At 39.7% G+C, this 72,089-nt stretch overlaps 2 protein-coding genes across 2 annotated transcripts; one reads left to right on the forward strand and one right to left on the reverse strand.

Moving 5' to 3' along the window:
• The first annotated feature begins 9,880 nt into the window (after window positions 1-9,880).
• On the forward strand, window positions 9,881-35,515 carry aox6 (aldehyde oxidase 6). The gene is made up of 35 exons (XM_059544181.1): window positions 9,881-10,043; window positions 10,310-10,367; window positions 10,859-10,955; window positions 11,167-11,275; window positions 12,266-12,392; window positions 12,472-12,533; window positions 12,903-12,986; window positions 13,416-13,496; window positions 13,729-13,873; window positions 14,000-14,092; window positions 16,256-16,407; window positions 18,364-18,457; window positions 19,024-19,133; window positions 19,209-19,393; window positions 19,916-20,078; window positions 20,157-20,246; window positions 20,508-20,677; window positions 22,247-22,373; window positions 22,477-22,599; window positions 22,691-22,787; window positions 24,545-24,669; window positions 25,498-25,631; window positions 25,773-25,864; window positions 25,954-26,036; window positions 26,204-26,395; window positions 26,873-27,100; window positions 27,192-27,287; window positions 27,357-27,485; window positions 27,639-27,713; window positions 28,148-28,200; window positions 28,390-28,504; window positions 28,603-28,668; window positions 32,935-33,123; window positions 34,769-34,936; window positions 35,067-35,515. The coding sequence occupies exons 1-35, from the start codon at window positions 9,990-9,992 to the stop codon at window positions 35,121-35,123; spliced, it is 4,023 nt and encodes a 1,340-aa protein (XP_059400164.1). The 5' UTR covers window positions 9,881-9,989; the 3' UTR covers window positions 35,124-35,515.
• A 32,988-nt stretch (window positions 35,516-68,503) lies between these two features.
• Window positions 68,504-69,884, reverse strand: LOC132131167 (hatching enzyme 1.2-like). The gene is made up of 5 exons (XM_059543155.1): window positions 69,738-69,884; window positions 69,577-69,655; window positions 69,323-69,463; window positions 69,117-69,234; window positions 68,504-69,027 (listed from the first exon to the last, which is right to left on the reverse strand). Exons 1-5 carry the CDS (start codon window positions 69,804-69,806, stop codon window positions 68,637-68,639), a joined length of 798 nt encoding a protein of 265 aa, XP_059399138.1. The 5' UTR covers window positions 69,807-69,884; the 3' UTR covers window positions 68,504-68,636.
• Between the last annotated feature and the right edge of the window lie 2,205 nt (window positions 69,885-72,089).

Consider the following 72,089-nt stretch of genomic DNA (forward strand, 5'->3'; position numbering starts at 1 on the left):
ATAGATAGATAGATAGATAGATAGATAGATAGCACATTACATTACAAATATATAAATGAATATTTATATATTTATATAAATATATTACATAAATGTAAATTTTCATTTGAAAACATTAGGACTTTTTTTTAATTGAAATTCCAGGGCTATTAAATTATTTTTCAAAAGTGGAAACCTTGATGTTGCCTTTAAGAAAAAAGAAACCATTTTAAACCACTTAAAATTGTATCCACACACCAACAAACAAAAGTTCAATCATTTACCATGCAGCACAACAAGGCATTTTAAACAAGCCATAAAGCATCACAGAACACTTCCCTCCTCCTAGAAAAGGACATAAAATACTTTTCAACCCTTTTCCCCATAAAAGAGACATTTGATACCTAGAAGGTGCACCTGAGGACATTTATGTAACACTGAAGTGCATTACTCTCTCTCAGGAAGTAATGAAAGCTAAGTGTCCCCCTGGCAATCCTCTCTTTCATTAGCTAAAGAGAAATCTCTCTCTGTGGGACCTTTCAAAGGCTGCTGCAAATGTTAGCACCCTCGGGACCATCCCAAGCCGGCTGTTTGCCACACTGCTGACAATGGCCAAGAGCCCTCATTTGCTTACTGAAGTAAACAAGTTCAAGTTTGTGCCCTTCGTCTGCCTGAACGTTTCTTACAAAGGCAAGCTTAGCAGTGCTAACAACTTTTAATTGGTGTTTGCTAAGTTAAACATCACCTTTGTTGCTAGAGAGATCTGAACAAACCCTTAAACTGATTTATTAAACCTTGATTTGACTTGTCAATAGAATTTGTGTTAAGTACATAAAGATCATGCTGGTTTTTGAAGAAAGGCTTGCTAGCGATAACAACACAAATTACTGGTGATTATACTTAGGCTATGGCATGTTGAAATCTAGTTTACTTAGAATTATATAAAAATAACAAATATGATTACAAGCTAATAAAGTTAGATGTGCTTTAATTTAGAAGTATTTAGAGCTATTTTATTTTAGTGACCATTTTGAAATTTATACTGCCACCTATTGATGTGGATGTAACATCGCACACAAGCACGTAAACTTACAAAGTGTAGAAAAGATTAATTTAATAATATTTACAATGTAATAATTGTAAACATATTAAATTTGCATATATATTAGGGGTTGTTACAATAAAATAAAATCATTAAAAAACGTTAAATAATATTAAAATATAAAAATAATTTTCCAAAATTTCTTGTTTCTAGTTTGTTTAACATGATATACTAGAACAACTAAAACTAAAACTTAATACTTTAAATACTATTACTGTGTGTGTGTGAGTGTGTGTGTACAGGTGCATCAAAAAAAATAGAATATCATGGAAAAGGTCTTTATTTTTTGCAATTGAATTAAAAAAAAGCAAACTTTCTTTTATTCTAGATTCATTGCACACAAACTGAAATATTTCAAGAGTTTTTTGTTTAAATGCTGATGGTTCTGACTTACAGCTTAGGAAAATGTAAAAATCACTATCTCAAATTTTTTAATATTTTCTCAAAGATCAATCAAAAAAAGATTTACAAAACAAAAATGTTCAAGATCTCCAAAAGCACTCAATACTTGGTTCGGGCTCCTTTTGCAAAATTACTTCATTGCAGCGTGGCATGGAGGCGATCAGCCTGTGGCACTGCTGAGGAATTACTGAAGCCCAGGTTGCTTTGATAGCAGCCTTTAATCAATTCAAGTCAAGTCACCTTTATTTATATCGCTTTAAACAAAATACATTGCGTCAAAGTAACTGAACAACATTTATTAGGAAAACAGTGTGTCAATAATGCAAAATGATAGTTAAAGGCAGTTCATCATTGAATTCAGTGATGTCATCTCTGTTCAGTTAAATAGTGCTGCATTTATTTGCAATCAAGTCAACGATATCGCTGTAGATGAAGTGACCCCAACTAAGCAAGCCAGAGGCGACAGCGGCAAGGAACCGAAACTCCATCGGTGACAGAATGGAGAAAAAAACCTTGGGAGAAACCAGGCTCAGTTGGGGGGCCAGTTCTCCTCTGACCAGACGAAACCAGTAGTTCAATTCCAGGCTGCAGCAAAGTCAGATTGTGCAGAAGAATCATCTGTTTCCTGTGGTCTTGTCCTGGTGGTCCTCTGAGACAAGGTCTTTACAGGGGATCTGTATCTGGGGCTCTAGTTGTCCTGGTCTCCGCTGTCTTTCAGGGCAGTAGAGGTCCTTTCTAGGTGCTGATCCACCATCTGGTCTGGATACGTACTGGATCCGGGTGACTGCAGTGACCCTCTGATCTGGATACCGACTGGATCTGGTGGCTACGGTGACCTCGGAACAAGAGAGAAACAGACAAATATTAGCCTAGATGCCATTCTTCTAATGATGTAGCAAGTACATAGGGTGTTATGGGAAGTGTTCCCGGTTCCGGTTTACCTAATTAATGCAGCCTAAAAATCCTTTAACGGATTTGGATAATAAAAGCATATTAGTATTTTATGTGTAAGCCAGGTTAAAGAGATGGGTCTTTAATCTAGATTTAAACTGCAAGAGTGTGTCTGCCTCCCGAACAATTTTATTCCAGAGTTTAGGTGCCAAATAGGAAAAGGATCTGCCGCCCGCAGTTGATTTTGATATTCTAGGTATTATCAAATTGCTTGAGTTTTGAGAACGTAGCGGACGTAGAGGATTATAATGTAAAAGGAGCTCATTCAAATACTGAGGTGCTAAACCATTCAGGGCTTTATAAGTAATAAGCAATATTTTAAAATCTATATGATGTTTGATAGGGAGCCAGTGCAGTGTTGACAGGACCGGGCTAATATGGTCATACTTCCATTAATGCCAACAAAGTGTTCAAGTCTATGCAAAAGAATTTTGTGGTCAATTGTGTCAAACGCAGCACTAAGATCCAATAAAACTAATAGAGAGATACACCCACGATCAGATGATAAGAGCAGATCATTTGTAACTCTAAGGAGAGCAGTCTCAGTACTATGATACGGTCTAAATCCTGACTGGAAATCCTCACATATACCATTTTTCTCTAAGAAGGAATATAATTGTGAGGATACCACCCTTTCTAGTATCTTGGACAGAAAAGGGAGATTCGAGATTGGTCTATAATTAACTAGTTCTTTGGGGTCAAGTTGTGGTTTTATGATGAGAGGCTTAATAACAGCCAGTTTGAAGGTTTTGGGGACATATACTAATGACAATGAGAAATTTATAATAGTCAGAAGAGGATCTATGACTTCCGGAAACACCTCTTTTAGGAGCTTATAGATGGTATAGGGTCTAACATGTTGTTGCTTTAGATGATTTAACAAGTTTATACAATTCTTCCTCTCCTATAGTAGAGAATGAGTGGAACTGTTCCTCACGGGGTCTATAGTGCACTGTCTGATGCGATACTGTAGCTGACGGCTGAATGGTTGCAATTTTATCTCTAATAGTATCGATTTTAGAAGTAAAGTAGTTCATAAAGTCATTGCTTCTGTGGTGTTGGGAGATGTCAACACTTGTTGAGGCTTTATTTTTCGTTAATTTAGCCACTGTATTGAATAAATACCTGGGGTTATGTTTGTTTTCTAAAAGAGAAGAAAAGTAATCAGATCTAGCAGTTTTTAATGCTTTTCTTTAGGATAGGTTACTTTCCCGCCAAGCAATATGAAATACCTCTAGTTTTTTTTTCTTCCAGCTGCGCTCCATTTTTCGGGCTGCTCTCTTTAGGGTGCGAGTATGCTCATTATACCATGGTGTCAAACTGTTTTCCTTAACCTTCCTTAAGCGTAAAGGAGCAACTGTATTTAAAGTGCTAGAAAAGAGAGAGTCCATAGTTTCTGTTACATCATCAAGTTGTTCTGAGGTTTTGGATATGCTAAGGAATTTGGATACATCAGGAAGATAACTTAAAAAGCAGTCTTTTGTGGTAGAAGTGATGGTTCTACCATACTTGTAACAAGAAGTAGAATTTACAATTTTGGCTATATGAAGTTTGCACAAAACTAAATAATGATCTGAGATATCATCACTTGGCTGCATAATTTCAACACTATCAACATCAATTCCATGTGACAGTATTAAATCTAGAGTATGATTTCGACAATGAGTAGGTCCTGAAACGTGTTGTCTAACCCCAATAGAGTTCAGAATGTCTATAAATGCTGATCCCAATGCATCTTTTTCATTATCAACATGGATATTAAAATCACCAACTATTACAACTTTATCTGCAGCCAGAATTAAATCGAATGTAAAATCACCAAACTCTTTAATAAAGTCTGTATGGTGCCTTGGTGGCCTGTATACAGTAGCCAGTACAAACATAACAGGGGATTTATCATTAACATTTGTTTCTCTGGATAATGTTATATGAAGCACCATTACTTCAAACGAGTTATACTTGAAGCCTGCCCTCTGAGAAATCCAGAAAACGTTGTTATAATTTGAAGCAACACCTCCCCCTTTGCCTTTTAGACGCGGCTCATGTTTATAACAGTAATCTTGGGGGGTGGACTCATTTAAAATAATGTAATCATCAGGTTTTAGCCAGGTTTCTGTCAAACAGAGCACATCTATAGTATGATAAGTGATCATATTATTTACAAAAAGTGTTTTCGTAGAAAGGGATCTGATATTCAATAAGCCAAGCTTTATCATTTGTTTATCCATATTGCATCTGTTTTTTATTTGTTGAACCTCTTTTCGACAGGTCAGGTCTGCCCCAAAAGCTCGTCCAATTGTCTACGAAACCTATGTTATTCTGTGGGCACCACTTAGACATCCAGCCACTGAGTGATGACAATCTGCTATGCATCAAAATATTGTTTGTCAGATGTTACTTATCTTCCTCTTTACAATACCCCATAGATTCTCTGGGAGGTTCAGGTCAGACATGTTGTATGGCCAATCAAGTAAAGTAATATCAGCAAACCACTTGGAAGTGTTTTTAGCAAAATGCAAAATGCAAAATGAAATCTTTCTGAATCTTTCTGCTGAATCTGAAAAATTCAGCATCTCCATAAAGCTTGTCAGCAGATGGAAGCATAAAGTGCTCCAAAATCTCCTGGTAGATGGCTGCATTGACTTTGGACTGATAAAATCCAGTGGACCAACACCAGCAGATGTCATGGCACCCCAATTCTTCACTGACATCAGAAACTGCACACTGGACTTCAAGCAGTTTGGATTCTGTGCCTCTCCAGTCTTCCTCCAGACTCCAGACATTGATTTCCAAATGAAATGCTAAATTTACTTTCATCTGAAAAGAGGAATGTGGACGACTGAGCAACAGTCCAGTTCTTTTTGCTCCTTACCACAGGTGAAATGCTTCTGATGTTTTTTCTTTTCCTATCACACTTTTTCCTTCCATTCAACTTTCTGTGGTACTCAGTATTTATAAAAATAAAATCAAACTTATCAAGCTCAAAATGGAATATTACAATTTTTTGAGATACTTAATTTTTAATTTCCTAAGCTGTAAGTTGTCACCATCGAAATTAAATTAAAAATAAAATGTATGCATTTAGCAGACACTTTTATCCAAAGCGACTTACAGTGAATTCAGGCTATCGATTTTAACCTATCATGTGTTCCCAGGGAATCGAACCCCCAACCCTGCGCTTGTTAACACAATGCTCTACCACTTGAGCTGCAGGAACACTGTATTTTAAAAAAATCAGAAAAAAAAAAAAAATTAAAACACTTGCAATTTTCCAGTTTGTGTGCAATGAATCTGGAATACAAGAAAGCTTGATTTTTTACAATTAAATTACCAAAAATAAAGACCTTTTCCATGATATAAAATTTGTTTAGATGCACCTGCATTTATAGTTTGTGTTCTGTGTGTTTGTGTCTGTGTGTGTGTGTGTGTGTGTGTGTGTGTGTGTGTGTGTATATATTATAAACATAAACATTATTTTATTATTTGCATTTTGTTTAACTTGATGTACTAAAATAAATAAAGGTAAATAAATTAAGATTAAAATATTAAAAAAATTGAAAGTATAAAAATACGCAACAAAATTACTAAAACTACTTAAACCTAACCCTAACAAATGTAAATGAAAATGGGTAATCTATATATATATATATATATATATATATATATATATATAAAATGTATTCAAAATATAAAAAAACCTACAATAGAAGTGTCCGCATACTGTTTATGTATATGTGTGTATGCATGGCCTTTATGAGTTTATTTAGAATGACACTTATTTCAGCTGAGCAAATCGCCTGTATGTCGAATTGATCAGCCTATAAACAGGATGTTCTTTGTTTCGGTCTATCATGACTAATAGCCAGCTGCTTCTCAGATAATAACAGACTTAATCGCATGGTTCTAAATGTGGTGAAAAACATGGATAACTAAAGTCAAAATGCAATTCATGCAGCACCAAACAAATTGCAAACTGTTTTGACGTCCCAACTAGGCCAGAAAAAGCTAAATTGTTCATACTTGTTTGGCCAAAGAATGGTGTATGGTACAGTAAATTCAATCTTTAAAAAATCATGTTACCATACATGGTGGAGACGCTACTTATCTATATTGACAGAATCCATTGTAACTATGTTCACAAAGGTCCTGTGCAAGACTTTGATTAGCAGAACAGTAGTTTGCTTCTGTCAGCATCTCCACTGCTTTTTTTAGTCTGTGATTATAAGACCTGAGTAAACACGCAAACACACATACACACACACACACACACAAAGTAAGCAAACACACTCACTTAAACACAGTTAACAGATCCAGGGCGGTAATTACAGAAGTCACTGGCTTTTCAAAAAGCAGAAAGAAAGTGTAGAAAATATGATGAATAAAGAGCAAAAGGTATAAGCAAGATAGTGAGTGAAGAAACTGGACAGAGATGAAAGGAATACAAGAGAGCGAGTCACAGCTGTAAAGGTGCGATGGAAAGCAGATGTGTGTCTTTCTGTTCACAAAAAAGGGGGATGGGATGGAGAAAAACAAAAGAAACAGAGGAAGAATACATGCAAATGTGTAGCACACCACACGTACAAGGTGGTGACCAAATATGGACATCAACTCAGTGTGAATTATGAGAAACGTAAACCTCTCCATATCTCAAAGGTGTCCAAATAGGAAAAATAAATAAATAATTTGCTAAAAAAAAGAAAAAAAAGAACTGACATTGTACAGTATATCCATTAGGCCTTATTCTTGAATCACATACAGAATTTGTATCTGTGTAAATTTGTGCAAAAAAAAAAAATAAATGAAAAAAATCTGTGTAAATAGTACCTGTTTAAAAATCCAATTTAATATGAAAATATACATACTACTGGATGACATATGTATTCATTCTGCTCATGTTTCATTAATCAGGCCCTGTAGGCCAATGTTTTGCTGGTTACCTTTAGCATTGTTAGCATCTTCCTCCCCTGACAGACATTTGAAATGTGCCATATTTTTTTGCTTACAACATATAAATTAAAAATATTGAATTGCAAACAATGAGTGATGCCTTCAGAAGAATCGGTCAGATGGCGTTTACAGTTCATGTGATTAGCTAAAATAGTTTAAAGTTGCCATGAGCAAATATGGCAGATTTAAAATCAAACTTCTGAACTGAAATACTAATGTATATTTCTTTTTTATTTTGAAGTTTTATATAGCTCCTTGCATTTAACATTGGCAAGAGGTGAGTAAGCTACTTGGAAATGTAGCTATAAATGCTTATTATTTTTTGGTATTCTGCATAATGTTGCTAAAATTTTTCATGATAAACTTTCAATAAATGTTTTTTTTTTTGTGGTTTTTATTAAATAAATGTATGTAAATCCTTTTTTTTTTTGCTAATTTGATGCTAATTAGATGTTTGTCCACAAATATGGCAAATTTTTGATCATTTCCAAAAATCTGTATAATGTACAATGTAACCTCAGTAGATCTGCTCTGTACACTGAATTGATGCTGTGTAATGAGTCTTCACAAATAATTGTCATGCTACACTGCTACTTAGCTTGATACTGTGAGAGATATGCTACTGTGCTAATGTCATGCTTGTGAGCAATGTAATTGCTACTTGTGACAATGATTCAGAGACATATTTTAGCGAGGTTAGCTACGTAAGTGGTGTAGTGCAGTGGCTAAAATTCAAAGTAGTAAAAGAACAGTTGCTAAAGTGAGCCATTAGTCATGATTGTCAAGAGATCGAAGACCCTTGGTCATGTTGAGTCAAAGTAAACATTCCATTAACGTGATTAGCAATGTGCAACCTTGAGTCTAGCTTAACCTTTTCCACTGTCCCTCAACCTAAGTCAACGCCTTAGCACAGAACTACTCATTAACCCTTGGACTAATACAACACAAACAAAACTACTTCTTTTAGAAAGAAATGAACCATTATAACACACGTACAACAGACGTGTTTGCTCATCTGATTCGTCTATAGGATGTTTCCTATCAGATGTCAAATAGATGTTTAGAAGATGTCTTTAAGATGGTTATGTTTTAGAATGTAGCTTAAAACTGAGATTTTAAAGATGTCTATCATATGTTTGTACACCACAGATGCTTCCAGGTGAAGTGATTTTTAACAGACATTAGAGACATTTTCTTGACATCTGATAGGAAACGTCTTTTATACATATTGCAGAGCATAGACTCAAGACAAAAATCTGTTTTGCAGATGTAAATGCAGATATCACATAGACATCTCAGTGATATCCTACATGTTATCAGGGTGAGTGACATAATTTTGCCTTTAACGCCTTTGTGTGTGAGCGGTTGAGTTTGTTGACATGTTTTTCTCAGTGGTGTCTCTTGTTGTGTAGCTGCATATGTGCACGTTTTGAATGTGTGTTAGCATTTTAGCTTATCCTGAATGCCTGTGGGGCGAGATTTCTGACTGTGTCGTGTATTGACTTGTAGGGGTTCCCTGATCACATTTCACAGGGGGTCGCAGCAGGGTTCCTGTATGTGTGAGTGTGTGTTCTATTCCAACAGCCTCGGAAAACAGAGACGGTGGAAAAACTCAATTTACTGTCATTCTTCAGCTCATTAACTGTGAAAATACATTTCTATCTCTTGTGTATGTGTTTTCATATAGTTTAAAATGTGGTGTCTACAAGTGGGAAAAAAACAAAATGACACTGAAATACTGTATTAGTCTTTTTTGTTAAATGTATGGATGATTCTGGATAAATTTAACTTTCTGTACAGCCGGTTATTGTAGTTTTATTATTATTATTTTTGCTTCTACTGCCATCTAGTGGTCAGATGCGTTAATTGCGCTTCGGTTTCTGGCGCCATCTTATGGCCAGATTTAAAAGTTTCATTTATGCCTCTGGCGCCATCGTGTGGTAAATATAGACAAATAAAATAGAAAACTTTTAAAAAGCACATTTAAAAACCTGTCAGCTAGACAAATCCAAACGAAAACGAAATATTCAGTGACAGAGAGCCACTGAAAAGTGATAAAGGAAGCACCTTTGCTCAAAAGTCGAGTAACATAAAAACATTCAAACGGAGTATTACTGAATAGATCGAGACCTTTCTGTTCTAAAACGCCTCATCATTTAAATCTAATAATTTTGCGAATTTGTATTTGATTTGAAAATAATATAGGTAATGTAATCATTATTTATTAAAGGTTTGTTAAAATGCACTAGTAGTCTCAAACTTCTGTAATTGGTTCAGTCGGTCAGCGATGAGAAAAGCAACAGATTACACGTGAAATCGTCTGTTTCGTGTTTGGTAAGTTAGTTTAGACCAGAATGAGTGTATTTCGACATGAATAGCATTGAGGAAAAACAAAAACAAAACAAAACAAAAATTACAGATGAAATTAATGATTTAATCGAATGAACTGATAACTTTATAACTTGCAGTCAGAAGCTCCGCCTTTTCCTAACCCAGTTTCTATTTCGCAATTTGCAGAAGAATTTTCTCAGTTTTGGCGGAGATCTCAGAGGAGTTCCAGACTGCAGATTTGCCTCAGTTTGTTTGTGTTGGACATAAGAGTGAGAATATGGCCGAACAAACCATGAGCGATGGCTTGATTTTCTATGTCAACGGCGAGAAGGTGATTAATTTCTCATGCATATCATCTGCAGAAACTCTTTGAGCAAGTGTATCCTGATCATGTGTTTGTTGTTAGATTTATGGTTGTGATGTTCACAGTTCAGTCCTTATAGTTCTGCATAGAACATAGGCTAACATAGATAAAAATAAACTAAAAAAAAACCTAGAGACAGCGATTATAATATATATAAGACATATATAATATATAAGACATTTTAAATTATCTGCATAACCTGAATGTGTTTTGCATATGCTTCTATTTAACAGATAACTGAGAAGAATCCAGACCCCGAGACTATGTTGCTGTCTTTTTTGAGGAAGAACTGTATTGTTTTAAACGTTCTAATAAATATTCAAATATTTAAGCTTGATTTATTTTCTTACATAAAAATTACATTATAATTTCTCTCTAAAATCTCTCTCTTTTTTGTAAGAAAATAAATTAAAATATGTATTTGTATGTCTATATATATATATATTGTGTGTGTGTGTGTGTGTATATATATATATATTACATAATCTCCTCTGGAAAGGAGATGTTATGTAGTTAACATTAACAAATCTTATCTCTATAAATATATAATCATAAAATGATATATATATATATATATTATATATTTATATATTTATAGAGATAAGATTTGTTAATGTTAACTACATAACATCTCCTTTCCAGAGGAGATTATGTAATTACAAATATTACTTGGTTAATTTAACTGTGGTTTAGTTTTGTATTTTGAATCTCTCTCTCTCTCTCTCTCTCTCTCTCTCTCTCTCTCTCTCTCTCTGTGTGTGTGTGTGTGTGTGTGTGTGCAGTGCGGTTGACAGGCACTAAGTACGGCTGTGGTGGAGGAGGATGTGGAGCCTGTACTGTCATGGTGTCCAGATATGACCCTCAAACCAAGAACATCAAGTATTTTATTCACTCTCTCTTTCTCCTTTCATTATATTTATACAAATCAAACTTAAATTCGATGTTATTTTTTTAAGTCAGATTCCTTATTTTTCACAAGGAAGATTTGAACATGCTGCTAATATCTGTACACTTTTGTTGCTATAATTAGTTTTTGTTATGCAAATCTGCTAAAAATCTGTATTAAATGCTTTTTTTCTTCCCTGGCCAGTCATTGGTCTGTCAATGCCTGTCTGCTTCCTGTGTGCCAACTTCACGGAGCAGCTGTGACCACCGTTGAAGGCATTGGAAGCACCAAAACCAAATTACACCCAGTGCAGGTAACAGATTCACATTAGAATCTATATTATGCCCTGTCCAGATTATGAGACATTAATCTTCAATCCAGATTAATATATTAGATTGCTGTCAATTCAAATATGATTTTATGATAAAGATTACATTCAGTCCGGATTATGAGATTAAATGATCGATCATGACTTGATTTTCTCTTATTCATCCCTGCGTTTAGGTCAGTGATGTAATTTAATGAAAAATCCCGTTTTTATTTCAACATAATTAAAATTATTTTTATGTATTATAATAACGATGAATTATATATAAATCATATTTATGCTAGTAAAAAATTTCATGTGGTGTGACTCAAAAACAATTAATTAAAAAATCGTGTATGCATAATCAGTGTAATATCTGTGGACAATGGTAAATGTTGCACATGTAAAATATAAATAAAATATATATTAAATAAAATATGATAAAATATAACTGTAATTTATAATTATAATTGCAAGTCTGATGAATAATTAAAGCATAACATTTTTTGTTATCATGCTAAATATTAAATTATATAATATATATATATATATATATATATATATATATATATATATATATATATATATGTATATGTGTGTGTGTATGTATATATATATATAAAATATTATACAATTATATATATATATATGTATATGTGTGTGTGTGTGTGTGTGTGTATGTATATATATAAAATATTATACAATTTTATATATCTCTCTCTCTCTCTATATATATATATATATATATATATATATATATTTTTTTTTTTTTTTTTTACATTTTATTATAATTGAAATATGTATAGTTACTTTTTTATGTAAGTAATATAATAGTAGTCATTATTAAATAATATTTTAATATGTGGTATGACTCCCCAAAAACAATGACATTGATGTTTGTAACGATTAAGTAAAAAAAAAAAATAATTAAAAATAACACACAGATTTTCAGTATAATATTATTGTGCATCGTTGACAGTATGTTTTCTTCATCAGGAGCGTATAGCAACGGCTCATGGGTCTCAGTGTGGGTTTTGTACTCCTGGGATGGTGATGTCCATGTACACATTGCTTCGAAATAACCCACAGCCCACCATAGAGGACGTGACCGAGGGTCTCGCCGGTACAATGCCACATACACCATCTTAAATACACAGAAAAAGACTTTCAATCATGATCAAACATGACTGTTCTTATTGCAGGTAATTTATGCAGATGCACAGGGTACCGGCCCATCGTTGATGGCTACAGAACCTTCTGTGAGGTGAACAGCAGTCGTCTGGATTCATCCTTAACTTGATTCGTTTCAGCTGCTGAATCATGTGGCACTCATCTGGCATGGCATTTCAGATCCTTTATGGATTTGTTCCGAACTGCCCAACCGTTCCCATTTCAGACTATGTCTAATATTCTCCATTTATCTCAAAACCTCCCTTTATGATTCTGCATATTTTGATAGTGGTTTTCTTTCTTTTTTTTTTTTTTTTGGTCCATGCTTGAAATTTTTGGGATTCTGGGAATTAAAATGAGACTTCTACAACGTGACAGTCAACTAAACTATAAATGAAACTGATCTGACATTTGTATATCATTTATGTATGTATTTATTATTTTTCACTTTTTCTGTTTATAGAGTGAAAACTGTTGCCAGTTAAATGGCTTCGCATGCAATATGGCGAATGGAAATGAAAACGGATCTGTGGAGCCCATAGAGAATGTGAGTTTTTTTTATCTTGACTATTGCACACACTTTAAAATAAATAATATTTTCCATATAGAGAGTGTTTTTACTGAGAAATTAATATATAATAAGTAATGTTGTTATTAAATATATAATGAGATATTATTTTTATAATAAGAAAAATATATAACAAATAATTACATTATTATTTGTATCAGAAATTATATATATTATATAAGATTTAATCTCAGTTCATTTTAATTGTTATTTAATTTGTATGATAAAATAAAAATGTAAAATAATAATAATAATTAATTTAATTACGTGATTAAATTTTTATACATTTTTAAAAGGTGTTTGTGCAAAGTGTCTTATGTGATCTTAGTGTGTGGTGTATATATATAATATATTGATACACATATAATAAATATTACATAAATTAAATTACATTTTTGTGTTTATTAGGAAAAACCAGAACTTTTTAGTAAAGAAGACCTGCTTCCTCTCGACCCGACCCAGGATCTGATCTTCCCCCCTGAGCTCATGGTTCGTCAGCTTATTCAGAATAGATCATTTGACTTCACTCAAAGGAGGTTATGCAATGATGACTATGAGATTTTAAATTAAGTTTAATGTTTAAGCAAGGTCTAACAAGTTTGTTATTCATTCTATTTTAGGCTTTGATAAGCTGCCTGTCGGAAGGTCAGATGTTGTTATCAGCTCAACAGCATATTTAGATGTGGTGTAATCATGGTCTATTCTGCTTTTTGGTGTTTAGAGATTGGCAGAGGTCAAGGACCAAACCACTCAGAAGTTTTGTGGGAAGAGAATGACCTGGATCAGCCCTGGATCTCTTGATGGGCTGCTCCAGCTGAAGGCTGATTACCCACAAGCCCCTATTGTCATGGGCAACACCAACATAGGTTGTGTATTGGCAAGTCAGGCCAAACCTAATAAACTCCAATGGAGTGACATTTACCCCATTGTTGTTTAATAAGTCTTTCTTTTTGGAATACATGTGAATAATTGTATTTTATTTTACTTTACAGGCCTAGATATGAAGTTCAAGGGTATTTTCCATCCTGTAATAATATCGCCAACACAAGTGCCAGAACTGTTCAAGATCACACAAAAACCAGAGGGTATGTGTGTTTTTGCATATGAGCAGATTTTACTGTTCACAAGGGCAGGTTATTTTTTATTTTTTTTTCATTATTATTATTAAGCATTTTATATACCATAATACACTTCTATTTATTTATTTTTTGAATTAGATTTCTATATACTCGGTTTTCATCTTAATTTTAGATTTAGTTTCAAATGTTTATTTTAATCAGAGTTTTTATATATATTTCTAGCTTTTTTTCCCCCATTTTTAGTTTACATGCATATATATACGCACACGCACACACACACACACACACACATATATATATATATATATATATATATATATACAATGAAAAAATTAAGTTTAAGTTTTGTAAGTTTATTTTGCAAGTAATATATTAATTCAGGTTTTTTTGTTCAATTATCAGAAACAATTTTAATATTTTTAATTAATAGCAACACTTCACATGCAGACAGAATCTATGAAAATATTGCCCAAGAATAGCAACTTGATGAAATCTTATGGATACGTCACAACAATGAATAAATACTCAGAAATCAATTCGAAATCTAACAGTGCCGAAAGTCAAATTTAAAGAGTTCACCCAAAAATGAAAATTATGTCAGTACTTACTCACCCTCAAGTTGTTCCTCTTTTTTCCTCTTCTACTGAACAAAGACGATATTTTGAAGAATGTTGGTAAGCAAACAGTGGCTGGTAGACATTGACTTCCACAGCATGGAAAAAAAAAAATGCTATGGAAGTCAATGAGTTTGAGTTTGAGTTTATTAGTTTATAATAACGTGGACAATCCCTTTTAATGAAAAGAGCAGCTTTAGCCTCTACGGCCAATTTCCAGCTGTAGTTCCCGGCCAGTTGTTAAAAGGCATACAACAAATAAAAAACAATACAATTATATTTACAACAGGGATAAGCAAGATGGAATAAGACATACAAACATGTGGCACACAAATGAGACAAGCACAAACAAACAAGCAGAAATTGCAAAGGCATATAAGCAGTTCATACATTAAAACAGTACAAAGCAACATACACGATAATAACACAGACAAAACCTAACATTGAAACAGACAGCAGAAAAATCTAATGGCAGCAGCATGACCATGTCATGTCAAATACACATCACAACTTTCAGATTAATGTATGCAGTTATAATTGTCGGACAGCCAGTTTTTAAGGTGTGTAGCAAAGGTGGAATATGTATGTATGTCTTTAATTATAGTGGGCAGTGAGTTCCAGTTTTGTATTGCTGTAACAGAAAACGATAATTGACCAAATGTGCTTTTCCTGAATGGGATTAGAAGGTCACCTCGTGTGGTGCTTCTAGTGATCTGACTGCCATTATTACGTCGGATTACAAATGAATTAAACGGAGCAGGAGCGGTATTATGCAAAATTTTGTAGACCAGGCAGATGTTTTTATATTTGATAACATCTTCCCAGCTTAACAGTTTATGGTTTTTAAGAATAATGCAATGATGTGAACTGTTAGGCTTCTGGTCCAGAACTCCAGAACTCCAGTTTTTTTTATAAAGAAACACTAATGGCTTTAGTGATAAACTGTTAGTTTGTCCCCAGCTTGTCAGACAATATGTTAGATGTGACATAATCATGGCATCCATAAATAATTTGGCAGCATTAAAAGTAAGTACATTTCTAATATATCTAAAAAAGCTGAACTTGACCCTATTGCATACTTTCTTAATATGTGCTTTAAAAGAGAGATTAAAGTCAATAATGACGCCCAAATACTTAAATTGTGTCACAATACTAATGTTTTTTGACCTAAAATCGTTATATTTGGCACAATGTTACATTGTCTTTTTGTAAAAAACATTCCCACAGTTTTGTCTAGATTTAGTTGAAGGCATGAACAATTTAGCCAATTGGTGATCTTATCCATAGGTATAGTCAGTTTGGCAGCAGCCAGATGTTTTGTCTTGGCATGCGCATAAATTACAGTGTCGTCTGCATACATTAATGTATTGATATCAAGGCATCATTGATATGAATGGCTACCATCACTGTTTAGTTACCAACATTCTTTAAAATATATTTTAAGTTTTGAAAACCATTGAAGGTGAGTAAATAATGGCATAATTTTTGGGTGAACTACCTCTTTAATAAAAGAGATATTATGTAAGAAGTATTAATGAATGGTTTGTATTTGTAGGTGTGTGTGTTGGAGCCGGATGCAGTATGTCGGTTCTGAAGAGCGTGTTGGAGAGAAGTATAAATGATTTTCCACCGGAGAGTACGAACATGTTTCAGGCTCTGCTGCAGCAGATAAAGCTTGTGGGAGGACAACAGATCCGAAACGTGGCTGTAAGTGTAAACAAACCCTGAACAACTTTCGCTGCTCTTTCACTCGCTCTGTATTGATTGTATTCTATGCAAAGAAGGCCAAGAATCCCAGAATGCACTGCAATGACTTCATTGAAAAAAACAACTGCTGAGCAGCATATATATATATATATATATATATATATATATATCTACATATATATATATATATATCTACATATATATATATATATATATATATATATATAATATATATATATGTATATATATATATATATATATATATATATATATATATATATATGTGTGTGTGTGTGTGTGTGTATATATACAGGTCCTTTTCAAAAAATTTGCATATTGTGATAAAGTTCATTATTTTCCATAATGTAATGATAAAAATTAAACTTTCATATATTTTAGATTCATTGCACACCAACTGAAATATTTCAGGTCTTTTATTGTTTTAATACTGATGATTTTGGCATACAGCTCAGAAAACCCAAAATACCTGTCTCAAAAAATTAGCATATCATGAAAAGGTTCTCTAAACAAGCTATTAACCTAATCATCTGAATCAACTAATTAACTCTAAACACCTGCAAAAGATTCCTGAGGCTTTTAAAAACTCCCAGCCTGGTTCATTACCGCAATCATGGGTAAGACTGCTGGCCAGAAGGCCATCATTGACACCCTCAAGCAAGAGGGTAAGACACAGAAAGAAATTTCTGAACGAACAGGCTGTTCCCAGAGTGCTGTATCAAGGCACCTCAGTGGGAAGTCTGTGGGAAGGAAAAAGTGTGGCAAAAAACGCTGCACAATGAGAAGAGGTGACCGGACCCTGAGGAAGATTGTGGAGAAGGACCGATTCCAGACTTTGGGGGACCTGCGGAAGCAGTGGACTGAGTCTGGGGTAGAAACATCCAGAGCCACCGTGCACAGGCTTGTGCAGGAAATGGGCTACAGGTGCCGCATTCCCCAGGTCAAGCCACTTTTGAACCAGAAACAGCGGGAGAAGCGCCTGACCTGGGCTACAGAGAAGCAGCACTGGACTTTTGGACAAATTTTGCATGTTATTCGGAAATCAAGGTGCCAGAGTCTGGAGGAAGACTGGGGAGAAGGAAATGCCAAAATACCTGAAGTCCAGTGTCAAGTACCCACAGTCAGTGATGGTCTGGGGTGCCATGTCAGCTGCTGGTGTTGGTCCACTGTGTTTTATCAAGGGCAGGGTCAATGCAGCTAGCTATCAGGAGATTTTGGAGCACTTCATGCTTCCATCTGCTGAAAAGCTTTATGGAGATGAAGATTTCGTTTTTCAGCACGACCTGGCACCTGCTCACAGTGCCAAAACCACTGGTAATGGTTTACTGACCATGGTATTACTGTGCTCAATTGGCCTGCCAACTCTCCTGACCTAAACCCCATAGAGAATATCTGGGATATTGTGAAGAGAAAGTTGAGAGATGCAAGACCCAACACTCTGGATTCATTCTTGATTACTTGATTACTTGATTATTTATTATTCTATCATCTTGATTACTGAAAAAAGTTTTATTATTTATTATAAGTTAAATTAATAAATGAACTACATTTATTGTTCATAAAATGCATTATTATTATTATTATTATTGTTGAGGTTAATTTTTTTAAATTGCCAAATTGTCAGCTGTCCAAATTTAATTCAATTTAAGTTTATAGCGCTTTTTACAAAACAAATCATTGAAAATCAACTTTACAAAAAATTAAGTTTCTACAATATTTAGTAGTAGCTTATCCGTGGTGACTGTCAGTCAATGTACATATGGTAGAGATGTACGGAAAAATCAATTAAAGATGTAATCAAACAGACGATGAACACTATTAACAGCAATTATTATATGTTTAAATCGAACTAATAGCAAAATTTGGTAGTTCTTGAAGTAGTTTACACTTTATTTTGCTTACATATTATTTATATTTTATGTTTGTTGACATATGTAGACATTGGGCGGCAATATTGCAAGCGCATATCCAAACTCTGACCTGACCCCCGTCTTAGCTGCTGGAAGATGCACTCTAGTGGCACTTTCTAAAGGTGACCAAACTTCCTATAAATGTATAATATTTTAGAGTTAAATTATCAGTGTTAAATTACCGTATTTTTCGGACTATAAGTCGCACCTGAGTATAAGTCGCATCAGTCCAAAAATACGTCATGACGAGGAAAAAAAAACATTTAAGTCGCACTGGACTATAAGTCGCATTTATTTAGAACCAAGAACCAAGAGAAAACATTACCGTCTACAGCCGCGAGAGGGCGCTCTGTGCTGCTCAGTGTAGACTACAGGAGCACTGAGCAGCATCCCTGGCAGTATAGAGCGCCCTCTCGTGGCTGTAGACGATAATGTTTTCTCTTGGTTCATTTCTCTCGGTTCATGTCAAATTAATTTTGATAAATAAGTCGCCCCTGACTATAAGTCGCAGGACCAGCCAAACTATGAAAAAAGGTGCGACTTATAGTCCGGAAAATACGGTATTAGTGTTAAGTTATCAGTGTTAAATTATGTTTAATATTTCACACTGCAGAGCACAGCTGAAACTGCTCTGCAGTGCTCACATTTTGCATTAATTCTCACTTTTCTACCCAAATATTCATTACAGATGGTCGAAGGAGGGTGCCTATCGATAAAGATTTTTTCCTTGGATTTGCAAAGACAATCCTACAGCCAGATGAGATAGTGTTATCCGTTTTCATTCCAGCTACAAGACCGGTAAGAAACGAACCGTTGGCTAGTTTCAGTGCTTTTCACATTGTTTGCAAAACTATTATGTTTTGTTTTCCCCAGAACGAGATCGTCCATGCCTTCCGTCACGCTCCACGTAAGGAGAGCGCTCTAGCTACGGTGAATGCTGGGATGCGTGTTTGGTTCAACGAGAGCTCAAATGTAGTAAAGGAGATCAGTATTTATTACGGAGGAGTGGGAGCCACCATCCTCAGCGCTGACCGCGCATGTCAACAGATTGTAGGAAGGTATATGTTGTTATTGTTATTATAATTTTTTTTCCTTTGGAATTAGAGTATTAGTAAATCAAAGTAAAATTTTAATTGTGAAATACTTCAGTTGTTTTTTTTTATTAGATTTTTTTTTGCAGAACTTTCTCTGGGAATGGAGTAAAAGTTAAATTGTCTAATTCTTTGCGTTGTTTTTTTAATTACCTTTTTTGAATTTGGGGTAAAAGTTAATTTGGTGAATAATTTGCGTTTTTTTAAGCTTGTTTTGAGTTGCTTTTCTCTTTGAATGGAGTAAATGGAGTAAATGATGAGTTGTCTAATGCTTTGCGTAATACTTTGCTTTTTTTTTGGTTGGTTGCATTTCCTCTGGGATGCAAAAAAAAGATTTGTTATCTAATGGTTTTTGTTTTAGTTTTTTGTGTGGTTTTTGTTTTTAATTTCCTCTGGTATTGGAGTAAAAGTTGCATAATAGGTTGCATTGTTTTTTGAGTTGCTATAGTTTGCGTTGTTTCTGCTTTAATTTTTTTTTCTTTCTTGAAGGCCTTGGGAGGAGGCGATGTTAAGTGATGCGTACAGCACGCTGGTTGATGAGATCAAACTTGGGCCGTCAGCACCAGGCGGCAAAGTTGATTTCCGCAGATCCCTGACCTTGAGCTTGTTTTTTAAATTCAACCTGCTCGTCCTCCAATATCTGAAAGAAAAAGTATGAACCACTTTAGGAAATCAATATGACATGGAGTTTTAATTTGTTTACCCATTTTTTGTGTGTGTCTTTTTACAGGATGTCACTCAGGGGGAAATACCCCAAAAGATGCAGAGTGCAATTCAACCTCTTCCTAAACATATCCAGCCTGGCTACCAAGAGTTTCAGGTAGCACTATATGGTCTTTTGATATAGGCAAAATCATGGTCTCATGTTGCTCAAAAATTTGTGTTTGAATCCTGCTTGCAACATTCCCAAACCTGTTTCTTTTATCCTATTATTATCCTATTTATCCTTTTATCCTAACCTATTATTTCTTGTCTGTATCTGTCTCATGTTTTATTTTATTTTTTATTTAAAGCCAGCAAAAAGCAAAAAACACTGAACTTATAGAAGGTAAACAGCAGGTAGTGTGTTTTATGTGGGCAGAATGTCTTGGAGGGTCAGTCGGCTCAAGATCCGGTGGGCCGACCCATGATGCACCGGACAGCTCTTAGTCAAGCTACAGGAGAGGCCGTATACTGTGATGACCTACTGCGAACCGATGGTGAACTTTTCCTCGTGATCGTGACAAGCTCCAGGCCACACGCTAAGATCACGTAAGACAATTTGCACAAATACCTTTTAAAAATGTATAAAAAAATTTATTAATTAAATGAATTATTATTATTATTTTTTTTTTAACTTTTTTATTTTATCATACATATATTAAATTACAAATTAAAATGAATTCAGATTAAATTATGTTTTTATTTGTTTATTTATTGTCATGAAAATAGCTTTTGATGCTGATATGACATTGAATTTTTATTCATTTGTAGTCATACGTAAATATAGCCTACAATGGTGAAATTTCAATAAATATTTTTCATTGTCATGAATATAGCCTTGAATACTGATATGTCAATGATATGTCATTCATTCATTCAGTCAATGATAATGTGGTAATAAATAAATAAATAAATACACTCACCGGCCACTTTATTAGGTACTCCTGTTCAATTGCTTGGTAACACAAATTGCTAATGAGCAAATCACATGGCGGCAGGCATCTAGATATGGTGAAGATGACTTGCTGAAGTTCAAACCAAGCATCAGAATGGTGAAGAAAGGGGATTTAAGTGACTTTGAACGTGGAATGGTTGTTGGTGCCAGACGGGCTGAACTAAGTTTTTTAAAAACTTCTGATCTACTGAGATTTTCAAGAACAACCATCTCTAGGGTTTACAAAGAACGGTCTGAAAAAGAGAAAATATCCAGTGAGTGGCAGTTGTGTGGATGAAAATACCTTGTTGATGTCAGAGGTCAGAGGAGAATGGGCAGACTGGTTAGAGATGATAGAAAGGCAACAGTAACTCCAATAACCACTTGTTACAACTAAGGTATGCAGAATACCATCTCTGAAGCAGATGGGCTACAGCAGCAGAGGACCACACCGGGTGCCGCTCCTGTCAGCTAAGAACAGGAAACGGAGTCTACAATTCAATTTCCAATAGAAGATTGGAAAAATGTTGCCTGGTCTGATGAGTCTCGATTTCTGCTGCAACATTCAGATGGTAGGGTCAGAATTTGGTGTAAAGAACATAAAAGCATGGATCTAGCCTGCCTTGTCTCAACGGTTCTGGATGGTGGTGGTGGTGTAATGGTGTGGGGGATATTTTCTTGACACCTAAGTATTGCTGCTGACCATGTCCATCCCTTTATGACTAAAGTGTACACATCTTCTGATGGCTACTTCCAGCAAGATAATGCACTATAATGGTTTTTTGAACATGACCATGAGTTCACTTTACTCAAATGGCTTCCACAGTCAATAGATCTCAATCCAATTGAGCAGCTTTAGGATGTGGTAGAACAGGAGATTCACATCATGGATGTGCAGCCGACAAATCTGCAGCAATTGCGTGATGCTATCTCTGAGGAATGTTTCCAACATCTTGTCCAATCCATGCCATGAAGAATTAAAGCAGTTCTTAAGGCAAAAGGGGGTCCAACCCAGTACTAGCAAGGTGTACCTAATAAGTGGCCAGTGAGTGTGTATGTATATATAAATATAACATTTATTTTATTTTATATGGTTGCTCACTACTGTGACACGAAATTGAAACCAGCAGTGGCACAAATTAGTAACTTCATACCTAAATGGTTGCATTTTCTTACCATCACAGTCATATTGACTTCAGTGAAGCTCTAAAGCTGCCCGGTGTGGTGGACGTTATCACTGCTAAAGACATACCAGGCAAAAGGTTCAGAACCTTTACAGGATATGACGAAGAACTGCTGGCTGTAGATGAGGTCTGTGTATTATTTAGTGTTTTTTTTTTATGTGAGGTATTTGTTTTAAGTATTAAAATTCCTCAAATTAAGGCACAATTTGGAATCTCTTCTTCATCCTCAGGTGACATGTGTTGGTCAGATGGTTTGCGCTGTGGTTGCAGATTCCAAAGCATATGCTAAACGTGGGGCAGCAGCAGTGAAGGTCAGCTATGAAGATCTGCAGGATCGCATCTTCACTGTGGAGGTGAGAAGAAATAATCCAGCTGCTCTCATTTTTATTCACACCTAACTGTATATTCTGTTCTTATACACCTGCTTTTGGATCTTGTTTTCAGGAAGCTATCGAAAAAGAGTCTTTCTTCCTACCCAGGAGACAGATTGAGCGAGGAGATGTGGAAAAGGGTTTGAGAGAGGCTGAACATGTGTATGAAGGTAAGATTGTGCACTTTTGCCCCGTTTCCACCGCAGGAACTTTACCCAGGAACTAGGGACTTTGGCCTGGTCCTCGGTGTGTTTCCACCGCAGGAACCAGGAACTAAACAAAGTTCCAGGTAAAAAAAATGCCCCTCAGAAAGTCCCTGCTGGCGAGGTGGTACTTTTTCAAAGTTCCGGAACTTTCGGGGGCGGGGTTTGGGCGCTAAACATCCTGAGTTCACGCAGCATTTGTTGAGTTCAACCACCATTAACCGGATCAACATTTTCAAAATATTACTGTTATTGTGTCATGAAATGTAATTTTAAAAGTATTTCAGGCGAGAATGTAGTTGTTTAAAACTCAAATCTGTGGTTTATTTATAAAGACAGCGCCTATTTAAAAATGTGTTTCGCCGATCTCAGAGACGGTGAGCTCCACGCGATCAGCGAGAGCTCAGTCCCCATGTATCCGCAGAGAAGCAGCCTCACCTCGGCTAGACCTTCTGATATGTGCCGCTGGCACTGATGTCTCTTTAGTGGTTAAACATAAAATATAATTCGTTTTGGGTAAATCTAACAGGTTATCTTTGGTCTGTATTCAATGTATCTATATGTTAAAATTAAAATAAAAAAGGCGAATCTATATAATATTTAGTTTCATTGTAATGGCTGTATATACACATATCCCTGAACTAAGTACATTTCTGCAGCTGTTATTATGTTTAAATGAAAACGAAAGGAGGCAGTGGTATTTGATATCCGATTTCGTTTTATTGTAAATATACTGAGAGGAAAATTCCAGTAGCCATGGTCAGCTGAGTTCAAGCAGCATTTATTCGGATCATTTTCAAAAGATTAGTGTTATTGTGTCATGAAGTGTAATTTTAAATGTATTTCAGGCGAGAATTTAGTTGTTTAAAACTCAAATCTGTGGTTTATTTATAAAGACAGCGCCTATTTTCGCCGATCTCAGAGACGGTCAGCTCCACGCAATCAGCGGGAGCTCAGTGATCATCTATCCACTGAGAAGCAGCCTAACCTCGGCTAGACCTTCTGATGTGTGCCGCTGGCTCTGATTTCTCTTTAGTGGTTAAACATAAAATATAATTCAGCTGCGGGGTAAATGTAACAGGTTTTCTTTGGTCTGTATTCAATTTATCTATATGTTAAAATGAAAATAAAAAAGGCAAATTTATATAATATTTTGTTTCATTGTAATGGCTGTATATATATATATATATATATATATATATATATATATATACATATCCCTGAACTAAGTACATTTCTGCAGCTGTTCTTATGTTAAAATGAAAACGAAAGGAGGCAGTGGTATTTGTTTTTTATTTATTATAAAAAATTTATAATTATTTTTATTGTAAATATACAGAGAGGAAAATTGCAGTAGCCATGGTCAGCTGACTGAAGTTATTAAGTACGCTGCTGTTTACAGATTTACCGGACTTGCTAGTCGCGGACATCATACTCCAGAAAAGAATGCACAAAGTCTGAACTACCGAGGAGGATGCACGCCCAAAATCAGCGTACTTTGTATTGAGAAACGCGCGCAGAGCTACGTCACCAGTCTACTTGCCTAATCTTCCCGGTACTTTACACCGCGGTGGAAACGCAGAAAGCAACAGGTCTGGGGGGAAAAAAGTTCCTGGGAAAAAAAATTCCTGGTACAAATGTTCCGGGTAATTTCGGTGGGAACGCGGCATTTCTTTCAGATTACCTCAATCATGTTCTATAACATGGTTCTACATGCTTTATAGGAGAGATTCGGATTGGAGGACAGGAGCATTTCTACTTGGAAACACAGAGTTTTCTGGTCATTCCAGTTGGGGAAGAGAAGGAGATGAAAGTTTATTTGTCCACTCAGCACCCAGCATTTACACAAGTATGTTTAATATCTGCTCAGTTACACATAGAAATAGTTTTGAAACAAAAGTGTCCTTTAATTAATTTGGTTATTTTGCTTTAAATGTATATATTTTTTTATATTGTATTCATTGTATTAATTGCATTATTCTATATTTCACAGGATAAATGTACATGCAAAAAAGTTTGTTAATTGTAGGAAGTCAGTAGCAGTATTTTTATTTTGTTTTGTTATTTATCGTAGTCAGATCCTTTGCAGGTCAAGGAGATTGTAACATAGGAGGCGTGACAGTGCAGTAGAGGATCCAAAAGCAAGGCTTTATTAAAATCGTGTTCAGACAAGCAGGATCAAAACACCAGCAAACAATAATATCCTAGGCACAGGCAAAAGGGTAATCCAATACAAAGGCAATGGTCAGAGCAGGTGGTAAATAATCAAAAAAACAAGGCAAGGAACAAAAGAACAAAGAAGAGCACTACAGGCTTAACAATCATCAGCGGTGTGATTGTGTGTGTGTGTGCCATTTTTATAGTGTGTGACTGATGAGAGTCTGGTGACTTCTGCTGATAAGTGTGGGCAAAGGATTATGGGAAATGGAGTCTTGAGTTAATAGTAAAAGTCATGTATGGAGTCCCCTCTGGTGGAGATCATGGGCACTCCATTGGGAAATCGTAAGAGATAAACATGTAAAAAAACTAAAAGTTTGTTCCAATTCATTTTAAAAGTTAGCAGCTGAGGTTTTATTTAATTTAATTAATTGATTATTATTATTTATTTGAAAAAAAAAAATTCAGATCATGGATTTAAACGTGCAAGAAATATATGTTTTGTTCTAATCTGTTGTAGGAGTCAGTTGCTGAGACGCTGGGAATCCCATCCAATCGTGTTTCCTGTCACGTTAAGCGAATGGGTGGAGCCTTTGGAGGCAAGGTCACCAAAACCGCAATTTTGGCCTCCATCACTGCTGTTGCTGCTTGGAAGTGAGTCAAAATTAGTTGGACACTAACATCAGATTCATCATGATTATTTAAATTACAAATTAAATTTTGTATTTACCACATTAATACTTTTAACATGTAGAAGTTTGGCAAGTATAACACTTCCTTTCTCTCTCTGTTCAGGACTGGACGGCCAGTGCGATGTGTTTTGGAGAGAGGAGAGGACATGTTAATTACAGGAGGACGCCACCCGGTGTGGGGAAAATATAAGGCTAGTGCTTTTTCTAAACACTTAAGCTAATAACAGCTATTATCTAATCTGTAATCATGCAATTAATTTGCATATTTTTACTTTAACAGGTAGGCTTTATGAAGAATGGGAGGATAACAGCAGCTGATTTCCAGTACTATGCCAACGCTGGAAACGTAGTAGATGAATCCGTACTGGTGAGATGATTTGCCTTCCTGCTGGGGATCAAAATAGTGGTTTAAAAGTGGAAGCTACTTGTTCAGGGTGCTACTCTGTCCACTATAGACACCTGTGTGAAAGTCACTGGACAATATATAGTATGAAATGAACACTGTATCACTTTTATTATATATTTCTTTTGAAGGTGGCAGAGAAGATCCTCCTGCATTTTGATAATGCCTATAACATTCCTAACCTGCGTGGACGATCGGCAGCTTGCAAGACTAATCTTCCCTCCAACACTGCATTCCGAGGGTTCGGTGTGCCCCAGTGCATGCTGGTCGTTGAGAGTATGATTGATGATGTTGCACTCAAACTCAGCCGCCTGCCTGAAGAGGTCGGTGTCACTCAGTCACAAAATTGTCCCATCATTATGCAGTATAAATTCGTTATTATAGCCTTTGATGCTGATAGAAAATTCATATTTATGATTCATTCACTTATATATGCATTCAGCAGACGCTTGTATCCAAAGCGACTGACATTGCATTCAGGCTAGCATTTTTTTGCATGTGTTTCCTGGGAATCGAACCTACAACCTTGCGCAGCTAACCCAATGCTCTACTACTTGAGCCACAGGAACACTACTATTTACTGGCATTAATATAGCCTTTGCTGATATCGTAATTAATATTTATCTATTTGTTTGTTTATTGGAATCAATATAGCCTTTGATGCTGATATGTTAATGATTATTGATTGATTGTCATAAATAAAGCCTTTTCTGGGAAGGAGTAAATAAATAGTAAATCTAGTCTACTTATTTATTTTCATTTTCTCATCATTTGTGCTTTTGTCCATTTTATTTTTGCAGATCAGGGAGATCAACATGTACAAGGAAGTGTCCCTCACTCACTACAAGATGGAGTTTGACCCAGAGAATCTTGTCCGCTGTTGGAACGAGTGTATGGACAAAGCTGACTTCAGGCAGCGCCGGCACACCATCGATCTTTTTAATCAGCAGAACCAGTTCAAAAAAAGAGGAATCGCCATTGTGCCCATCAAATATGGCATTGGGTTTGCTGAGGGCTTCCTCAACCAGGTTACAATCTTCTTAAACATGCCACAGTGTCTATATTATTTTAAATGAATTCCAAATGACCTTTTGGTGTTTTTGTTTGTTTTTAACAAAGGCTGCCGCTCTCGTGCATATTTATAAGGATGGGTCTGTGCTAGTGAGCCACGGTGGGACGGAAATGGGCCAAGGCATACACACTAAAGTCCAACAGGTACCACTTCCTGAATGTATCTGTAAAGATTTCATCGTTTTTGGGCTAATCTCAGCGGTTTTCTCACAGGTGGCGAGTCGAGAGCTGAATATTCCTGCTGCTTTGATCCACATCTCTGAGACAAGCACACAATGCGTCCCGAATACCTGCCCATCTGCTGCGTCCTTTGGTACAGACGCTAATGGAATGGCTGTGAAGGTATCGAACACCAGATTTTGAAATGCTGTCTGGATGACATGATTTGTTGATCTTGAAAGATGTATTTATTTTGTCTAAAGGAGGCACATTTGAAGAAATCATAAAATATTATTAATGCATTATTTTTGGATTGTTCAAATAATACTTTTGCAGGATGCGTGTCAAATACTATACAACAGACTAGAACCAGTCAGAAAGAAGAATCCTAAGGGAACATGGCAGAACTGGGTAAAGTGGACAAACCGTTAAAGTTGTTGCTTTTTGATGCTTAAACATGTTTTGTGTGGATAGTACACATAGTTCGGACTTCAAAATCTGATAGAATCTGCCACGTTCAATACATTTCTGAAATAGTTGCACATTATTTGATTTGTATTAATAATTCTATATTAATATAATCTACAGTTAGGTAAATTTACTGTGTTATTTGGTGCAAGATTTAATTTCATTGTAATTAATTTTTTAAACATTTATAATTTGTGTTTTATTAAAATATGAAATTTTATATTTTTTATTATTATTATTTCATAATATCAGTATTGCTCCTTTTAATGAAAACAATAAGCTACTCAAAGCCACGTGTTACAGACCATTAAAAAAAAAATTATGATATATTTTATTTTTTAGATATTTAATGTTTATTTTATTTTTTGTCTTTAAAGATTACATCAGCATTTTTGGAGAAGATCAGTCTGTCAGCCACAGGATACTACAGGTAAACTGGCCAAATTTCATTTAAAAGGAGCGTTTTTGTTTTTTAAATGTACTTTGAGACATTAAAGTGGAAGTTGTTTGTCATCAGTGTGTTCTTCAGTGCATTATCAAAAAAGCAAACAAAGGCTTAAAACTAGACAAAACATTGAGTTTTTGTTTAATGTTTAATGAGAATTTTGTCTTTTTTCAGAGGTCATGATCTAGACATGGACTGGGAGAAGCAGGAAGGCAAGCCATATGCTTACTTCACTTATGCAGCGGGCTGCAGTGAGGTTGAACTGGACTGTTTGAATGGAGAGTATAGGGTAAATCCAAATATGATGCATGTGGCATGTACATTTTCTGCTATTTGTCTTGTCACTCATCTAAAACTAATCTGACATACTACATCTTTTCTTCATAGACCTTGAGGACAGATATTGTTGTTGACATGGGCAGAAGTATAAATCCATCCATTGACATTGGTCAGGTAAAGTGATCTCTACAATGATTCGTGTTTTTTTTTTATTGATTTTTCACAAACTACAAGTCACAATAGACAAAGACATATAAAAAATCCGTTAACTTGGATCTTAAGAAGATAAAAATAAGAACTAAATCAAATTACCAAAGATTCATCATATTGGTTGAAGTTCTCATCTTACAGAAGTGCATACGTTTTCATCCAAGAAAAGCAAACCGCACAATATTGGCAATCCCAGGGTCCAGATAATTTACAAACGGTTCCCATATTTTGTAGAAATGGTCCCTTTTTGAATTAATGATACAAGTAAGGTATTCCAGTGGTAATAGCTCCATTAACACTTTTTGCCATCCCTTCACAGAGGGGGCTTTATCAGAGGTCCACTGCAAAATAATGTTTTTCCGTGCTGAAAATGTCATGATTACACATTAAAGAGTCTTCTGTTAGCCAGAGAAGTTACCTTACTATCAGGCAGTCCTAGTAATAATGACAAAGGGTTTAAATCTAGATCCAAACTCAAAATCATTTGCATTTCTCAAAGTATTTCACACTAGTAATCCTGTATCGAGCGGCATGACCATAAACAGTGACCAGAGTACCAATTTCAGTCATACATTAAAACAAAACTAAAAAAATATTTTTAGCACCCTCCCAGACTTCCTCCCAAACATGATGTTTCCTCTCTTAACAGAAATTATTATTTTTTTATTAAACCCCATTGCCCATTAACAGAAGTGTTAGATACCCCTTGTGTCAGGTCCAAGAGTAAATATTGAGCAAAATATATGTATTTTTAATAATTGTAATATATTTTGTTCATAATTGTCATAAATTGTATTAAATGTAAACATAACTTTGTTTAGCATTATATTATATTGTATAACAGGACTCTAGACTAACTTTTCGCACTGGTGTGCCTACATTTATTTATTACACAAAAGTTAGGTGCACCCAAATTTTCGACCGTATTGCATTTAACAGAGCAGTTTACAAGGTTTTTTTTAATCACTGTCCATATAGGCAATATTACCTTGTAAATGATTAACTAACAATCTGGTCAACATAAAGTTCTTTATTTGAAGCACAATTCTTCAAGAAAGGTAACAAAAAAAAAGTGTTGGTGCTTAAAGTGCTTTACTGAGCTGAAATGTAAACTTAAAGATTTCCCTGGGTATTAAGACTTGTATAGCTTAGTATAACGTAAATTATGTCCTTACTAAAAATACGTAGAACCCATTAAAGATTTGTTATATTTTTTTTCAATCACATTTTTATACATATTTTGGACTAGGGGAGGCCCCATTATTCTGATGTAATATGGTTGCACTCTGCGAGATACTACTGCTACCTATTGCTGTTTTAACCACAACACAAGTCAGAATAGACAACTCTGAAAATAAAATACTGATATGATGACTATAGCTACTGAAAGAGCTTACATGTGATGATGGATATTAGTATAGGCTTAAACCAAATGCTGTATCATCGACTTTTCCCCACAAGGAGTCTAAACGCCCCGGATCTCAATGGAAATCCATGCTGAGAAACTCATCCAGCGGCCGCAGCATCATGATTAGCATCGGAATGTTTACATCCTAACAGGATGGTATAGCGTTTCTTGTCTCAGCCATTTGTAAGCTGTTTCAGTAGCTGTGGTCCACTAAAAACCTCAAAGGCTCTTTTTATCACATGGAAATCAGTGAAGTCTATATTGCTTCTCTTGTTGCCCTCCGACTGAAAATTACAACCCAAAGCCAAACGTATTTTATTTTCTTGAGTTGTGTATTCTGAGTTGTGTCACTGTAAAAAGTGCCAAGAGCTCGCCGAGTGCCATCATTTGACATCATTAACGCACAATGTACAAATGTTTTTTTTTTACATAACATACATCTATCGTGGGTTTTCTATTACATATTTCAAAAAGAGACATCATTTGTTATATTAAGCTATACATGTCTTAATACCCGGCGATCCCTTTAAAACATCAAGTGTTTTCAGTTATTCAAATTAAGCGTTTTAAGGGCTTCAAACTGAACATCTCATGGCTCAATGTCTTATGGACTATATCCTCCATTGCAGTCACATGACCCTTGGATGGCCAACTCCTGTAGTTTGGCCTTCTTGGTCTTTGGCCTTGGCTAAACCAGCTGGCCACACTCCCTCATGCAGCAAAATCTTCCAAACTTGGTCACTCAACACTAATTCTGATCAGATCTTCCACTGCGTCTGAATGAAGGGATGCTCTAGTGTCTGATTTGATAAGTCCCTAAACAGCTTATACTACTGTTTCAGCTATTAAAATAGTTCAGTTTTGTATGTAATAGCAAAGTAATTATTATTATTAATTTTTTTTTTATATATAAAGTTAATTTTAGAAAAATGCTTGGGGGATTTTTTGTTTGTTAAATGTAAGACAGACAGTGAGCCTATGTTTGATCAATTTAGCCTTCTCAAATCTTCACAACTTGCCTAAAAATAAATTCTATAGATATAAAACCGTTCAAGCATGTAACAATGTTTAAACGTTAAAGCTAGATAAATGTGTGCTATATCCAATAGTTTGTGCGGAGACACTTCAGGAAATGGAGGCAATGGCATGATTATTTACATTTTTTTTTCCCGGTGGATGCACCCTCATTTTTGCTTATAAGGGTAAGAGTAATGCATCATTCGTAACTGCAAAGTGTCTATTTCTATTTGTGTGCATTCCCAATATCAACAAAACTTTGTACTTTTATAAAATAAAGAAAACAAACATGATGCGCTTTCTGCAGTCTCGTCTTTAAAATGAGTTAAAAAATGCGACATGTCTCACAGACATGATAAATATATCTAAAGAAAACTTTAAATTACTACTTAACGAAATAAAACAAATCTAAAACAAAAACTCTTTCATACTAAACACTGTCGAGCCGCTCTCGACTGTCGCAGTAGCACAGTATTTTTACAATCAGTTCATAGTTGCAACATTAACGAGAGGCAACACAGGCGGGCAAGTAGGAAAAAGAAAAGATTTATTTAACAAAATAATATATTTAACAAAAGATAACCAAACCATCAGTAGTCAGTGTGAAGTATGAATGTCAGTAGTGAAGAATGCATGAGAGAGGACTGGAAGCTGAAGGTGTGCATGAATGTCAACACAAATAACAAAACCAAAAGGAGCCGCTCATTCAAGTGCCGTCACATCGTTGCGCGCTCCCCAGATCCACCATGCTGGAGCTCTTATAGGCCCAATGATGAGCCACAGGTGAAAAGACCACACCCCCACTAATGACATACTTAAAACTTAAAGCCCGAAGCCAGACTCAAGGGGTGTAAAAAAAAAAGTCGGTGCCTGTCGGGCTTGGGCTGAACGTTCTACATTTCAAAATTATTTGTTCTTCATTCTTTATTGACTTTTAGTTTTGTACCTCTACCTACTTAAACTTTGTAAGTTATTCGTTTTTTTATATTAGGCATATACAGGAGCATGGTGTATTTTTATTCCATTTGTTAATAAAAGTACTATGTTCTACGTTGTATTTTGTTGTTGCTTGAATTTAAAGCAGTTGATGCCGAATAGCCGCTACAAGTGAAAAGTAAAATGCACACGGTTCCTACACAAGCTATTTAAGCATAGGAAAGTGAGGGAAAGAGGAAAAACTCAAGCGAAGATTCATACGATACCCCCCTCCCCCACCACCACCACCACAGTGATATCAGTTTTACGGGGGTAGTCACACATCGATTAATCGGTGGAAAAAATTCCTAACTGCCACCCTAGGTTGCACGTGCGGCCAAATTGCTCACACTCTAGTGCCCTATATTATTTTGTATTATATTATATTATATTATATTATATTATATTATATTATATTATATTATATTATATTATATTATATTATATTATATTATATTATATTATATTATATTATATTATATTATATTATATTATACATATGGGCTATTGACCTAAATATACTCCCTTAGAAAATTTCTTTTTTAATCTTTTGTTTACCACAAAATGATTAAGTTGTTTTCAACATTGATAATGACTGTTTCTTGAGCACCTAATCATTAGAATGATTTCTGAAGGATCATTTAACTTGAGTAATGGCTGCAGAAAATTCTTCTTTTGCTGTCACAGGAATACCAATTACTTTTTTTCAAACATATTTAAATGGAAAACAGTTTATTTAAATTGTAGTAATATTTTGCAATATATCAAAATGTACAGTGTTATTGTTCACAAAAATACATATTCTTATACAATATTTATGTCTGTTTTAGATTGAGGGAGCATTCATGCAGGGTCTGGGTCTCTACACCATGGAGGAGCTCAAGTTTTCTCCATCTGGTGTTCTGTACACACGTGGACCAGGCCAGTACAAGATCCCATCCTTCTGTGACGTCCCTCTGAAGTTTAACGTCTACCTTTTATCCGGCTCATCCAACCCTCACGCCATCTATTCATCAAAGGTGATTCACTCATCTTCTCTTTATTATGGATATCTGCTACTGTACGATACTTAAGATAATTTAGATTTAGCCCGAGAGCTCTCAGTCCCTCCATTGAAACTGTGTGTACGGTATACTGGCCATGTCCAGAAAGGTAAGAAAAACATCATCAAAGTAGTCCATGTGACATGAGAGGGTCAGTTAGAATATTTTGAAGCATCGAAAATACATTTTGGTCTAAAAATAGCAAAAACTACGAACTTATTCAGCATTGTCTTCTCTTCCGTGTCTGTTGTGAGAGAGTTCAAAACAAAGCAGTTTGTCATATCCTGTTTGCGAACGAATCATTCGATGTAACCGGATCTTTTTGAACCAGTTCACCAAATCAAACTGAATCATTTTAAACGGTTCACATATCCAATATGCATTAATCCACAAATGACTTAAGCTGTTAACTTTTTTAATGTGGCTGACACTCCCTCTGAGTTAAAACAAACCCATATCCTGGAGTAATTCATGTACTCAAACAGTACATTGACTGAACTGCTGTGAAGAGAGAACTGAAGATGAACACCGAGCCGAGCCAGATAATGACTCGTTCACGAGTCACGAACCGGTTGCATCGTTTTTTTCACCAATAGTTCTTTCGGAAAGTTCGATTCAATAAACTGGTTGAAGAAAACGGTTCACCGGTTCTTTTTCGCTCGACGTAATGCCGTCATTGACAATGATTGCCCTTCATTCATGCCTTCGGTTTACCTGGGCTCATAACATTAGCACAGAATCAGTTCAGAATCAATCACCAAAGAATCAGTTTGGTTCAGACGCTCTGTGTGTCAGTCTGTTTCACGCTGAATCACACATGCGCAGTATCATCAGTTCATCGGTTCTTGAATCGGACACGTCTGACAGAAACAGTTCTTGACTCGTGAACGAGTCATTATCTTGCTCGGCTCAGTGTTCATCTTCAGTTCTCTCTTCACAGCAGTTCAGTCAGTGTACTGTTTGAGTACATGAATTACTCCGGGATATTGGTTTGCTTGAACTCAGAGGGAGTGTTAGCCACAATAAAAAATTTAACAGCTTAAGTCATTTGTGGATTAATGCGTATTGGAGACGCGAACCGTTTAAAACGAATCAGTTCGATTTGGTGAACTGGTTCAAAAAGATCCGGTTACATCGAATGATTAGTTCGCGAACCGGATATGACAAACTGCTTTTTTAAAAATTCTCTCACAACAGACCCGGAAGAGAAGACAATGCTGAATAAAGTCGTAGTTTTTGCTATTTTTAGACCAAAATGTATTTTTGATGCTTCAAAATATTCTAACTGGCCCTCTGATGTCACATGGACTACTTTGATGATGTTTTTCTTACCTTTCTGGACATGGACAGTATACCGCAAACACAGTTTCAATGGAGGGACTGAGAGCTCTCGGACTAAATCTAAATTATATTAAACTGTGTTCCGAAGGTAAATGGAGGTCTTACTGGTTTGGGATGACATGAGGGTGAGTTATTAATGACATAATTTTCATTTTTGGGTGAACTAACCCTTTAATATTGTACCCTAGTTATGATTTTTGTAATATTCTTACTGTTTTTCAAGATCTGCTCTAGAGTTAACATCACTGCAAATTAAAGCATTCTCATCCTCTTGTTTCAGGGAATCGGAGAGCCGACTCTTTTTCTGGGCAGTTCTGTATTCTTCGCTATTAAAGATGCTGTGACTGCAGCTCGAAAAGATGCAGGTTTAACTGGCCCCTTCCAGCTGAACAGCCCTGCCAACCCAGAGCGGGCATGTCTGGCTTGTGCCACACACTTCACAAAGATGGTATGAGAGTTACAGTAACACACTTGTGCTTTCCAAATCTAGATTAAATAAATACTTAAAAAAATCCTAATAAATACTTACTTTGATTGTTATAATTGATTTGTTTGAAATGATTGATTGTTTTCGGTAGGTTGCACAAAGTGAATCAACTTCTGGACCAGCTCAGCCGTGGGCTCTGAACATATGAAAACATCATAATCATCATCTTGTTATTACATTTTATTCTGATTTAAAGCTATTGAGTTGATCTTATCAAATCACACAACATTTATTATATTTATGTAGACATCAACAGTAATCCTGATTTAACATCCAACTATTACCAGATGTTTCCGGAATGATAAGTAATCTACTAAAGAAGTTCTGCATGAAATCATGTCTCAAGAACATTTTAGAGTTATTCACGCTTGTTGAGATACTTTAATTTTCATAAAATCAGTTCACTTAACATTTATGCTTAGACGTTAACAGCTATTATAACAAATGTGAATTAATCTACATCCTACAATTGCCTAAGCAAGTTCCTTGTTACTTTTATAAAACATTAACTGCATAATAAAAATATTAAAGAATGTAAAAGTCCCGGACATGTAAATTGAGGTTAAGAGTTTAACATGATTTAACATTTAACATGAGTCGAGTCAGGTTCCCGTTGACCCTCCAGAGTCGAGTCAGGTTCCCGTTGACCCTCCAGAGTCGAGTCAGGTTCCCGTTGACCCTCCAGAGTCAGATCAAGTCACCGTTGACCCTCCAGAGTCAGATCAAGTCACCGTTGACCCTCCAGAGTCAGGGCTAGTCACCGTTGAACCTCCAGAGTCAAGGCTAGTCACTGTTGACCTTCCAGAGTCAGTGCTAGTCACCGTGGACTCTCCAGAGTCAGTGCTAGTCACCGTGGACTCTCCAGAGTCAGGGCTAGTCACCGTTGACACTCCAGAGTCAGGGCTAGTCACCGTTGACACTCCAGAGTCAGGGCTAGTCACCGTTGACACTCCAGAGTCAGGGCTAGTCACCAATGACACTCCAGAGTCAGGGCTAGTCACCAATGACACTCCAGTCAAGTCAAGTCACCGGTAATCTTCATTGGCAAAGTCAAGTCACCGGTGTTCTTCATAGGCAAAGGCAAGTCACCATTGATATTCATGGACAAAGGCATCTCACCATTGATCTTCATGGGCAAGGGCAAGTCACCAATGATCTCCGTGGGCAAAGTCCAGTCACCAGTGTTCTTCGTGGGCAAAGGCAAGTCACCATTGATCTTCATGAGCAGAGTCATGTCACCAATGATCTTCATGGGCAAAGGCAAGTCACCATTGATCTTCATGAACAATTGCAAGTCACCAATGATCTTCATGGGCAAAGGCAAGTCACCATTGATCTTCATGAACAAATGCAAGTCACCAATGATCTTCCTGAATCCAGTCTAAACACCATGGAATTACCAGAGCCTCCCCACGTCTCTGCTGAACTACTTGAGCCTCTCCTCGTCTCGGCTGAACTACCAGAGCCTCTCCTCGTCTCGGCTGAACTACCAGAGCCTCTCCTCATCTCGGCTGAACTACCAGAGCCTCTCCTCGTTTCTGCGGAACTTCCAAAGCCTCGTCACGACTCAGCCGAACTCTCTGAGCGCTCGACTGATCCTGTCGTGGCCACGGAGGCCACCCTTAACTTGTTCATGTTCTCTGTTTCAGACTTGCCTAACCAGAATTGCTCTCCTGTTAATTCGATCCCACTGTGGTGGTCTTCTACGCTGCCCTGGTGGGCTTCTGTCTTGACCGCACAGATGTGGTGGTCTTATGCGCCGCCCTGGTGGGCGTCTGTCTCGACCGCATGGATGTGGTGGTCTTCTGCGCCGCCCTGGTGGGCTTCTGTCTCGACTGCACGGATGCGGTGGTCTTCTTCGCCGCCCTGGGGGGCTTCTGTCTCAACTGCAGGGCTCCAATTCCACCTTGCTCCTCTCTGGATTCCTGCCCTGTCGGTTCGGCCCTGGGACACTGAGCGTTATGTCCTTCCTGGACTTGTGTTTTGTTTTTGTTTTTGCTCCTCTTCTCTCTGTATCCCCATTTTACCTGGCCCTCCGTCACTCCCCCTGGTCCTCCGCCGCTCCACCTCCCTCCTGGTCTCTGTGTTCCTTGGTCTCTTCTTGGGTTCGGGTGGAGCATCTGGTAGCTGCTCCGTGGAGGAGGGGGTAATGTCACACTGTCTGGTCTCTGTTTCCCTGAGTCTCCACTAGTGGTCTCACTTCCCCATAGGCACCTCACCGTAGGCACTACAATTCCCACAAAGCCTTGTCCCTTCATCACAATAATTGCACTCCTGTTAATTGCACTCAGGTGTCTTCACTTGTTAGTCATTATCCTCCCTATATTAACCAGTTCTTTTCTGTTTGTCTGGATGGAGTCCTTTCTTTCCATCACCCAGTTTCCTCGCCTTCCGAGTTCCTCGTCTTCTGAGTTCCTGTTCCCTTTACTGTTCCTTCACTGTTTGTTTATTTGTTGGATGGATTTATGGTTTTGACCCCTGCTTGTTGATTTCTCTTTGGATTACCTATTAAAACCCATACTGTGATTGGATCTCTCGTCTCCTGCGTTTCACTGGGTCCCCGATCGTATAGTCAAACATACAGTCAACATATCGTTATCAATAGTGGAACATTACCTTGTACTTTCCCCAGAAAGGGGACCTGCCACTGGTGATTAACATGTCATCTCCACGTTCTAGTACACCTCGTACAGCACGACCAGTAGTGTGGTTAAATTTGAGTGTACAGTCTGTACTTAGCATTATCTTTTAGTATTGTGTTAAAGGCTGCTTTCATAGCATACTTTCGTTGCACTTCACAGAAATAAGAAAGCAGTGCACTTAAATGTAAGCAATAATGGCAAATATAAAAGCAGTTAAATAAGTGCCTTTTCTGTAAAAGGTACAAGTCTCATTTTGCCACACTTTTAAGTGGCTGTAGCAGCAATTGCAGATAATGATACAATCTTCCTGACTTTGCCACCAAATCCACCTCCCTACCTCTTCACATGACATGTGATCTTATTGGAGTCAATGCCAAGAGGGATTTTTCGATCACTTTTTGTCATGCTATATTAATAAATTTATAATTAATAAAACAAATACATCTTTATATTGAATAATATCCAACCTTTTATGTCCATGGGGCAATACAGACCTGAGTAAAAGCTGCATGCGGCAAAGAACAATTTAAAAAAAGCATCCAAAATTTGATTCAGATTGAATTGTACAAACCCTCCAGTATGTGATCTGCTTTCTCAAAACCTTCTCCCACATTTCCTCTTTCCATTTTTCACTTTGGGTCAAATAACTGGTGTTCAATGGCTTCCTTAATAATAAAGATCTTGTGGTCCTTAGTAGGATTAGATGAATGTGATACTCCTCGACATTTGTTTAGTACTCCATTATGCCGTCTTTTTCTGAATATGATTTTGTTTACAAATACCTGAAAAAACAGGTTGGATGCCCTGGTAAGTTATGGCCATCTGCTCGGCTGCTCATTTGGCTTGTTCTCTGGTTTCAGCCACAATGACCCCTACTCAAATGACCTGCAAAGGGCAAACAGGCAAGACACGACATTGTAGCATTTAGACTAATCAGAAAAACAACTAGCTCGCGTTAATGACGCAAATTTGCGTCTGGAGCCTTAGTTGAAAAATTTGAACTTTGGCGTCAATTCGCGCCACGTTAACCAATCAGGAGCCTGCTTGCTGCTATGACGGCAGGCCTGCCTGGAGTCACTCATTCAACATGGAGGAACGACTGATATTGTCAGTGAGCAGTCACCCAGAGCTATATGATACAAGTTCATATTTCTATAGAGACAGGAATAAAAAGGACCTCGCTTGGAAATGTAAAAACACATTTCACTTTTGAGTCACATACACGTTTATCGACCCGCGGCCTTCCAGTCATTTTTTACAACTATTTTCCCCCTAAAATACAGCTACTTTTCGCTAACAAGATAATTTGTGTGTTTATTCAGAGGATGTGTGCAGGAAAAAGTGGAAACAGCCTAGCTCCTATTCACGCCTGGTGTGAATGCACCGTAAGGCAAAAAATTTATTTGCCAATCTGGGTCATTATTTAATACAAAACCACACATAATGTTTCTACTCTATCTCTGTCAATCACTCTGATAATTACTTAAAATGAGTTCTGTCTGTCACTGTTTTTAATCAGCTCTGTGAATGACTATATGGTCATTCATTGTAAAGTAGCAACCATGTCGTTTGTTAATTTCTGTGCAAAAATCTTAAGCAAATTAGTATTTTCACCCCAAAAAACATTAATTTTGCCATTTAATTTGAATAATAATCTAGTGAGATTTCTGAATGCACAAGCAGCATACGTTGACAACATTTGACAAAAAGGGTCAAAATGATCACTTGTTTGTGCTTCGTGAACATTCTCGCCTTGCATGGAGGAACTGTATCGCTGCAAAGATGTACAGGGAGAAGCGCACCTATTAGACAACCGATCGCATACAAGTCTAGCAACCTGGTGGTCATTACTGTGGTTCACTTGCTGAGTGAAACTAAAGGTGTATTACTGTACTTCAGTATTCGTGTATAAGACACAAATACTGCAAATACATATGTTTAAACGGGCTTTATCTTATACCTGTAGCAAACCTATTAATTTTTTATTTAAACAAGTGCAATAAGTTTGTTGTAAAATCAGAGAAGCACTCACAGAAGTGTTTATTTTATGCAACAAAGGACTGAAAGCATCACGTTTTAAAACTGTGGGCAACTTCTTTGAAATGGGCAGACACTAAACTGCTTGAATTGCAATTGCATTGGTTACCATGACAATGACTTGTCACTGGTGGTGCCATGTTGTACACAGACCACCTTAAAGGCCATGTTGCAGGTTAACCAACACTTTCGATTAATGGGTACATAAATCACTCAAGATATGTATATCATTTTTAAAATGTCTCAAAAATAGTCTTAAAGACCTATTTTTTAAGTTTTTGGTATTAACGTTTTTTTATGCAACTCGGCGATGACGTCACGCTGGGGAGAAGTCGAGGAAAGGTAGCCTCAGTCTAGTATGATGCCGCGTTCCAGGCAACCCGTAACCCGTGTTTTTCCAACCTTAAACCTGTGAAAGTGCACAGGAACGGCAATCAAACTCGTGACTTCCCACCTATGAACTCGTGTCTCGTACTAGATCGATGTACTCCGAGGTCACACAGCACGCAAAACAACAATGACAGCCCCTGCGGATAATACTGCCTACGGATGCAATTTATGCAAGTGGCACACGTTGAAAAAACGATTTTAGGTCAATGTACCGTTGCAATAAAAAAAAAAAAAATCTAGTTACAATTCTTGCACTTAGAAAGTTTGGCATAACTTGCCTGGAATGGTACAAAGTCGTTAGTCGTGGTATGAAATAGTGATTACGAGCTCAAAAACCTGCCTGGAATGCAGCATCAGAACTAACGTTATAGCGACTGACTGGGATGAGGAAGAGGTGGCAAGAGCCAACATGTATGATGACCTGCAGCTGTGTAATTTCGAAACCTGCCAGAATTGAGAAGGCAAATGAGGAATTGCCAAGAACTGATGGCCGTCTAAGCTTATTAAATGCATGGTCCGAAGAGAATGAGTGGAGAGTTGGTGAAGTGTCCTGGTGAGTTGCTATCGTTTAGCATCGCAGCAATGAGCACTGGAGCTAGTCTACAAGCAGCAGTGAACAATAACGACACACACAGACACACACACACATATATATATATATATATATATATATATATATATATATATATTTATATATATATATATATATATATATATATATTATTATTATTTTTTTTTTTACTGTCATTGAGTAGCACCGAGTGAAAAATCAACGTTTTCTTTATATATAGTGGCAGTGATCATGATGTTAGTTCAGATAAGTACCGGTAACCTTTGTCATAGTGTCGTAGAACTGGTAAACGTTGTCTTTGTCATCTAGAAATAGAAGGCATCATGCTAGCTATATGGACCTTTCTAAGCGTTTATCTCTTCCTCCGGTGAAAATGTTGTTGCAAACGTAGCCGTGGGTCTGTCGCTGTGTTTGGCAGGTGCTTGTGTGGGCGGTGCCGTCCCATGGAAACTGCGCTGAAAAGCTTGTGCTGTAGGGAAGTGAGTGCGTTTGGGTCGCTGTTGGTCGATATCTATCTATCTGTTTCTCTGTCTATCTATCTATATATGTAGTCTATCTATATATATCTATATATCTCTCAATGCTCTCAAGGCGGGCTTTGGTAAATTCTCTCCCCAACGTGACGTGATGCAATGCATTATGGGGGAAAGGAGACCGCTGTAAGATAGTACCTACTTTTTCGTATTATATTCCGTTTTGTGATACCCAACAACATAAAATACAATGGATAACAGTTTAAATGTTTATTACCATCAAGAAAATTGCACAAATTTGTAAAAAAATTTACCCTGCAACACGGCCTTTAAGTGACTAAGCTAACACGACTTAGCATCATTTCATCTTAGCCTTAGCTACCGAATAGCTTTAACAATTAGGGTTTAATATCTTTTACCTTAAGCTTTTAAATACAGCATGTGTGTATGCAGTGTGAATTAGTGAGTAGTGGCGCCGATACAGGATGGCTGCCTCCGTGACGTGCTCTGCAGTTGTTTTTGTGTTTTTGTTAGTTTGTCCTGTCTTTAGTTATATTCCTGCAATCAGTTTCACCAGGGACGAATTGCTGGATATTCGGCAACACACATCTCCCGATATTTCACCGGTTTTCGACTATTCTGATGTTTTGCTGGACATTCTTGTCGGCGGAGCGGCTGCGCTGATCACACGCTTCAAGAGGACGCACAGACGGGGAAAGCAAGCGGGAGCGCTCGTGAGACTCAGAAAACGCAGATTTCGAACGCCGTTGCCTAGCATCCATCTGGCAAATCTCCGCTCTCTACCCAACAAAACGGACGAACTGCTTCTGCTCTCTCGGACAAATAAAGATTTCTCTCACTCTGCTGCTCTGTGTTTCACGGAAACTTGGCTGAATGACACCATACCGGACAGCGCGCTCCATCTGCCGGGCTTTCAGCTGTTTAGAGCGGATCGCGACGCAGAATCAACGGGGAAATCGCGCGACGGCGGGACATGCTTTTACATCAATGAACGGTGGTGTACAGATGTAACTGTGTTAAAGAAGACGTGCTGCTCAAATCTCGAAACGCTCTTCATTAACTGCAAGCCTTTCTATTCGACCCGGGAGTTTCACTCGTTCATTCTGGTTAGTGTTTACATCCCTCCTCAAGCGCACGTGAGCTCAGCTTTACAGAAACTCGCTGAGCAGATCACAGACACAGAAACCCAACACCCAGACTCTGTTTTAATCATTCTTGGGGACTTTAATAAAGCCAATCTCTCCCGTTAACTGCCAAAATACAGACAGCATGTTACTTGTCCCACAAGAGACAGTAATATATTGGATCACTGTTACACAACAATAAAGGATGCATTTCACTCTGTTCCACGAGCAGCTTTGGGACGTTCTGATCACCTTCTGGTTCATCTTATACCGACCTACAGGCAGAAACTAAAATCAGCTAAACCTGTATTAAGGACTGTAAAAAGATGGACTAATGAAGCAGAGCAGGATTTACAATCTTGTTTTGACTTCACTGATTGGAGTGTTTTTGAAGCTGCTGCCACCGATCTGGACGAACTCACCGAGACCGTAACATCATATATCAGTTTCTGTGAGGATATGTGTATTCCTACCAAGACTCAACTAAATTACAACAATGACAAACCGTGGTTCACTGCAAAACTCAGACAGCTCCGTCAGGCCAAAGAAGATGCTTACAGGAAGGGGGACAATGTCTTGTATAAACAGGTTAAATACACACTGGAAAAGGAGATCAAAGTGGCAAAGAGGAATTATTCTGAAAAAATAAGGACTCAGTTCACTTCGAACGACTCCGCATCAGTGTGGAAAAGTCTAAAGAAGATCACCAATTACAAGACACCACCCCCCAGCACTGTGGAAAATCAACGACTGGCAGACGATCTGAACGAGTTTTACTGCAGGTTTGAAAGAACACCCATCACCTGCCCTGAACACCTCCCCACACAACCATTCACACCATTCACAACTCCTGCAACCAACCCTGAATGCCTCTCCAAACAAACGTTCACACCATTCACAGCTCCTGCAACCCATCCTGATCACCTCTCCAATCAACCGCTCTCACCATTCACAACTCCTGCAACCAACCCTGAATGCCTCTCCAAACAACTGTTCACACCACTCACAACTCCTGCAACCCACCCTGAACACCTCTCCAATCAAGCACTCTCACCATTCACACCTCCTGCATCCCCCCTCTCCCCCACACCTGCAATACAGATCAGCGAAGATGCGGTGCGCCAGGTCTTCAGGAAGCAGAAAAGGAAAAAAGCACCAGGCCCAGATTGTGTTACACCAGCCTGTCTGAAATCCTGTGCTGACCAGCTGGCCCCCATCTTCACACAGATCTTCAACAGAACGCTGGAGCTGTGCGAAGTCCCTTCATGCTTCAAATGCTCCACCATCATCCCCATCCCCAAGAAACCCAAAATTACAGGACTAAATGACTACAGGCCTGTGGCTCTAACGTCTGTAGTCATGAAGTCATTTGAAAAACTGGTGCTGGCCCACCTGAAGGACATCACTGGACCCTTGCTAGATCCTCTTCAGTTTGCCTACAGAGCAAACAGGTCTGTGGACGATGCAGTAAACATCGGACTGCATTATGTTCTGCAACACCTAGACAGACCGGGGACCTATGTGAGGATCCTGTTTGTGGACTTCAGCTCGGCTTTTAACACGATCATGCCAAACCTCCTCCTGACCAAACTAACTCAGCTCTCCGTGCCCACCTCCGTCTGTCAGTGGATCAACAGCTTCCTGACAGACAGGCAGCAGCTAGTGAGACTGGGAAAATACACATCCAGCACCCGTACAATCAGCACCGGAGCTCCCCAGGGCTGTGTTCTCTCCCCACTGCTCTTCTCCCTGTACACTAATGACTGCACATCTAAGGACCCCTCTGTCAAGCTCCTGAAGTTTGCAGATGACACCACACTCATCGGCCTCATTCAGGACGGTGACGAGTCTGCTTACAGACAGGAGGTTAAAGAGCTGGCTGTCTGGTGCAGTCTCAACAACCTGGAGCTTAACACGCTCAAAACAGTGGAGATGATCGTGGACTTCAGGAGAAACCCCCCTGCACTCCCCCCACTCACCATCATGAACAGCACTGTGACTGCAGTGGAGTCATTCAGGTTCCTGGGCACCACTATCTCTCAGGACCTGAAGTGGGACATTCACATTGACTCCATTGTGAAAAAGGCCCAGCAGAGGTTGTACTTCCTTCGCCAGCTGAGGAAGTTTAACCTGCCACAGGATCTGCTGAAACAGTTCTACTCCACCATCATCGAATCCATCCTCTGCACTTCAGTAACTGTCTGGTTCAGCTCAGCTTCTAAATCTGACCTCAGAAGACTACAGAGGGTAGTCCGGACTGCTGAGCGAATTATCGGTACAACCCTCCCATCTATTCAAGAACTGTACTTATCCAGAGTGAGCAAAAGGGCTGTTAAAATCACTCTGGACCCCTCACATCCAGCACACTCCCTCTTTGAACTGTTGCCATCTGGTCGACGCTACAGAGCACTGAGCGCCAGAACGACCAGACACAGGAACAGTTTCTTCCCTCAGGCAATCCATCTTATGAACAGCTGATAATAACTGTGGGACACACTACACTATTTATATTTATATACACTACACTTTTTATCCAACACACATACTTAGCGTACACGTAAATCTTTTGCACATAATATACATGTACATACATGGAACACACTATACTACTTATATTTATATTTATATACACATACACTTATTTATCCAACACACATACTTAGCGTACAGTTAAAATTTTTCCACATAATATACATGTACATACATAAATGCTCATTTTAATATACCTGCCATACATTGTCAATTTGTATATTGTCAATCCTTACCCACCTATTTGTATTTTTTTGTATTTTTTATTCCTTATTGTGTTTTTTGTTCTGTCGCTGTTATGTTGCACTGCAGAGCTCTGTCACGAAAACAAATTCCTCGTATGTCTGAACATACCTGGCAATAAAGCTCATTCTTCTGATTCTGAATAAATTTGAATATAACCTAGTCCCTGGTTTCTGATTTTTCACTTTCTCTATTCTCTGTATCCCTATCTTCCATTCTTCTCAGCTAACGTTTCAAACTCAGACGTATCCTTCCTGAATGCTATTGCTCAGTAACAAGTTAATTAAATCTTAATTAATTACATTTAACTGTTTGTCTAGAGAAGAATTATTAAGTTATTGGGGGTTTTTAATAGCACAGTGAATAACATGCTGAGAAGGACGAGGCACACACATGGTATGTTCTAAACATGGGAGATGAACATGCAGCAGCTGTGATCAACCATGGTGTCATGCCCAACACAAATCTTACAGTTAATCACAAGTGCTACGAATTGTTCCAAATATCAGATTTATTGCCCTGTTTCCTTCTTCTTTTTCTTCTTTTGTGACTTTTGCCAAGTATGGTAACCCATACTCGGAATTTGTGCTCTTCATTTAACCCATCCAAGTGTGCACACACACAGCAGTGAGAAGTGAACACTACGTGAACGGGAGACATTCAAACTAATAGCTCTATATGGTGATTGGTTAATACCCGAAGGGAGGCTAGCCTCCTCTATGATGTTCCTTTTCTCAACACTCCTCAGTGCTGAAAGTGAACACTCGATGCTGATGAGTCATTTTTCATCAGGAGAGCTCATCTCTTCCCCAACCTCCCCCTCCCCTTCTCTATCACTTAGCGTTTGTAATTACATCAGCAGATTCTACACATTTGCGATTGAAAAGAAGAGCATTCATGTAATGGTATTACAACTGTTAATTTACAAACAAAAATATATACATTCTGTGACATGAACTGAAATTAATTGTGAATTTTATTAAGATTAAATTGTCCTCATTTTCACCCTTAAAATTTTGGGGAAGCTGTGCCTCCCCTGCCTCTCCGACGAGCTGCCACTGTAGATCACCAAAGGATGGATGGTTCCCTTCAGATTAATCTTTGGCCCTGTAAAAGGACAGAAACGGGTTGGTTGGATGAATGAAAATAACTTTGGTCTGCTGCTGCATTGCCTTCACTTCACAAATAGCACCTTAACAACGGTATATGGCTTCAGTTTGGTGCCATCGGCTTTGCTAACAAGGACAATGGTAAGATGGCTTTTCTCATGTCCTGTGGTTCTTAGAGCCACGCTCTTTGCTCCTCGTGTGTCAACAGTATAGGGAGACACCATATCAAACCAAACTACAGTCTCGTCCATTGCAATGATGTCCTTTTCTAAAATCTTTTTAGAACTGACAGCCTTGCTAATGTAGTCAATGTACAAAACAAGTTTTTTTCAGTTAGTAGATCTGGGTCTTTCTGGGCTATGGTGGTGTGACTTCGAAGTGAAAAACCATTGTGCTGTAGAAATCTTTCTAACTAACCCCTGCTAGCCACAAACAAATCTCCTACATTACTCACATAATTGTAGATCTCCAACGCTTTATTTTGTATAATATTTCTTGATACTCGGTTGTGATTGTCCCGCATTGAGTAGATCCAGTCAGGTAGCATTGTTTCTAGCTCCAGGCTAACTTTTCTTCTCCCACCTCCAGCTACCTATTTTCATCTGGGTGCCATGCTTCTCAAGTTCGTTTTTAATAAAGTTGTTGAAAAGTCTGTCACTGGCACTAAATCAGACCCGTGTTAATTCCAGTGTTGCTACTGCCATCTGTTGGCACCTGTAAAATACATTATTTGAATGCACATTAAATGAAAGGCACTTAGGAGATTATCATCACACATTTTCCCCCGGCCTTTAAGACCGGCCTTTATTTGTCCGTGTTGACCACACTCCCGGTCACTATCAGAGGCCCGGCATTTATTTATTTATTTATCGGTTTTTATTTGAGGAATTACGGTATATATGCTAGAGTCTCCTTCCTTCATTCAGTAAATTATTAGATGTAAAGACAGTCCTCAAACAAATTGCACTTTTTCTTTGCACATTTCAGATATTCAACACCATCTGAAAGACCATTACTTCATGACACTATTCACCTACAGGCCCATTAACTGTAGTCAAGTCACCTTTATTTATATAGCACTTTAAACAAAAAAGATTGCGTCAAAGCATCTGAAAAAAATTTATTAGGAAAACAGTGTGTCAATAATGAAAAATGACAGTTATAGGCAGTCCATCATTGAATTCAGTGAGGTCATCATCCTAGGTCAGTTTAAATAGTATCACCAATCATATGCAATTAGATTAGATTCAACTTTTTTGACATTGCACATGTTGGAACAAAGCAATGAAATACAGTAGTAAAAGAGAAAATTACACAGCATAACATTAGGAAAGAGAGGAGAAAAAAAACAACACCCAGACTATGCTCCTTCTGGGAGCACAGTGTGAGAACAGGAAAAACAACTCAGCACAAAAGCACAAACAATGCACCATAAACACATGACTTTGAAACTGGGGACGGAAACACTGTGGCTGATGGATTTCAAAATCTACAAGCCACTCAGTGTTTTTACCAGCAATTTTCTTGTTGTTAACCGACAATGTGTACCTGCAAAAAACAAAAATTAATACTACAAGATCTACAATACTTAAGCAGTTATTTAATCTCAAGTCTCAATGAAATACTGACATTTTCTCTTTCAGTGATGCTCAAAAATGCAGCCTATCTAGGCAGCTTACTAGGTTTTGAAACAGCCGACTCTTACTGAACTTTTTTAATGCACAGAAACATTTTTACGTCATTCTAAACAGTTTTCGTACGCATGAATAAAGTTGTATTTAATTCCAAAGGAAAGGATTCACCAGTATTTGTATGTGTAAGTGTATTTTTTATTTTTTTGGTGTATTTTTTTTTGGGTGGAGGGAACACGTGGGGAAAAGTCCCCTGTTCAACACTGTATCACTTAAAGATATCTCGGCTCGCAAACTTTTACACCATCGACAAATGAACACACAGGGTTTTTAATACATCGTTTTTACGTGTCTCTCGTCGTGCCAGAGTGATACAATGTTGTTTCTACATACAACTTACAACCCTCTACGGACACCTTGGCAATTGAATCGCAATTGGCTAGTAATTATTTTAGTTTACTCGCCAGTCAGTCAAGCTTTATAATAATCAAGTATAATTTAAGATTAGAACTTTAGTAATTAGAAGTAAACTTGATAACCATGTTTGAATTAGTCAAACACCAGTTATTAGTCATTTTCGTGGTGGTGCTTTTTTGATCATTCAGTGTTTCTGTAAAAAAAAAAAAAAACAACAAGGGAAACAAACCTTACAAAAATACTGATAAGATAATAATAATAATATGATTCCTACTAATAAAAACTATAAAACACACTAAGGATTACTAAGGATTAATGAGCTGCTGGATTCATGAATATTAATCTGATTAATAATTAATCTGATAATAATTTAATTTACTGAAATAAAAAAAGGGACGATAGTAGGTGAGCGCCAGCCAATGAGATTGCTGTTCGCGCATTAACTCCACCCACTACCGGAAAACCCAGCTGTTCTCAAAAGCTGAAGTCTTCCATATGAACGCTGTTATTTTGACAGGAATTTACAACAATAATATTGTTTAAATGTAGCACGTCAATACCCCCTCTCTCCCTCTCTTTCTCTCTGTGAGTGTGAGAGAAAGCGACGGCGATTTGTGCACCTTAATACTAGAGTTTACGGTACATTAAATACAGGTGCGCTGCGCATCCATTGAGGAAAAAAAAGCACAGATCATCTGACGGACAGTCAGTGTTCGCGAGTGAAAATATATCTGTGCTAAAGCCTCCAAATAACACACTGGCGAGTAAAATTAGAATTTATTAGACATCATTTAGTAGCCAGGTAGTTGTTATTCCAGCTAGCCAAGGCCAGTGCTGGAAGAGGGAGCCGAAAGATGATAAGATACCAATTGTTTGGTCTAATAGCCGCATGCAAATTTTATGGTCACTCTCTTTGTCCATATTGGTCTCCAAATCCATCCAATTTCTCCAATTTCCTTTCCAAAGCCATGAGCTTCTTTGTGATGTTACAGCCCCGGTCTAGGTCAGGACCGCAACAAATCTTACATAAACAACTCTAACTTCCCATTAAGAAACTTCCCTGTGCATCCAAAATACAACATTCTCACCTCACTCCTTGCCCATCCAAAAACAGGAGAAAAGGGTAATGGCCGAATGGCCTACAAAAACAGGAGCCAGCAAGTCCAAACGAAGAGAGACACACAGCACATTGCTCATGGCTTATGGCTAGCAACAACAAAGGTGAGAGCAAAAAGGGAGAGCGCCCTCTTGCGAGATCCAGTGGAATTTATAGTACAGGTCCTCGATTAGCGCGAGAAAGATGCAAAAATGGATGCTGAAACGGAGGCTTGCCTCTGGAAATTACGTTTTGGTTGCACCAGCAACTAAAGCAAAGTCTGAGGTGTGGAAAAGTTTTGACCATGTTTATAATGAGAATCTACAGTGGATTCAATAATTTTCCTACAAAAACCATGTAGGCTAGTCTAATCTCTGTAAGTAAAGATTTTTCAAATGATAACTAAATATTCATTGAATAAATGCATAATGTGGAGTATTTACGTTAGCATTATTCTTTTATCAAATGTCAGCTGCTAGTGGCGAAACAAATCCGGCGGAGCCTTTATCTTAATTTCGTTATTGCCAAATCCCCATCTTAATTTAAAATATATCTTAATTTAATTTGTTTTAAAAAACTCGTTTTTATTGGTGCGTTAGTCTATTTATATTTAGAGTGCTGAGATGTTACGATGTTACAGAGGACTTATTTTATTTCTTTATTCCAACTTCCAAGTGGCCTAGTCTACGTTAGTTATGAATAAATTATGTTAAAACATGACATGCTCTTAAGAAATCTGGAGCGGAGAGGACTGGGGCACTACACAACAACGTCTTGATAGCATCAAACGCTAGCTGACCTTCTAAATGCCAATCAAACACTTTCGACTGACTCAAATTTGTAAGTGGTGATATCCCGTGATATCCTGTCATTCCCAAGAAACTACGTAACTCCAGCTTAGTGATTGGAGCTGGGAAATTAACAATACACTCAACTTCCACAGGACGTACCTGTCCATGACCCACACACTTTCCCAAATAGGTCACGGCAGCTTTACCAAATTCACACTTGGCGACATTCAAGGTAAGTGATCCAGCCTTCAACTGTTCAAACACTGAACAGAGACTTGTCAGATGCTGTTTCCAGTCAAGTGAATAAACAATGTCATCCAAGTATGCTTCATAGTTCTCCAGTCCAGCCAGCACAATCCTCATCAAGCGTTGGAATGTAGCAGGTGCATTTTGCATCCCAAAAGCCATCCTCTTGTATTGAAGGAAATGGTCAGGCGTGACGAAGGCAGAAATTTCTGATGCCCTGGCTGTCAAAGGAACCGGCCAATAACCTTTCAGCAGGTCAAGCTTGGTCATGAACTTTGCAGCACCAACCCTGTCAATACAGTCATCCATTCCTGGTAGAGGATAAGAGTCAAGTTTCGTAATGGAATTAACTTTACGGTAATCTGTGCAGAATTTAGAACTCCCATCGGACTTCGGCACCAGCAGACATGGTGAGCTCCATGAACTTGAACTTGGCACAGCAAAACCATGTTCTAGCAAGTATGCAGATTCTTCCTGCATTATTCTTCTTTTGACTGGATTTACACGATAAGAGTTCTGTTTGATAGGGGAACAACTACCCACATCAATGTCATGCTCCAACACTGTGGTTCCACTGGGTTACATCAACGAAAACTAAAAGGAAACTTTTCAATTAGAGCAATAACATAATTTTGGCACGCTTCACTCAAGTAACACAGATGATATTTTAAGTTAATCAAGAGCTTTGAATTTTCCAAGGGAGCACACGATACCTCTCGCACCCTGAGTCAGTCCTCTTCAGGACAGTATGCAGCTATGACAGCAGAGACAGGAACAGTGATTTTCATAGACTTTTCATTCATAGATTCATAGACCTTCAACATATTAATGTGACACACTCTGGTTTCCTGTCAGGTGAATCGACGACATAATCAGTGTCACTTAGTATCTACCTGATCGTATAAGGACCAGCAAACTTTGCTTGTAATGGTGATGTAGGCAAAGGAAGAAATACAAGCACCAGATCACCTCCTGAAAACTGCCCCTTGCAACTCTTGATGGTAAGCACTAGAGAGTATATGCTTCACAGACAGACAGTTCAAGACCTGAGCAAACAGTTTAGAGGGGAAATTTGTACCTTTATCTGACTGTATGACCCTGGGAATGCCAAATGTTGAAAAGAATTTAATCAGTTCTTTGATCGCGTTTTTAGCTCTAATTGTATGCATAGGAATCGCCTCAGGATACCGAGTAGCAGCACACAAGCACACATTAGGGTTAACAGGTACTGATAACCAGACCTTGTCTTTGGTAAAGAACCAATACAATCAATAATGATTCTCTCAAATGATTCAGACAGAACTGGTATAAGATGAAGAGGAGCATTAAGAATTCCCGGATTAGGTTTACCAGCTAACTGACACACATGACAAGAACGACAGTATTTGGAAACGGCTGATTTCCACCTCAGCCAATTGAAATAATAAATGATGCGATTGAAAGTTTTATTTACTCCCAAATGGCCGGAGAGAGCATGATCATGAGCTAAACGCAAAATCGGTTCATGATAATTATCAGGGACCACTATCTGAAATACTGTTTTCCAGCTCAGATCCTTCCCTACTGGAGACCATTTACGCGTGAGCACCCCATCCTCCCAAACGTAAACCACATCCTTAGTTGCTACTTGATCTTCCTGTACAGCCACAGCAACACACTTGTCTAGTGACGGATCAATTATTTGCGCGGCAGCCAGTTGCTTCCTCCCTGAAGCAGAGATTCAAGTCGGACTGCAAAATCCTGATCAGGAATACAGACATTAGAAAAAATATCCTGCACACATTCCTTTTTGTCAACTCTATCAGTCATGAATGTTTCAGACACATTCACACACATTTCAGAACATCAAACTTCCTAGTCTGAGCATGTTACTGCACAGGCAGAAAAGACAGATGGAAATTGTTGACCCACATCAATCTGTTCGCACAACTCAGTCACATCTGGAGTTTCCACTACGATAGGCTGAGGAAACACTTTACCACCAGGAATATTGTTACCCAAGATCAGATCCACTCCTTCAACGGGAAGCTGAGATAGAACTCCCAACTTTGTGAAGCCTGTGAACAAGTCAGACTGGAGATAAACTGAATGTAAGGGAACTTTTCCACAACCAAGCTCAGTGCCAAGGATTAACACGCTTGATCCGCAGTATGACTGTTCAGAAAAATCTAGTGCACTTTCCAAAATGAAAGACTGAACCCGTATCTCGCAAGATTGTAATAGGCTTCAAATCTATCTGCTCCACTGAAAGAGATACAGAACCATTCATAATAAGTGGACAGTATAAATCAGTGTGTGAACTAGAAAATTGGGATGGCATGGAAGCAGTATGGACTAACTCAACTCCTTTTGGTTTCTCTGAAAATTTACCCTGATTCCAGTGCTTACAGTCTACAATTAAATGTCCTGAGACACATTTGCATTACGAAACACATTCGAAATGGATTCTCTACTCTCTCGTTTTCCCTTACCCTGATTAAAATCTCTCGAACCGTTTCAAACAGAAAACATTCAACAGATGAACCATTTTTCTCTCTACACACAGACGGAGTAAAAACTGTTGTGCGTGAGCACAAATTCATCTACCAAAACAGTGGCTTTTGTTACCTTTTGTTAACATAATGGTCTTCTCACGAGCAAATGTTTGATTGGATATTATCTGATGGTTTCGGAATCTTTGACGATAAGCTTCAGGTACTCACTCTGTCGCAACACAGAAGCTTTGACAACATCATAATCCAGACTCTGCTCGATAGGTAAAGCTGTACACACTTCCTCAGCTTTACCCACTATCTTACACAGCAGAAGCAACGACCACAATCCTTTTGGCCAACATAAAGTAGCTGCAATATGCTCAAAAGCGAGGAAGTAAGAATCTACCTGTCTCTCTAAACTGGGGAGCAAGTGTGACATATTTACTCACATCAAGACTATTTATGGACTCACCAACAGACGAAGAAGCGCTTGGCGGACTTTGCTCTGGCACAGCTGAAACTGGCACATTCACTGGCGAGAGAGGAGATGGAGGTCTCGATCTAGGCATAGGCACAGGTGCATTAAATTGCCCTTTGGCTTGCAGTTATACGCGATTTTACGCAATTTAAACTTACTATCAACCTGCAACTCCAAAGATTGAAAATGGAGCAGCTGTGCATCATAATCCTGTTTCTTTAACTGTAGATCCAACTCCTTCAATTTAATCACTAACATAGGATCAAAACACGGATGACTAGTTCAAGTTCAAGTTCAAGTCTGCTTTATTGTCAATTCTTCTACATGTACAGTACATACATGCAGAGAATCGAAATTGCGTTACTCTCAGACCCCCGGTGCACACAGATAACATTAAAGCCTAAAAATCTAGTTCAAAATATAAAATGTAGAGACAACTATACAATAAGGGAATGTTAAAAAAGACATATAATAAAATTAAAAATAAAGTTAAAAAGCCTTTTTTTGGCTGGTCTTACTGCGGCTAAAAGGCTGATAGCAGGTAGATGGAAACCCCCTCATTTATTATCCTTAAACAAATGGCTGCTAGATTACATGGATATCCCCATTATGAAAGGTTGGGCAGCAAACTTGCACTTGGCCAAACCTGAAAACATCTCATGTTGGGATGATACCATCTCTACGCTAAAATCTTTATTGTAGTCATCTTTTTCTTTCTCTCTTGGGGTCCTGTTGGGTGGGGGGTTGGGGGGATGGGTGGATATGTGGTATTCCCTGCATATACTCTGTTTATTTGATTTCATATGCTTGGTAGTTTTGCTATTGTTACGTATTTATTTATTTATCTGTTATGCTACACTACCATGTCAATTTCTCTGTTAATCTTGCTATTACTGTTAAATAAATGCTAGCTACATCTGTTTGTTCAGTTGCTTTGTTGTAGTTTGTTTTGTATTTGTTTTCCTAAATGGAAAAACCAATAAAAAATATATCACAAAAAATAAATAAAGTTAAATAAAGCAGCACACGGCAAAAGGCAGATAGAGTGCAAATCAATGAAGTGAACAACAGTGCAGATAAAAGTTCATAGTTCAGTGGTGCCTGGGGCAGAAGAGGGGAGGGGTGGCAAGTTCGGGAGTGAGTTCACAGACTAGGATCTATATTAGGAAAAGAAACAGGTTCTCCACCTACCTAAGTTTCAACACTCTGTGGCAACCCTTCCACAGATTTATCCTGGAAAATTCCAGTCTCTACCAACTTGTTATACAATTTCTCTTTAACTACCCGTTTTGGCCCCTCCCTAGGAACAGGAAAATTAAAGAAATCTGCAACAAATCAGCCTTAAAACACTTATTAAATTCCTCCGTAGTAGGAGATAATGTAAATTATGTTAAATCAAATTCAATATTTGACCATAAACTCATCGTGCACCACAACAAATTACCAGGCAAACAAACGCATGGTTAATTTGCCAAATACCCTCATTGATACATACTGAACGAATCCGTAACATAGGGTACCTTCATTAACAAGCCATAAATAAATATCCAAATCATCTTGCCCTTCACTAATATGCCAAAAATAAACCTCCACAATTTATTACCAGCATCAAACGAGCCCCTATAATTTGTTACCTGCAACGGACGAACACCCAATTTAGACCATCCGTGACAAACAACTGGCTGGATGAGCCCCCAATTTATGTTACGGCCCCGGTCTAGGTCAGGATCGCAAGCTATGACACCACAATGATTAGCTGTTTAAGTACTCTTTTATTCTCTTGGTTGATCTTTGGATCAATCTGATGCTGTAGCAATTTTGTAGAGTACAAACAATCACAAAATAAATAAATTAGAAGAAACTGAGGCAAATTATCAGGGATGAGCAAATGCCAAAACAATAAATAAAACAACTCTAACTTCCCATTAAGAAACTAACTTCACTGCGCATCCAAAATAAATAAACCAAAATACAAAAATCTCACCTCACCCCGTACCTATTCAAAAACAGGAGAAAATGGTAATGGCCGAATGGCCTATATCACAGGTCGGGGCGGGCCAATCAGGCTGCACCCACCCCTAAGACCAGTACCACCCTTGGGGAGTCGGACAGAAGCCAGGCAAGGATGACAGACAACAAGGCTTCAAGTAACACAGTATTTTATTGAGTATAAAAATGGATAAGGGGATCTAAAATGGTGAGTCTTCTGGGCAGGGTCGTTCCGTCCAGCGGACCAGACGAGAGGCCCACAGAGTGCAATGTAGGGGGGTGCTCTGGTGAGTGGCTTCGCTGTCTTCCAATGGAAGGGACGAGTCGGAGCTCACAACTGGGAGGGAGGAAGCTGTTATAGGACCATTCAGGTGCGCTTTTCGGGTGACGTACTCCCTTCTTCTCCCCAGAGGGAGAACCGGTCGGGACTTACGACCGGAGGGACGGTGGTGGATCAGTTAAGGTGCATGTTTCGGGTACGTAATCCTCCTCTTCTACAGGTGACAGGCAGAGAACTGACGGCTGAGGAGCCCCACTGCAAGCAGTCAGGTGAGCATACAGACACGTAATCCTCTTTCTCTATTAGTAACAGACAGAGAACTTACGGCTGAGGAGCTTCACTGCAAAGCAGTCAGGTGAGTATACAGGTACGTAATCCTATTGAAGGGCTGGCAGACACAGAGCTTACGAAGGGAGAACTTCACTGCAAAGCAGACAGGTGAATACACAGGTATGTAATCCTCTTCTTCAGAAATGACAGGCAGAGAACTTATGGCTGGAGGGCTTCACTGCAAAGCAGTCAGGTGAGTATACAGGCACGTAATCCTCTTGAAGGGCTGGCAGACACAGAGCTTACGAAGGGAGAACTTCACTGCAAAGCAGACAGGTGAATACACAGGTATGTAATCCTCTTCTTCAGAAATGACAGACAGAGAACTTACGGCTGGAGGGCTTCACTGGAAAGCAGTCAGGTGAGTATAAAGGCACGTAATCCTCTTCTTCTACAGATGACAGACAGAGAACTTACGGCTGGAGGGCTTCACTGCAAAGCAGTCAGGTGAGTATACAGGCTCGTAATCCTCTTCTTCTACAGAAGACAGACACAGAACTTACGGCTGGAGGGCTTCACTGCAAAGCAGTCGGTTAAAGCATTCACCTATGTGCCCCTCTTCACAATGTGCTGTCAGGTAATACACTCAAATATCTGTGGAGTACAACAGTGTTAGCCTCTTCTTACGTCTTAGAACGTGATAGAAAACTCAAGTAAGTAATTGATTAAGTTCACACTTCACACATCAAAACATCACATGCATCACATCACTTCATCACTGCAATTCAACACTCAGTGGGAAATACATATATAGATGGCCGTCGCCCATTTTCTGACCTGGCATTCACATCAGGAAGTCCCATAGACAAGAGAGAGAAGATGGAGATCGATTGGACTACTCACAGTCTCTCACAAACGATCTTACTGTCCAGTGATTTCCTCCTTCCGGTTGAGTCGGCGTGCTCTTTCTACCAAACTCACAATGCCGTGCCTGTTTGCCAGCCCCACTTCCTCTTCTCCACCGCTCATGCTTCCTCCGAGATACACAGTAAACAAAAACAGCCCACTCTTTGGTCCACACTCTCTCCTTTTATCCTACCCTAATGGCAACGTGTCCCAACTTGCACAGCTGCCGGCGATTTCGGCTGATCACCCCATTCGCTGGGTTTTTTTCGCTAACCCTGAACTAGCCCGGTGTTCCGTTGTTATTGGTCCGGCAGGAGGCAATCGCGGGCGAACATTAGTTCCTCCTTGACAGTTGTAATTTTGTCACCTCGTCACTTACCCCCCCACCAACCGTTCTAGTCCCTAGAACGTGGTGACTCTACCCAGTCTCCGTACCGTGCCGGAGGCTGGCTTCGGTTATCCCGCTGGGATCGTCTTGGGGGCGAGGGGAAATTTGCTTGCTCAGGTTCAATTGCCGGTTCTCTTGGGATCACTGCCCAACCTATCATCGGGGTTTGGTGGGCTCTTTCTTTGGTGGGGATGATGGTGTCTACAGGCCTTGGGTAGTTAGGGCAAGGGCAGATCAGGTTCCGATGCAATACGGCCCGCTCTGGGCCGGTTCCCCCTTCAGGGCGAAGTACGTACACGGGCTGGTCAGGTCGGGGTTGTCATTGGACCACGTAAGGTCGGGGCTCCCAATGGTCACTTAACTTTCCATTTCCCTGGCACCGACTGTCTTTGACCAGGACCCTTTCTCCTGGCAGCAGGGGAGCCTCACGAGCTGTCCGATCGTATAATCTTTTGTTCTTCCACGCAGCTCGTTCGATTTGGGAGGAAACCTGCTCATAAGCAAGGTGAAGGCGCTTGTGGTGGTTGCTCACCCATTCCGTTAGGCTGGTCCCCTCCTCTGCGGGGCTGGATCCCAACAGTAAGTCCGTTGGTAACCGTATGTGCCGTCCGAACATCAGGTACGTCGGAGCATATCCAGTAGTGCTATGCATGCTGTTAATATAGGCCTGAACTACGTCCGGAAGACTTGCCATCCAATTACCCTGTTGTTCCACCTCCAGCGTCCCTAACAGACCCAACAGGGTCTGATTGAATCGTTCGCACCCTCCGTTCCCTTGGGGATGGTACGGCGTGGTGTGGGTCTTCTTACACCCGTATAGCTGACACAGCTCTCTGATGACCCGGGACTCAAAGTTTGGACCCTGATCCGAGTGAAGGACTTCTGGACATCCAAAGGGCTGGAACACATTCTTCCAAAGGGCACTGGCAGTGGTAATTGCGGTCTGGTCTCTAGTTGGAATGGCCAATGCGTACTTCCCAAAGAGATCTGTTACTACGAGGATGTTTTGGATGAGGTCAGTGGGCCGACCTAACGTCAGGTAGTCCATCGCCACCATATGTAGTGGGGCTTTAGCTTGAATGGGGGCCAGTGGGGCTCATACCTCTCTCCGGGTCTTGAAGAGAATGCAGCGTGTGCACTGTGAAATGAACATCCTTACTGCCTTCTCCATCCCCGGGCAGTAAAAGTGTCTCCGCACCAATGAGGTCGTCCTCTCCTGCCCTTGATGTCCCAGGTGGTTGTGATAAGCTTGGAGCAAAGCTTGGGATTGATCTGCAGGCACCACTATTTGACATACCTACTCCCCCAGTGCTGGGTCCTGTAACCTTCGACAGACGACTCCCTCCTTGAGGAAGAGCCTCTCCCGTTGTCCCAGGAGCTGCTTTACCCCTCGGGGTTGCCCGTGTCGTGCTCCCCCTTCTGGCCAAGTCCCTCGCTGCAGCCAGTCTCGTATCTGGGCCAAAACCCGGTCCTCTGCCTGTCGGTCCTTCCACCGTTGGGAGTCCCAACCCCAACTCAAGGGAACTCCTTCCCTTCGGAGCCCAGGGGCCTCTACGATCCCCACCATAAGTCCTTCCTCCGGTGCTACATTCCGAGGCGAAGTAGATCTCAAGGGCTTACCCTCAGGGAGCCGAGACAGTACGTCGGCATTGGTATGCTCCTTCCCTGGCCGGTACTGAAGGTGATAGTCATAGTTGGCCAGCTGCGCCACCCATCGCTGCTCGACGGCTCCCAGTTTTGCAGTTTGGAGATGGACCAGCAGGTTGTTGTACGTAACCACGACTACCTTCGCTCCCCACAGATAATCCTTCAACTTCTCGCTAACGGCCCACTTCATAGCGAGGAGCTCAAGCTTGAAGGAGCTATAGTTAGCGTCAATACGCTCGGCCGGGTGCAGACTCCTGCTTGCATAGGCAATGACCCTCTCTTCCCCCTTTTGCCTCTGGGCTAGTACGGCCCCCAATCCCAGATTACTGGCATCTATGTAGAGCATAAAGGGCTGGGAGAAGTCAGCATAGGCCAAGATTGGGGCTTGGAGCAGCTCTTGTTTTAGCTTCTAAAAGGCCAACTCACAGGCGGGGTCTTACGAGATGGTAGGGGACCCACGACCCTGGGTCCGCCCCGAGCCTCCAAGCAGCTGGTTCAGGGGTTTAGCCATCTTGGCAAAGTCCTTGATGAAGTGCTGGTATCCCACGAATCCCAGGAAGGATCTCACCTGACGCACCGTCCTCGGCGCGGTCCACTCCTGGACGGCCGACACCTTTTCGGGTACACCGCAATCCCAGCCGCACTGACTCGATGGCCCAGGAAATTTACCTCCTTCCTGAGCATCTAGCACTTCTTGGCCTGTAGCTTTAATCCGTACCGTTCCAAGGACTGGAATACTTGCTCCAGGTGTAGAAGATGAGACTCAAAGTCGGGAGAGTACACAATGACATCGTCTTAGTAGACGAGCGTGGTGTCCATAAGCTGGCCCCCCAAGCAGCGCTGCATGAGCCGTTGGAAGGTAGCAGGAGCATTACACAAACCAAACGGCATACGCTCCCACTCAAAGAGGCCAAAGGGGGGGGGGTGAAGGCAGTCTTTTCCCGGTCTCCTTCCTCCACCTGAACTTGCCAGTAACCACTAGCCAAGTCTAAGGTAGAATACCAGGCGGCCCGAGTGAGGCTGGTCAGGGAGTCCTCGACCCCCGGCAGGGGGAAAGCGTCTCGTTTGGTAACATGGTTCAGCTTCTGATAATCAACGCAGAGTCGCCATGCTCTGGTCTTCTTCCGAAAGAGGACGATCAGTGCTGCCCACGGGCTGCCCACGGGCTGCCGCTCTCTTGGATAACACCCTTCTCCAGCATCCCTCGTTGGAGGGCACGAACCTCAGCATACAGAGTCGGGGGTATGGGACGGTAGCGTTCCCGGCTCGGAGGTGTATCCCCAGTAGGGATCTGATGCTTTACGATGTCTGTCCGCCCATAATCCTCATCATGTGCGGAGAAGAGATGCTTCCATCTCACCAGGAGGTCCCGGAGTTGCTTCGCCTGCCCTTCTTCCAACCCGTCACCTCGTAAGGACTCTCCTGCAAGGTGAGCCGGCAGCGCTTCCTCCTTTCTGCTTGCAGGGGATTCGGTCTGTGCCAAGGCCACCTCCACTACCGTTGGACCCACCTGGCAGAACCAAAACTCTCCTTCCTCGTGAACTTGTTGGGGCTTACTATGGTGACCTGAGCCAGACGTTGGCGTCGATGCAGGTCCACTGCATAGGGATTCGTGTTTCTCAGTCTTACGGCAACCCAACCCCGGCGGACAGAAGCCAATCCCCGGGCCACTTCCACAGCCTGACAGTCTGAATGAGGCTCCACCAGGATCCATTCCTGGGACCCGTGAAGCTGGGCAGGAAGGCGGGCCCAGATAATGGCCTCGCACATCACTCGCCCCACATTCTCTTGATTCCGTTGGGCATCAGCCATGCGGACCCGGCGACAATCGGCCACGATCCGATGCCATTCTCGTTTTTCCTCCCTCGGAGCCGAAGGTGTGGGTCTCGCTTTAAACACCCCTTCCAGCAGTCCGTGATGACGTTCATCCCCAGTAGGGCACGGTGAGCTCCCAAACATGCATCCCGTACGATCACAACTCCCTTTTGAGGCACAAGGGTCCCATGAACCTCCAGGTCTGTGACCAGATAGCCCACATACGGAATGTCCAAACTGTTTGCCCCACATAGGGTTAACCAAGGGGCATCTGCGGCCGAATGGCCCTGGACCCCGAATAACTCCCGAGACAGGCTTTCGGAGAACAGCGTGACCTGGAACCGGTATCCAGGAGGCATCGGACTTCGGTCCCATTGACTTGAACCACCACAAGGGGGCAGCACCCGACTAGACAGTCCCTGGCCGCCAATGAAAAGGGGTCGATTAAGGGGGTCCCGACCACTTGACCCACAGTGGCCGGAGCCTCTAAAAACCCCCCTGCGATCCCCGGCGTGCACTGCATTGCCGGACGTAATGGCCTGGTTCGCCACAGCCATTGCAAATGGGATGTCCTTGTTCATCCCATTGGAAACGGAGCCCGGATGACAGGAGTGGACGTCGCTGTTGGACTCGACTACCTTCGGAGTATGCTCGCTCTCGTGCCGGTGGCAATGGCCGGTAATGTTCTCGGCGTAAGTCTTCTAGGAAAGTTTTTGACAGTTCTGTCATCTGATCACGGACATCTCTTCTCAACTCTTCTCGTAAGCCTGTTTCCAGTTGGGCAGAGCAGGAGGCAGGGGACTACTGGCAGCATTGGTGACCCTACAGTGGGAAGGATCTGAGGTATCCGCATGATCCTGTTCGAGGGCCAGAGCTTCCTGGCGTAGCTCATTAAACGTCAGAGTAGGATTGCGGCGAAGTTGTATTCGGAGGCTCTGACATATTGGGCCATCTCGCAACCCCAAAAGAAACTTGTCCTTTAGGAGGGCCTCTCCTTCTCCAAACCCGTGGTCCTGCCTCTTCTTCAGCCGAAACAATTGTTCTCACAGTTGCAAAGCAAAGGCACATATGGTCTGCCAAGGTCCCTGCTTGCAATTAAAGAATTGCGTCCGGAGGACAGCTGCAGAAGTTGCGTCACCGTACTGCCCCGTTAGAAAGTCAAGGATAGCCTGGGCTGTGGCTCGGGTTTCTTCCGGCGCCGCTTGTACTTCTCTCCTGGCGTCACCTTCGAGTGAATTTAAAATGAACTGAGTCTTCTGTGTAGCGTTTAACCCTTGGAGGCCCGCCAAGTACTCCACTTGAGTCTTCCACACCGACAAGCTGAGTTCTGAACCTGGTCCTCCATACTTTTGGGCCCATGGGGCTCCCATAAAGATGGGCATGACATGTGGGTGACCCACCGGTGCATCTTCGTCTGCCATTGCTCCGCCTCTGTCTACTCAACCTAAGTTGGAACCCTGCCGACTACGCCAAATTATGTCACAGGTCGGGGCGGGCCAATCAGGCTGCACCCACCCCTAAGACCCGTACCACCCTTGGGGAGTCGGACAGAAGCCAGGTAGGGATGACAGACAACAAGGCTTCAAGTAACACAGTATTTTATTGAGTATAAAAATGGATAAGGGGATCTAAAATGGTGAGTCTTCTGGGCAGGGTCGTTCCATCCAGTGGACCCGACGAGAGGCCCACAGAGTGCAATGTAGGGGGGGATGCTCTGGTGAGTGGCTTCGCTGTCTTCCAATGGAAGGGATGAATCAGAGCTCACGACTGGGAGGGAGGAAGCTGCTATAGGATCGTTCAGGTGCGCTTTTCGGGTGACGTACTCCCTTCTTCTCCCCAGAGGGAGGACAGGTTGGGACTTTCGACTGGAGGGACGGTGGTGGATCAGTTAAGGTGCGTGTTTTCGGGGACGTAATCCTCCTCTTCTACAGATGACAAGCAGAGAACTGACGGCTGAGGAGCCCCACTGCAAGCAGTCAGATGAGCATACAGACACGTAATCCTCTTCTTCTACCAGTTACAGACAGAGAACTTACGACTGGAGGGCTTCACTGCAAAGCAGTCAGGTGAGTATACAGGCACGTAATCCTCTTGAAGGGCTGGCAGACACAGAGCTTACGACGGGAGAACTACGCTGCAAAGCAGACAGGTGAATACACAGGTATGTAATCCTCTTCTTCAGAAATTACAGACAGAGAACTTATGGTTGGAGGGCTTCACTACAAAGCAGTCAGGTGAGTATACAGGCATGTAATCCTCTTCTTCTACAGATGACAGACAGAGAACTTATGGCTGGAGGGCTTCACTGCAAAGCAGTCAGGTGAGTATACAGGCACGTAATCCTCTTCTTCTACAAATGACCGACAGAGAATTTACGGCTGGAGGGCTTCACTGCAAAGCAGTCAGGTGAGAATTCAGGTATGAAATCCTCTTCTTCTACAGATGACAGACAGAGAACTTACGGATGGAGGAATTTACTGCAAAGCAGTTGGTTAAAGCATTCACCTATGTGTCCCTCTTCACAATGGGTTGTCAGGTAATACACTCAAATATCTGTGGAGTACAACAGTATTAGCCTCTTCTTACGTCTTAGAACGTGATAGAAAGCTCAGGTAAGTAATGGACATCCGGCGGGTTTAAGTTCACACTTCACACATCAAAACAGTGCATCACATCACTTCATCACTGCAATAAAACACTCAGTGGGAAATACATATATAGATGGCCGTTGCCCATTTTCTGACCTGGCATTCACACCAGGAAGTCTCATAGACAGGAGAGAGAAGATGGAGATCGATTGGACTACTCACAGTCTCTCACAAACGATCTTACTGTCCAGTGATTTCCTCCTTCCGGTTGAGTCGGCGTGCTCTTTCTCCCAAACTCACAATGCCGTGCCCGTTTGCCAGCCCTACTTCCTCTTCTAGAGATAAAATTTCAACCATTCAGCCGTCAGCTACAGTATCACATCAGACAGTGCACTATAGACCCCCTGAGGAACAGTTCCACTCATTCTCTACTATAGGAGAAGAAGAATTGTATAAACTTGTTAAATCATCTAAACCAACAACATGTATGTTAGACCCTATACCATCTAAGCTCCTAAAAGAGGTGCTTCCAGAAGTCATAAATCCTCTTCTGACTATTATTAATTCCTCATTGTCATTAGGATATGTCCCCAAAACCTTCAAACTGGCTGTTATTAAGCCTCTCGTCAAAAAAAACACAGCTTGACCCCAAAGAACTGGTTAATTATAGACCAATCTCGAATCTCCCTTTTCTGTCCAAGATACTAGAAAAGGTGGTATCCTCACAATTATATTCCTTCTTAGAGAAAAATGGAATATGTGAGGATCTCCAGTCAGGATTTAGACCGTATCATAGTACTGAGACTGCTCTCCTTAGAGTTACAAATGATCTGCTCTTATCATCTGATCGTGGGTGTATCTCTCTATTAGTTTTATTGGATCTTAGTGCTGCGTTTGACACAATTGACCACAACATTCTTTTGCATAGACTTGAACACTTTGTTGGCATTAATGGAAGTGCATTAGCATGGTTTAAATTGTACTTATATGACCGCCATCAGTTCGTAGCAGTGAATGAAGATGTATCCTATCGATCACAAGTGCAGTATGGAGTACCTCAAGGCTCAGTACTAGGGCCGCTACTCTTCATGCTTTATATTTTTCCCTTGGGAGATATCATCAGGAAACATGGTGTTAGCTTTCACTGTTATGCTGATGATACTCAACTCTATATTTCTTCGCAGCCCGGTGAAACACACCAATTTGAAAAACTAATGGATTGCGATATAAAAAACTGGATGACAAGTAATTTCTTACTGCTAAATGTTGAAAAAACAGAGGTGTTAATTATAGGACCTAAAAACTCTGCTTGTAATAACCTAGAACACTGTCTAAGACTTGATGGTTGCTCTGTCAATTCTTCGTCATCAGTTAGCAACCTAGGTGTGCTATTTGATCGCAATCTTTCCTTAGAAAGCCAAGTTTCTAGCATTTGTAAAACTGCATTTTTCCATCTCAAAAATATATCTAAATTACGGCCTATGCTCTCAATGTCAAATGCAGAATTGTTAATCCATGCTTTTATGACCTCAAGGTTAGATTATTGTAATTCTTTATTGGGTGGTTGTTCTGCACGCTTAGTAAACAAACTACAGCTAGTCCAAAATGCAGCAGCAAGAGTTCTTACTAGAACTATGTAGAACTAAGTATGACCATATTAGCCCGGTCCTGTCAACACTGCACAGGCTCCCTATCAAGCATCGTATAGATTTTAAAATATTGCTTATTACCTATAAAGCCCTGAATGGTTTAGCACCTCAGGATTTGAATGAGCTCCTTTAACATTATAATCCTCTACGTCCGCTACGTTCTCAAAACTCAGGCAATTTGATAATACCTAGAATATCAAAATCAACTGCGGGCGGCAGATCCTTTTCCTATTTGGCGCCTAAACTCTGGAATAACCTACCTAACATTGTTCGGGAGGCAGACACACTCTTGCAGTTTAAATCTAGATTAAAGACCCATCTCTTTAACCTGGCATACACATAACATACTAATATGCTTTTATTATCCAAATCCGTTAAAGGATTCTTAGGCTGCATTAATTAGGTAAACCGGAACCGGAAACACTTTCATAACACCCTATGTACTTGCTACATCATTAGAAGAATGGCATCTATGCTAATATTTGTCTGTTTCTCTCTTGTTCCGAGGTCACCGTAGCCACCAGATCCAGTCTGTGTCCAGATCAGAGGGTCACTGCAGTCACCCGGATCCAGTACGTATCCAGACCAGATGGTGGATCAGCACCTAGAAAGGACCTCTACATCCCTGAAAGACACAATCTGACTTTGCTGCAGCCTGGAATTGAACTACTGGTTTCGTCTGGTCAGAGGAGAACTGGCCCCCCAACTGAGCCTGGTTTCTCCCAAGGTTTTTTTCTCCATTCTGTCACCGATGGAGTTTCGGTTCCTTGCCGCTGTCGCCTCTGGCTTGCTTAGTTGGGGACACTTCATCTACAGCGATATCGTTGACTTGATTGCAAATAAATGCACAGACACTATTTAATTGAACAGAGATGACATAACTGAATTCAATGATGAACTGCCTTTAACTATCATTTTTTCATTATTGACACTGTTTTCCTAATGAATGTTGTTCAGTTGCTTTGACGCAATGTATTTTGTTTAAAGCGCTATATAAATAAAGGTGACTTTGACTTCTCCACCGCTCAAGCTTCCTCCGAGATACACAGTCCCCAAAAACAGCCCACTCTTTGGTCCACACTCTCTCCTTTTATCCTACCCTAATGGCAACGTGTCCCAACGTACACAGCTGCCGGCTGATCACCCCATTCGCGGAGATTTTTCGCTAACCCGGAACTAGCCCGGTGTTCCGTTGTTATTGGTCCGGCGGGAGGCAATCGCGGCGAACATTAGTTCCGCCTTGACAGTTGGAATTTTGTCACCACGTGACACCTACAAAAACAAAGAAGGCACTCACCCCCTACGGCCTCACGTGTGGTTCTCAAACAAACAATGAACTGTTGGGATTCAAGTCATAAAGCTCTCCAAAAACATGTGGTTAACAGCACTCTGTTAACTACTTAAGATCTAACAGCATTTTCACTACCGCTTAACACAGGAGACAGCATGTCCAAACAAAGAGAGCCACACAGCACATTGCTCATGGTTAGCAACAACAAAGGTGAGAGCAAAAAGGGAAAGCGCCCCGCAGAGAGATCCAGGGGAATTTATAGTACAGGTCCCGTCTCTGGTCTAAGCACTGGCAGGTCCTCATTAATCCTGGGACCAATCCTGTTAGAGAGGAGAAAACACATCCACAGCATGCAATATGTCTTGGACGTAACAGTGATGTTTTCCATATTGCGGTTAATAGTCTCAGTCTCAATGCTGACCCCTCTGCCCACTGCTTCACTGCTTTGCTTTTTATCAAGTCACCTTTATTTATATAGCGGTTTAAACAAAATACATTGCGTCAAAGCAACTGAACAACATTCATTAGGAAAACAGTGTGTCATTAATGCAAAATGATAGTTAAAGGCAGTTCATCATTGAATTCAGTGATTTCATTTCTGTTCAGTTAAATGGTGTCTGTGCATTTATTTGCAATCTCGTCAACGATATCGCTGTAGATGAAGTGACCCAAACTAAGCAAGCGAGGAACCGAAACTCCATCGGTGACAGAATGGAGAAAAAAACCTTGGGAGAAACTAGGCTCAGTTGGGGGGCCAGTTCTCCTCTGACCAGACGAAACCAGCAGTTCAATTCCAGGCTGCAGCAAAGTCAGATTGTGCAGAAGAATCATCCGTTTCCTGTGGTCTTGTCCTGGTGGTCCTCTGAGACAAGGTCTTTACAGGGTATCTGTATCTGGGGCTCTAGTTGTCCTGGTCTCCGCTGTCTTTCAGGGATGTAGAGGTCCTTTCTAGGTGCTGATCCACCATCTGGTCTGGATACGTACTGGATCCGGCTGACTGCAGTGTCCCTCTGATCTGGATACAGATTGGATCTGGTGGCTATGGTGACCTCGGAATAAGAGAGAAACAGACAAATATTAGCATAGATGCCATTCTTCTAATGATGTAGCAAGTACATAGGGTGTTATGGAAGTGTTCCCGGTTCCGGTTTACCTAATTTTGTTTTCTTAGTGCTCCAAAACAGTAGCATATATGCATTGAGAATCAAACCTGCTTCCATTTCAGAGGAACTGTGTATTTTGTTATGTAGTCCAGTTAGATTATTCAGTTGTTGGGATGCTTCGGAATAGTTGGGTTAAATATTTCTTTGGTCCTCACCGCATTGTTATATTCACATCTTTATCTAGCTGTTCTGCAGATGATCACTCTTATGTCTAGTGTAGATTTTGTTCTTTTGATCTATACTGAATAATGTGATGATTTAATGATTTGAAATTTCTGCTTCCTGAGGTTGATTTTCTATTACAGTCAGATGTACTAATGACTTCTCTAGATTCAAGATATGTCTAAATAATATAACCCAAATCAGAAGACGTTTGGATGTTTTGTAAAATGCAATATAATCAAGAATGTGTGATTTGTTAATTCTTTTTGACCTTCGTTCAAGGGCAAAAGTACAGAGATTTTTTGCTCTGCTGCACGTTTGCTTTCCCATCTGTCACTGATACTAGTCTGGATGGTCCCGTTATGTCTTTGGGATGGAGAACTCAATGGCAAGTTTTCCCAGAAACAAGTTGAAATATGGACTCATCTGAGCACATGACACATTCCCTCTGTTTTTTTTTTTTTTATATCTGAGATGAGCTCTGACCCATCACTGCACAGAATTGATGTATTGTCTTATCCTAGAGTAAAACAGATTCAGGTTGCATTTATTGATGCATTGGCAGACAATGTTTAGTGACAGCAGCTTTTCAAAGTACTCCTGAGCCCATGTGGCTATACTTAATAGTGCGTGACGGTTTCTTATGCAATGCCATCTGAGGGTTCAAAGGTCATGCAAATTCAACTGAGGTTGCCTGCCTTGCCCTATACAGACTTATATTTCACCAAATTCCCTGAATCTTTTCACAGTATTATGTATGGTAGTTGGTGAAAGATTGAAAATCTTTGCGATTTTTCATTGAGAAATACAATTTTTGACTTCTTTGACACTTTTCTCATGGAATTTGGCACAAAGTGATGAGCCATTATCCAGCTTTACTTGCAAAGAATGAGATGCTCCTTTTATACCCCAAACATGATACCTTCACTTTTTATCCATTCACCTGTTTACTGTGAACTGATTCACAACATTTTCACTTGGATATTCTATTATACTTTTTTCACTTTTATTTTGTCTCTGTCATAAACTTTTTTGGAGTGTATTGCAAAAATCAAAATCTAAATTTGTTTATATCATGATCAGACACAAAACTGCAAACAAACTTAAGTTGTTTTGTATGATGCTTAATTTTATTTTTCCCAAAACAATCAAATTTCAGAACTAGAACACCACCAGAAAGTAAAGACCATCATCACTATTCATCTACAGAAACATGTTACATATTTAATTATTCCCCATCATCAGCATCCATACAGCTTGTTGATCCTCAGGATGTCGGTGTTGGACATTCCTCGCATCTGTCCGATTTCAACCCTTTGATCAGGAATTGGAGTGATGGTTTCCAGGCCACGACGGATGGAGAAGGCTGTTCTTCCGTAGTGCATCACAGAGCCGTAGTCATATGGAGTGTTTTGGTTGTTGGTGTTTTGTTTCTGGAAGTTGTAGGCCATATTAGGAGAGATGTTCTCCCAGTTGATCCTGACGTACTTGTCTCGATCGCTCCTGGTTTGCTCATGGTAGAAGCCCAGGGCATGTAGGAGCTCATGCTGAACGATGCTGTGATACACACAGCCGAACCTGTTGAGGGAGACCACCTGTTTGCCACCAGTTCTACCAAGAGAAGAGAAGCACCTGAGAGTACAGAGGAAATAAAGGGGTTCAATTTAATCAATGTTTTGGACTAAGGTCAGTTGTTTTTGGTTTTCTATGATTGTTCTCACCCATCTTTGTTTTCAATACTGATGTAGTCGGTCTGAGTTGATCTAGCCACAAAGCGGATGCAGGTTCTGGAGTGAAAGGTGGACATGGCGTTCGTAATCACTGATTTCTCATAAGAAGCTGCAAATGAAAGGGGCACAGCTTTAAATGTTGATTTTGATTAACATGAAGGATTGATAAGTTCAATTCATGAAAGAGATTCACTCACAGAATTCATTGCTCACTGTGCAAGGGACCTCAACTATGTTATTAAAGTTTTTCTTCCAGAAACAGTTGTTGTTAAAGCAGAAAAGAGCATTTCTGGTTTTTGGAAACACAAGATCTCCTTCAATCAAGACTTCAGAAGATCCTGTATTAAAGAGAACCACAATGATGATATAACACAATATATTTATAAACTCTGAACACTTTTTAGAAAGGGGATCCATTGCTGACTTTACAGAAATCTACAAGGTGTCTGACCATTGTTGGTCTCCAAAATCCTTGTAGTGATGTCAACACTTTCTGGCTCGGACACAAACACTCCTTCAAAACTTTCCTCCTGGTGGAAGAAACAGAGATGTTTAAAACGACTCATTTGAGGAACATTGATCATTTAAGCGAGACACTAGATCGGATCTTACCATGAGAGGAGACGCCTGTGAGACGCCAAACAGCAGCAGCAGAATGGAGAGGGAGGCTCTTGTGTCCATGATGTCTCAGTGTGTATAGATGTTCAGGATGCTCCTGTTCTGAGCTTTAGTGTCTTTTTGCTGTCAGACCTGGACTTTATATTCACCTGAGTAGGTGGGTCTTCTGTGGGATTATGGGTAGGGTCCAGAGACTTATGTGTGTAACTAAAGGGTGGAAATCTGACCTCACCTTTTAGTCCAGATAATTGCAGAAACAGACCATAAGTTCAAGTTTATGGTATTTATTGGTTTAAACACTAAAGTACTGTAGACATGCTTTAGTTTTTATTTTCTGAGTGCGCTAGAGCAGTAGCATACCAAAGCAGTGAGAAACAAACACGCTTCCATTTCAGCAGAACTGTGTATTTTGTTATGCAGTCTGATTACTTTAATGAGTTATTGGGATGCTTCATAATAATTGGGCTACATGTAGAAATTTAGTAAAGGGTCTCAGTACAGCTGTTCAAAGTTGAGTTCAAGTGAAACCTGACCAAACAAAAATACGACTTTAAGAGTCGTAATTAGTGATAAATAATAATAATAATAATAATAATAATAATAATAATAATAATAATAATAAATTAATGACTAATAATGATTACCACTTCAGTTCACTCAAATTATTCTGAAAGTCTACTAGACAAAAGTCTACTGTATTATATGGAGTGATATCCACTCTTTCCGGCCGGCAGCCATATCACCCTGGAGCCCGAGACCGGTGTCCCACTGAAGCTAAGCAGGGCTGAGCCTGGTCAGTACCTGGATGGAATACCTCCTGGTAAAACTAGGTTGCTGCTGGAAGAGGTGTTAGTGAGGCCAGCAGGGGGTGCTCACCCTGTGGTCTGTGTGGGTCCTAACACCCCAGTGTAGCGATGGGGACACTATACTGTCAACAAGCACAGTCCTTCGGATGAGACATTAAACCGAGGTCCCGACTCTCTGTGGTCATTAAAATTCCTACGATGTCTTTGGAAAAGAGTAGAGGTGTAACCTCGGCATCCTGGATAAATTCGCCCATTGGCCTCCGACCATCATGGCCTCCTAACAATCCCCATATCTGCTGATTGGCTTCATCACTCTGTCTCCTCTCCACCAGTAAAGCTGGTGTGTAGTGGTCGTTCTGGTGCACTATGGCTGCCGTCGCATCATCCAGATGGATGCTGCACACTGGTGGTGGATGAGGAGATACCCCCTGACTATGTAAAGTGCTTTGAGTGCCTAGAAAAGTGCTATATAAGTGTAGTGAATAATTATTATATGTTTTTTTTATTCAAACTTTCTTTTCTTTTAGTTTGCTTTTGATGAAAATTTTTAATTAAAATATAATTCACTTTTTCTAGGCTTATATTCTGCTGTTGTCTAAGAACTCTTGAAAATTCCAAAATGTAAATGAATTGTAAATGATACTTCCAGTATGTTTATAGTTTTTAGTTTTATAAACGGAATTGCTGGCCCAAAAACTAAAAGTACAATAATTTCTCATCCTCATGTTTTTCCAAAACGCTATGACATTTTCATTCGTGAAACACAATAATCAAGGGATTCTGACTGTCTATATCCAAAAAGCATATAACATTAGTTGATTTGTGTGCATTATTTCAAGTCTTCTGAACTAAGGTGATTGTGAAAAACAGACCATATTTGAAGTTCATTAAAACAGTGATGGTCAGTTTGTATCTGCTGTTCATGAGAAATCATTTGTTTTGTTAAAATTGTTAGAGGGTTTGACTCTTTGATAATGACTTAGGTGCCCTTGAGCAAGGCACTGCACCCCCAACTGCTCCCCGGAAGCTGCAGCATAAATGGCTGCCCACTGCTGTGCGTGTTTGTTCACAGTGTATGTGTGTGTTCACTGCTGTGTGTGTGCACTTTGGATGGGTCAAAAGCTGAGAACAAATTCTGAGTATGGGTCACCATACTTGGCTGTATTTCATGTCACTTTTTCAAAGTTAGTGGACTTATATAAGCAGTAAGGAGTAAAATAACCCGCTCACAAACTGCATTGGTTCTTTCGCATGGTTTACTGAGGGATTATGGGTAGGGTCTTAGTGTCTAGAGACTAATGTGTGTACCTCTGACCTCGTCTGTTAGTCCAAAAACATACAGAATCAGAAATGGTTCTAAACTGATGAATCAAAATTAACATGGATTTTAGGTGCAGGGACCAAATCATCAATGCGGTTAGGACCAAAGAAACATTTAGTCCATTTATTATAAAACATATTATAAAGCATGAATGAGATCTGGAAAGACACTATATAAATATAACATTATTATCCCAGCAACTGACTAAAAAAAACTGGA

The sequence above is a fragment of the Carassius carassius genome, chromosome 48 (genome assembly GCF_963082965.1).
Source record: "Carassius carassius chromosome 48, fCarCar2.1, whole genome shotgun sequence".
Classification (NCBI taxonomy): Eukaryota; Metazoa; Chordata; class Actinopteri; order Cypriniformes; family Cyprinidae; genus Carassius; species Carassius carassius.

Coding starts and splice junctions, on each gene's coding strand:
- aox6 (XM_059544181.1), top strand. CDS start 9,990: ATGGCCGAACAAACCATGAGCGATGGCTTGATTTTCTATGTCAACGGC. Junction 28,505..28,602: donor GTTTGAATGGAGAGTATAGG/GTAAATCCAAAT, acceptor TTTTCTTCATAG/ACCTTGAGGACAGATATTGT. Junction 34,937..35,066: donor CCACACACTTCACAAAGATG/GTATGAGAGTTA, acceptor TGTTTTCGGTAG/GTTGCACAAAGTGAATCAAC.
- LOC132131167 (XM_059543155.1), bottom strand. CDS start 69,806: ATGGACACAAGAGCCTCCCTCTCCATTCTGCTGCTGCTGTTTGGCGTC. Junction 69,235..69,322: donor CACAGTGAGCAATGAATTCT/GTGAGTGAATCT, acceptor TTTCATTTGCAG/CTTCTTATGAGAAATCAGTG. Junction 69,028..69,116: donor AGTATTGAAAACAAAGATGG/GTGAGAACAATC, acceptor CTGTACTCTCAG/GTGCTTCTCTTCTCTTGGTA.